Consider the following 72089-nt stretch of genomic DNA (forward strand, 5'->3'; position numbering starts at 1 on the left):
TATCTTAAGTTCACCTGCCTCATAGATGTAGGTTGCAAACCAGTCAGAGATGTTGTAAAAGTCAACAGAGGACTTATATTACCAGAAATTCACACAACTCACATATCATAATCTTTCATTATTAAAAAAAATCTAAAGTATTAGCAAATGTTTTGCTTTATGTTTTAAATTGAAACAAGAAATAAGATTTATAGGTAATTAAATGCCAAGGGCCTGTATCATTCTAGATTCAACCAGAAGTTGAGCTGTATACTTTTCTCATAGTTTGAAGCCCTAGGATAGGTTCTTTTTTATTTATTTTACTATCCAAACACTGGAATAAAATACTGTTAAACTGAAAACCTGAAGTCTTATGATTTAGGCTCTAGGAAACAAAGGAAAATTAAAAACCCCTTAAAATAGCTCAAATTGAAAGAGCAGTTTATGGAACAGCCAAAGACAGAATTTATTTTTCAAACACTTGTCATTTTTGTTTGAAATACTAATATACACTAATGGCTATACCATTCAACATTGTGCAAATTTAAAAATTTATTTAAAATCAAACCGCTGTTGCTCTTTGTAGATTTGTGGGATCCTGGAGTCAAAAGGTGTCCAAATTATTTGTTATAGAGTACAGGCCTCCCCACCTGCTGTGAGTTTTGTAGCTGCCTTTTTTTTAAGGTCTACAAAGTTTCAGAGATTAATATGTGAAGATTTTAATAGAATTCAAAAGATGCCTCTTAAATAATGAATAGATACAAGATGATAATGTTCTGATTGTCTGTAGTGTGCTTTAAAGTTTTACATTTAAATTTTAATTGTACTAGGGCATGAGATGTAACTTAAGACGTTTGATAAAACCCATCCTTTGATGGGTTTCCTTTTATTAGAAAGCTTCAACAGGACATGCATATTTTGCAAATTACAGTAGATTTTTCTTTTTCTTTTTCTTTTTCTTTTTCTTTTTCTTTTTCTTTTTCTTTTTCTTTTTCTTTTTCTTTTTCTTTTTCTTTTTCTTTTTCTTTTTCTTTTTCTTTTTCTTTTTCTTTTTCTTTTTTTTTCTTTTTCTCCTTTTTTTTCACCTTCTTTTACTTTTTTGCCTTTTTTTTCGCCTTCTTTTACTTTTTCACCGTCTTTTTTGCCTTCTCTTTCTTTTTTCTTTTTCTGATTGTGTTCAGAATACTTATACATAGTAAAAAAAAAAGTGATGCTAGTAAAGTTCCACCATAATATGTTTATGCCCTTTTACTTACTTCTGACTGATATTCATTCTCTTGTCAGGACTGTGAAATTAAGACTTTTCTTAACATATAGAACAGCAAGACCCATTTGGTATCCAAGATGAAACCCAGATGAGTGTTAAGATTGACAGTGTTTTCACCCTTGTAATTAGCGATTCACACAAATGTGGGTTTAGTTTGCACTTATGCTTGGAACATGGCACCTCTTCATACAGAGAGCATCATTCACATGTTAACATTTTCACTTTTGCTTTTTTTTGGCAAGTAAAGCAGCATACTTACTACTGAGTTCTGTTAGCTGTATATTTGCTACATACTTTTCACTATTTGTTAGTATTCTATTCAAAAATAATTTAATGTGAGCAAAGCATGAACAAGAGCAATGTGATGCTCCTCTCCTTTGCCCTGCTCTGAAGGAGGACCTTACCTGCCTAATGTCACTCTGCTGCTTCTAAGTGAATGATTTCCATGAGGACAGTGCTGGGGCACTGTTTTCAAATATATTTTTCTTAAAGTGTAAAGATCCACCTCCCTCCCTTGCTGAGGGAAGGATGGGTGGCCTCAGTACAACAGAATATGTACCACGCCGCTGAGTTTATTTGCAGTCTCTTTCTTGGTTGCGTACTGACTCAGTAATGTCTGGAAGAAGGGCACAGGACTAGGAAGCCTTATGGCAATACAGCAACGGTTGCCAGAAATTCATCAGGGATTTTGATGGGTTTTGAACAAGTCTGTTCATTCTAAATTGAGGATTAAAAGACTCAGTGATAGAAGAGAAGGCACAAGGATGGCTAAAACATCTCTGTTTTGCTAAAGCTGAGATGTGACTGATTTGCTCATACACACTAGGGGTTTAAACAGGAAAAAAAACCCATAAATAAACATCCTAAATGGACTGTGCTCATTAGTCTACTTAGGCTAGACAACACACTACCACAAGAAGTGGATTTCCAGAATGTATGTTTGGAAAAAGGAATTTATATGCATATCAGAGTACCAGTATCCGTTAATTATAGTAATGCTTTTTGGGTCATGCTTCGGGGCTCTCAGAATTCAGCAACTGTTAGAGAACAGGTTGAGATTTAATAAGAGTAATCTCTTTTTAACCTTCATGTACAGACTTTAAGGGTCTCTCTTCATCAAAGGTTAATGCTGGAAAATATATATGAAATCAGAATGATCATAGATCTATACAAACACCAAAAATTACTATGTTCTGAGTTGTGGACTATATGTCTATGTGGTCCTTTGTCTTATGGGAGTTAATGGCTCTTGGAAGTTCATTTAGTCTCTTTTCTAATTCCTTTTAAGGCTAGAATGCAAAAGGAATGAAAAAATGTTCAAGGAAAACTTGATCACTCCAGTGATCAAGCAATAGAGGTAGCAAAATACACATGGTCTTTTGTACCCAACAAATTAATTAATATTGTTAATCTCTTTAGAAACAATTGCATCCACAATGGACAAGAGGACAACATCAGGCTAAATTAACATAAAGATCACATATAAAATCATTGGGGGGAAAAAAGGAGAACAAACTAATGGTGGAGAAAAAGCACAGAGAAGCCCTAAAGGCAAACAATAGAATTAATAAGTATGGTAAATGCAAACCACCTAAGCAAAAAATAAAAATAACAATTGGGGAAATAACAGTAAAATAGGAAAATAATTTTTCTATACTGAAGTTCCATGTCCTCAGCTCTTTGCCTCAAGGATGCCTTTTCACCCAAGTAGCAAGATATCCAGAGAAGCAAATTGAGGCTGCTGTTCATCTCTCATACAGGACTAGAGTGCTGCTTTCCTCTCTGCTCCCACATTGATGCAATATCATCACCACAGCTCAGAGAGGGTATCTGTATGAGGAACCACACTCGAGGCATATTAAGATATATAGCAATGGGGTAGCCCAGGGCTGGGACACTGGTTTACAGCTGCCCAAGGCAGCAACAAGAAACATCTCTAATACAAATCAAGGTGTGAAGCAATTCAGTGCTTCAGAGAGATGTGTGCAGGTCACTAGTGTAGGTCACAAAAGTGAAACTAAACCACTACATCCCTACTGGAGAGAAAAAGGCCTGGCTTCCTCTTTTTTATTGTATTTCGAAGTTCTTTGCTCAACCTGTTGGGGGATACCTCACTGTACCAAATTGAGGCAGAAACAATAAACCTGTGATGTAGCAGGTTAAAATGAAGTTGTGGCTGCAAAGTACCTTGAAATATTTAGGGATAATGAAATTAGAGAATTTTTTCAGTGAGTTATGACAAAAATTCCATGTTCGTTTTCAATCCCAGCCATGATGAAATGTTGAAATATTTTGTTGGTATACTCCCTCACAGTATTTTCAACAGAAAAAGCTGCACTTAAATTTCAGAAGCTGATATTTCCTGCTTTGATGTACAAAGTAGAGAGGAACAGATCATTGCCAGACACTTGTAGAGAGAAATACCTATTCAGTGAAAAGTTGAAAGAAAACACTGTCTTTCAGTTAAAGATTTTTTCATCAGTTAATTTCTCCTAAAGTATCTTAATTATTTCTCTTTTTCAGCATTTTAATTATCCAGAATTGAATTTATCTTTGTGCAATAACACGATATGAACTATGAACATTAAGTTTGTAGCTGATTCTTAAATCACTTTTCCTACATAAATCAGATAAATTCATATCTTTTCTTCTGCAAGAGCAAAGACACATTTGTCGTATTTTACTCTAGCTTTACATAAACAAAGGTTAAATAAAGTGTTAGCACAAAAGATTTAATCAAGGCACAGTTTTTTCCACCACACACCTACAATTTAAACATTTGACTTACACGAAAATGAATTCTTCAGTTTCTCTGGAATAGAAGAGGAAGTGCAGTTAGGTCTAGATTGATTTTATCAGACTGTGAACAGTCTGTGACATAAATTGAGAAATACTTGAATAAAATAAATAAAACTTGAAATACTTGGGTTGGAGAGGAACAGAAAAATGTTTATGCTGTGCTGCATTACCTCCACATGCTCCATAGGCAGCAGTGTTACTGACCTTTTATTTTTCTGCCCTGCCCTCTGTCTGTCCTCTTCTAGCTCACACCATCATTGCCCCAGATAAATAATCATCAATACCATCACTCTTGCCTCAATCTATCACTGGTAAGATATTTGAAAGGGCAATCAGCCCAGCTGTAGAAACCATAAAAGTGGAAAATATATTTCTGCTTAGAAAATGGAAATATTATATTTATACTTAGGACTTGGGCACACCAGGCTCTCAAGTGGTTCTCTAGCTGCCTGAGCACCCTTTTTCCTAATTACTTGTAGATATAATCATTTGCAGATATAAATTGTATTTATTATGTGCATGTGGTAGCAGTGTGCATGGAATATTCGCAGCAATATTCACAGCATTCACCTCTGGGTGAATTTAGAATTAGGTCAATGGGAAGGGCACATGTACAGAGAGTGAAAGTTGCTGAGTTCTCAATGTATTTCTCATTGTACATTTAACTCACCATGGGAACCTGAGTGATAGCTCATCTGTCTGTGAAACACTCCCTGAACAAGTAGGCACTGAAGCTAAATTTCAGTTCATACAATGCTGTAAGATCTCCATTTGCCACGTGCTGTAAGAAGCTCAAGGTAACTTTCACAAGTACAGAAAGTAAAATAAAGTAGATTTCTCTTGCACAACTCAAATGAAAAACCATGGTGCTTGGAGTACTTTTTCCAGCCACAGATGGAATGTAACCATTTAAATAGTTTTTATTCCATAATATTACTTTTGTGCATAAACAGTCATTAACTTTTCATCGGTGTCTTCATGGATTAAACAGTCCCTAAGTACATTTTGACAGCACGGATTATTATGGACTCTTGTAATTTAAAAGAGAAGAGAATGGAGATTGTGTGTGTGTGTGTATATTTCCTTATTCCCTCTCTTTCATAAGCTATAAGGTTTAATAGCAGTTAACACTAGACCACAGCACTTCTAAATAACAATAGCCCTGCCAATTCTAACTGGCATTCCAATTAGTCTGACAATTCTACTAATTAAGAACATTAAACTTTTAAACAAAGGCTATCTTTTTTGTGTTGGGTTTGGCAAAATGGAATTGAGGGTATAAGGAAGCCTGAACCTCTGCTTCCAAGAATTGCTGATAATTAAAGGAAATAAAAATATTTGGGGAGCATGTAGAAACATTTAGATATGGTAGTTAAATAAGAATTCAGATACGGTAGTTAAATAAGAAGCATAGGCTATCTAATAACCTCTACTATTCTATTGTAGAATATTGTAAATAATAGAGAAATGGATTTAAAAAGTGAAAACTGCAAATCCACAATATATGGGTGAAAGAGGTTTGCTTTTTGGAAAAAAGCAAACTTACCTTATTTAAGCCAGGTACTACAGGGATTTCAGTGCATAAGGCAAACTGACAGATTCCTTTCTTTGAAGAAAAGATCCCTTTTTAAATTTTTCTTTCCTTCAGATATGAAAAAAAGCAAAGAAAAAAAGTATGTTCTGCAGTGAAAAATTTTCAGTGAATATTTGTTTTAAATCAATAATTTTTTAAAGAATTGCTCTGGTTTTGATTTTATGTATTATATGAAATTTTTAAAAGAAGTATCCTTTCAAATCCCTCTGAAGTGATTTAAAGACCTTACTTTTCCTAAGTACCTTATTCTCAGAATTAAATTTCATTACAATGCACTTAAAACACAAAGTTTTTTGCCAAAAAATAAACACATTCTTCTGAAAGAATTTTTTTTGCCACTTTATATAACCAGGTCAAACTGCAAATATCTTCTTCATAATCAGGATTTCTGTTTCTGTGGGAGTAAGAGCATTTTCACAGAGTGTCTGCAAAAAAAAATCTTACTGTAACTTTGTGCCACAAGAAGCAAATTAATAACAGGTTGAATGGAAAGCAATATTTACTCTAAACCCCACCAACCTGAGCATCATAGATTTCATTCTTCCACCACCCAGCCTTCAAGACATAGTGCAGGAACTGTGAATCTCTCAGGATTTGGCCTCATGCCATAATGCCAAATATATTTCCTATGTTGCCTTACCAAATCATTACTGCACTGCCTGTATTCACACTGTTTAAGGATTTAGAAATACTGGGAGAGATGGCTATTCTAGTCACCATCTGCTAACATCAGCTGTCTTCAAAATTCATAGCAAAGTACCCTTTTGAGAGAAATCTTATCTATATGGCTTTACATAGCAAGATGTCTTACAGGTCCAAATGCAGAATGCAGACTCCAGCATGTCTCTCTAGGCAGAAAGCTCACTTCAACCCAAGTCACACACAAAATTCCTGAACACATGAATAAAAGCCTGAACATACCATAGCACACTCTTCAGAATGTATGCCTTTGAACAATTTGTTAAGTGCAATTTTTTTCTCTCTCCCAGACACAATGCAGTAATAAGACTTGAGCTGCTATATGTATTCCTCAAACAATAGCAACTGAATTAAACATGATCAGAAAGAAACCAAAATAAAGCTAGATACATCAGATACATATTGTCTAACACTGGGAACAATGCCATGGGAAGAAAAAAAGGATTTCTAACTTGCAAAAATACGTGCATCTTCAGTACTGTTTCTGCTGACCACTGACTGTTTCAGCATTTTGCAAACTATGCCCTGTATGAACTTTTCCCAGCACTTCAAGAGCTTAAAGAGGCAGGCTCACAGTAAGGCCGCATGAACTAGATAGAAAGCTAATACGGCCACCAGCACAATAGAGGGGAAACACAAGCAGGATTCAGGATCAGCAAGCCACGCTCCCTTCTTAGGGAAGGAATTTTGCCAAACTTATGGGTGCCTTCTGGCCGTGGCTATTTAAACTATTTGGAGATTCAAACTAGTCCTCAGCCAGCCAAAGGACTGAAATGAAAACTTCAGGCTGACAAAAGAGATATAATTTCCTTTGCACATCCTGTTACGTGAGATCACTAGACAGAGTGGTTACCTTCAAAATCAACACTGGGTACTCAAACTGTGGCATGGAGCACGGATTTTCATGGTTGGTGGACAAGGGAGCTGGCAAGCTGTAGGATTTACACAACTCCTTTGAGATTGCTCAGACATGAGGGATGTTAATTACAGAAAGTACTGTTTACTTCATCTTGCACTTAAGTGCCTCACTTCTATTTACAGAAGATCACAATGTCATGTTGATTTTGGAAAACTTGATTGATTGTTTAGACAATGCTGTTTCTGAGAGGGTGTCCATGTATTTTATAAAAACCTCTATGCAGCTGTAAGTAGAATCCTCTCTTGATTCTCCTTCTTTAATTGTATACTTCTATATATGGGAATTGAATTTGTTACGTTCAGAACCTAAGAAATTTACATCTTATAACACCATCGTGTCTGCTTGATCAGCATATTTGGTGAAAAACACAATTTCAATGGATTTTTATAGATGACAGCCATCAGTTACTCTGAAAGTAGATCTGCAGCTAGAAGTAATAGAATTGTTCATTCATCACTGAAAAAATTGTTCTTTAAACATCAGGTTTTCCAAAACTATTTTGAGAAAATATCATTACAGTCCTATCTGAATTCAGCACCATTTTACAGCTAAGATGAAATTAACTGTGCCTTTCACTTTTACAGAAGTTTGAGGATAGAATCCAGAAAACAATTTTGTAAATTCCTATTCTATTTGCAGTGGAATTCCACCATTGAATCTCCAGGACTCTCAGGGGAAAATTGATCCTGTGGGTATAAGACCTCAAATGTTCCAGCTTGTCTCAAGGTAAAATGAGATGGTCAAGATCCTTCAAAATATATAGCTATCCACGTTCCACTGCTTTCAAATCAGTGAAAGATGCATATAGTTTTGTGTAACAAGAAAAAGCAGGAAGGCTAGGTAATTCAGTAACTGCACACACCACCTAATCTCTCAGAAAAATAATTTCTGGCATGTCTATCAAATAGACATTGGACTCTTCATGACTCCTAAATCAGTGAAAAAAGTTCAGGATCAATGCTGTAAGATCCTTATGCCTCCCTTTTTCTCCTAGAAAGTAGCATTTCTCTGCTTCATTCCTATAAACATTTAATTCTGGTACTAGCTTAGGTTTGTTTATTTTGTTTTGTGGTTTTTTAATCCAAAATTACCTTTTGTTTCAATAAGGAAAGAGCTCTAGTAAGGTTTTCTAGTACATGCATTATCACGGGTTGCAATGCTGTTTGGCAGTCATGGATGCTAGGACCAGTTAAAAGTGTAATAAGATTTGAGAAGTGTAAGGGAGACCATAGTTCATTAACAGCTTGGGATGCCTGATTGCACAGCTTTTCTGCTTTTTGAATGAAAATTTACTTATCTCAATCAGACAGTATCCCAGGAAAAGTCCTGTCCTAAAAGGGTTATAAATTCAGATAATAAAAGGGAAACAAAAAGGAGCATATATTTCCAGTAAGCCTGAGTCATCCTGCTAAACACTTAATATTATTTCCTATAAACACCTCTGCCGAGCTGTTATGAAAACTACCTGCCTACTTGTGTGTAGAAAGAAGGAAGGTTTCATAGGCAATTGTAGCTCTGGCATTTACTTCTGTCAGCTACTTGCCTTCTCACCTTTAATAGTGTACATTCAAAATAGGCCTAAAGTTTTTACTTTTATTTATTTATTTTCCTCAGGTGTTCATGCTTTTAAAAAGCAGGAAATTATGATTCCTACATATGAGCTTACAGCCCACCTGGACTTAGTGGTTTCATGGGGCTAAAGAAGTCAGTTCTCTAGTCTGAGGACTTTCTCCCTGCTGAGTTTCAAAGGTCTGCTGCAAATAATAAAAGTGTCAGACTTTATAATAAAGTTTGCAAGGAACATTGACAAAATTGGCCTTACAAAGCATGCTATAATTTCCTGGGAGGGAACTGTCCAACAGAAGCTAATGTTGCACTTAAGTTTTATTTACACTTCTGTCAAGTCATCGTTAATTTAACTTCTTGGTTTCCTTGCATTTTAAGATCAAATCACTAGAGAGATGCCTCTACCCGAATTAAGGTGCAAATGAGACCATACATCAATGTCAATAGTATGGATTTCATTTAACAGTAAATGCGAGAGACAGAAAGAAATTGGAAAAGGGGAGAGGGGTTGAGGGGAGAGAGTGAGAAAGATAGTCACCATCTCGTGGATCCAGACCATGTCCCATTGCCCTTTGTGGTGGTTTGACAGGAAATGTGTTTTCTGGGATGCTGTGGTTAGGCCAATGGATGTTCAGATTTTAGTATTGGCACTTAATGTGGCCCTTGGGACATTGGATTCGCCTCTGAGAACACGGGGTTAAAGCAGGGCTCTCCCCTGGGAGGCTCTCTTGGGTTCCGGTCAGGGAAAGGTTCAGAGCTGCCCTGCCCGGCTGCAGGCTGGGCAGGGCAGGGGAAGCCATGCGGCCGGGTGAGGTAGGCCGGGCCCTGGACAGAAGGGAGGTGAAGGCCCCTGCAGGGTGGAAGGGTGGAGGAGCACCGAGAGGCATCGGGCAGCCACTCCCCCACCCAGGAGAGACAGAGAGAGAGCCTGTGCCTATGCTTGGCCGGCCGAGAAGGAGAAGAGGGGGGTGTGAGAAGGTGCCCGGCAGGGCAGGGTGGGAGTTCTGAACAGACGGAGCCTCAGATTTTTAACCCTTTTCTTGGATGATGGAAACCCCACAAATGCTAATCCTCCTGGAGGTGAATGAGAAGAGAGATACAGAGGAGATAAGAGGAAATGGGCCACGAGAGAAATAGAGAAGAACTCAGGTGGAAGAGATGATGGAGTAGCTTATGCTGGACTCTTTTTGTGTAGCCATGGACAGAGCCATGTTTCCTTGTGATACAGGGACTGCATTCTAGGGGGAGGCAATGCCTCAGGACCAAGAGGGTTCGGTGTGGGTACCCCTCGGCCCCAGGGGGTGAAAAATATGGGGGGACAGATGTCCCAAAGTTGAGACTGTGCCCTTTTGGAGTGGGACGAAGCATCCTTAAATGTCGACCCTAGAAGCAGCTCTGGTCGGTGTTCAGTGGTGAGAGCACTGGACATGAAAGGAAGAGGTCACCATTGGCACAAGAAGGACTCCTTGTCCTCTTGATGAACTGAGGATTGAGTATTCTGAAGGGTGGTGCCGGACTGAGAGTTGATGATTTGGGGGATGTATTGTATTGGGAATTTGGTGGGGAGGAGGAGGAGATGTATTTGTGAAGTTTTCATTTTCCTTGTGTGGTTTTTTTTTTTTCCTAAGTGGGAGCCTGCTTTGCTTATTCCTGGTCACATCTCACGGCAGAAACCAGGGAGAGAGTATTCTCATGGAGGCCCTGGCATTGTGCCAGTGTCAAACCATGACACCCTTCTTCTGGTTTTCTCAGTGAAGGGGCTCTCACAAAATAAAGTCCAATGGGTTACTATATGTTCAGGTACAGGTGGGAACGGCCAAGCACCTCCCCTGTTGTGGAGAGTTTTACATTGGCTTTTGCAGCACTGAGGATCTGTTGCAACAGTACCCTTGGAAGGCTTCAGAAATGTGTCTGCGGGCTGTGGCCTCCCCTCGTGGGACCCAGGCAGAGCTGATTTTCAGGACAGCTGCTGGGTTTGGCTTTCCTTGTAGGTACTTTCTTCTCCGGAAGCCTTGCTTACTTCTCCATAGACCTGAGGTAAGTGGACAATAGTAACACCTTTAACTTATCAGAAATTCTTATCAGGTGACTTAACTCACAGTCTAAATTCCAGGAATCCAGGAGGGATACTAGGGATAAGTGGGAAATGTAGAGGGGACCGGTAGGGGGGATGGGTTGGGAGGTCAGGTAGGGGGCTGGGCTTGGGTGGTTGCATGTGAGCAGTTGCTTCTTTATATTATTTGCTATAGTGGGCAAAGTCTTTCAATTATCTTAACAGTGTTCAAGGCAATTGTGATCTTTAAGTCTCTTACATTGCATTTTGAATTTAATTTTATGAATCCATATATTAAAAAAATCCATATATATATATACAGGTCCTAATCAAACTGCTCATCTTGTGGCATGTGGTTTCTGTAAGGCCACTCTGCTCTTCTGTGTCAGTGCTGTAGTCATGTGCTCAGAGCTCCCACCACTTCCTGGACAGTCTTTGTCCCAGCATGACCCCACCATGTAGAGTGCAGCATGTCATCACTCCATGTGGGATGAACAACCCTGTCACAGGGAGAAGACTGCAGAAAGGGAGAAAAAAAGTTTTGGGAATATCTACACAGGTAATCTAGGGAGACTATCTCATCAGGCGCCTCTTGCTGAGGGAGATTAGCAGTGGGGAGAAGAAAGCAGCCACTAGCTGCAGAGAGATTGCAAGCAAATCTATGGAAGAAAAAGCATACATCATAGTTCTGAGGTCTCGTTGAGGAGGGGGAAGCAGTGCAGGTCTCTTCTGGGGTCATACACACCCACACTATTGATGCCGACAAATTTTAGTTTTTTATACATTTTTCATATATTTGCAACTTTGCAGCCTCTTACTACACAGTTAATACACAGCTCCTGATATTTATTGTACCCTGTCTCTTAGATATTAGAATAATATGCTAACCCTCCTAATCCATACTTGGAATTCTGTTTAGTCTTATTCTTAAGAAGAAGAAGCCTGACAAGGACATTTTGTTTTTCACTAGAACTTAAATGGCATAACAAGAAATGGGGCAAAGAAGCCCCTGGAACAACTCTAATGAGGCAGAACTCAGATGAAATTTCCTACCCAACTGGTCTTCTAATTGAACAATATTTTTTAAATATACTAATTTGTTAAACTTACAAAAATTGCAGAAATCTCATTCTGGATGTGCCCATGACAATGGGGAAGCTTTCAATTAAGACCTGCTTTTTAGCTCACTATTTTAACACTGTTGCAAGTTTATTTGATTTTTGGCAACACTATGTCTACTAAAAAGGACTAGCTGCAAGGCCCTTGAAAAAAACATGCATTGATGGGAGCAGAGAGTCTCAAAATGGAAGCACAGAGGAAGAACATCTGTGAATCGCTGTAGGCATCACATCACCTCAAAAGGAGAAAAGTCATCATCACTGATTAGCTGTTTGACAGAGATTGCCATTAAAGAATGAATAGTGATGAGCAGTGTCAGGGTGTGTCCTTTAGCCAAATGTCCCCGCAGCAGCTTCTAAATATTTACAAATTTACTGATCTCAGACCATCCTCAAGGTAGGATAACAGACAGTGTGACCACTTCAGTCACAAAGTATGGATGAAAAAAAACATTTCTCAGATGTACCACAGGGCTGCTTCACACCACAAAGCAATAGCAATTGTCTTAACACCCTGCAACTTTAGGAAGCAACACAGCTACATGACCGGTCTGACTAGAATATTTTACCCCAGGGAGAGAAGTACCTTAAATCCCATATTCTTGCAAAGTACACAATCACCTCTTGATCTGGTACTAAAACTTTCAGGTCATATTGTGCCTCTACTTTTCTAGGTAATTTAAAAAAACAAAGGTATTTTCCATTTTAAAATTATTTGGTTCCACCATCTTTCAATTCCTTTATATTTGTGTGAACCAGGAGTAACTCAAAATTAATAACATTATCCCAAATGTATTTTCTATCTACATAAGACCTATTCTAGTCATGTGTTTCAGAAATCTTAGAGTAATTTCTGGACACAAACTTAATTTTGGTTAACCATAAGCAATTACAGTTAGCAACCATTTTCAGATTCTATAGTTTTACTCAAATAACTCCCATTAAAATAGAGTAACTAACCCCTTTACAGCACTTTCCTATTTGTGTCTAACAGCTTATTCAAAACATGAAACTAAGGTTGCCTGATTACAGCAAGAAGTACATGCTTAATAAAGGGGACCTAATTCAAAACATACTTATATTTTGCCACATTGGCAGATAGGTTAAAAATTGTATTTTCAGACTGAACCAAATCCTCTTGAGCTAATGTAGTTTATTTCTCTGAAGCCAGGGGTCCTTATTGGCGTTTTCTAATCTGTCCTGGGAGAAGGACATATATTGTCTTAGAACTGGCAGAAGAGTGCTTAGTCAACTTGATTGGAACAGCAAGTTCCCCTCATAAAAAAGTCCACAGTCTACAGCAGTATACTGGGGACATGGAGAGGCAGAAGAGGGACAGCTCTTCACAGACAGAAAGACACATCACTTTAGTCCCACAGTGTGCTAGCTGCACACACGATAGGCAGCTGGCATGCAACATGCATGTGGCACATGGTTCTGGTTCCTTCCCCAGCAGCTCATTTTATTGAGACAGTCCAGGCTTTACCAAGAAAGTCCCAAATCTAACCAATCTGAAACTCACTTTCTGAGCAATCTGAAACTCACCGAGGCTAGCAGACCAGGGTCCCTGCCCAAGATACTATCCTCTTTTGAATATTTTTGTAAAACAATATAATTTAAATTTTAAAAAATGTAAATAAAGCACAAACCCCAAACCAAACAAACCCCAAACCAACCAATCCACCAAAACCTCAAAAGCACACACAGAACTCCTGCCAAAGGAGGTGTTCCCACCTCCTTCTTAGCATTAAACCCATAAGGAGACCAGAACCACTGTTTTCCACACTCTTACCCATGTATTTGTCCCTTATGGTCTGACTTTGCAATTTAGGATGCACTAGACATATATTTTCCCCCAGTCTCACTCTCAAGGCAGCAGTTGCTCTGGTGTTTGGGCTGTGCATGTGGGTGCTGTGGCAGGAAGGCAATCTCACATCAGGTCATGAGTGTGGAAGAGGGAGTTTGGCATCATGATTGTCACTGTGTCTGTGTTGCAGTGATGTCTAGTGTGTACATTAGAAAGAAGAGGAAACAAATAAAAGAAAAATATTTAGCTATCTTCCCCTTCTGAACAGTTTCCTGCTGTCCACTGCGATGCAGAGGATCAGGAATGGGACATCACGCCATGATCAATATGATCAAGTGAGGCCAAATTTATTATCCCCAAAAGGGCTAAATTTATGATAAGTTTCTACTGTTCACGCGTTTCTAGCTAATACATAATTGGTTAATCCTAGCTGTTCACACATCTAAAATTGAATGCTGATTGGATCTTCTAATTTTTCATGCGCCTTGCTGTGGTCATCTCGCCCACCCATTGCTTCTCTTTTTTCTCACTTTCTTAAACTTGCTGAGTCTTAATGACTCTTCTTCTTGTATCTTTCTCAAGGATATACTGACCCCATTTCTAAATATGTCCTTATCCATTGTTTGTGAACATGTCCATTATCCATTATTACCAGCAGGCTGGATTGTGCATCGGCTGAATGTGGCCATTGTCTTGCAAAAACTCCTCAATCTGCAAAAAATCCTCAGCAGTCCACAAGGTCCTATTGCTCCCAGTGAATGACTAAGGTTACCACACTTCAAAATGTTCCTGAGTTCCTTAATTTGATGTGGTTTTTCCTGTTCCAGCAAAATGGGGAAGTGTGGGCCAGTTAGGAGAGGGTTTGAGAGGATGATTTAAAAAAAAAAAGTAAATAAAATAATAAGGAGAGAGAGAAAAAAGAAAAAGAGTAAGCGCTCGAATGATAGCATATTGAACTTACTTGAAGGACTCACATTGAATGCAGCGCAGTTTGGGTCAGTCCCCCTCATACCCCATGGAGATTCTGGAGACCTTGGAACTCAGTATTATTTCAGTAAATTTATTAATGACTCATTATTATGGAAATGAATCTATAAATATTTGGTTGTGTTATTATTTATATATATTAATATTAACACATTAGTATAATATTGCATTTGAAATAGTCTCACTTTTAATTCAAGACTAGACAGTCCATGTACAGGAAAAAAATTGTGATATGTGTTCTGTAGCATATTTGCTGCTGTGCAGCCATTCTATAGAGTGCATTTAAGTGTATTTTGTGTACTATTCTTAACATGCATTCACAGTAGACAGCAAAGCAGCAGTTATTCGGTATGCTGTGAATGCCTATTAACAGCAGTACCTATTTGCATATCATGGATCCCTAATACAAAATAGGCATAGTAAAAGCCGTATTAAAAGTTATTATGCATGCACAGCAGAGGCTTTTTAAACCTTGATATCTCAGCTATTTTGTTTCTCCACAACTTATTTGAAAATATTAAAAAGGTCAAATGATGGATTAGGAATGTGTGAAACTGTAGTATTACTCCTATGGAGGTAACCATTCAACACAAACTAATTCATTTTTGGTTTTATTAGCACTATAAAAGATGTTCAAAAATGCATTTGAGTTGTTAAAAAAAATAACCACCTACTTCAATAATAAGAGAGGACAGAGAAAATAGTTTCACATATTTTGAGCACCGTGTGATATAATTGAGAATTTTGTTGGTCCCTTCCTAAACACAGAACTATTGCAATGTCCACCTTTCTTTCAGTATCTCATGGCATTTTTAGTATGTATCGAAACAGTGTTGGTTACCCTAGGACTTTTAATTTTTAGATTATCTTGCATTTTTTAATACTTGAAAATGCAAAATCCTTGAAAAGGTGGACAATCCCTAGAATCTTTAACAATATAAATCTTAATACATTAATTCCTATTGGGGATAATGGGATTCTGCCCTCTCCTTTGTTACAGATTGTAATGTTTGTGGTAAAAATGAAATGAATGCTATGAATAGTACAGCACTTGCTCTTTTTTGAACAGTTTTCCTTAAAGTTTTAACATCTTTGTCACTTCAGATAAATTTTCCTTAATAAACAAAAACTAAAAAAAAAGCCTCTGTTTTATAAAGAATGAGAGAACACTGAATGTTTTACTTCTTTAAAATAAAACAAAAACCACAAAACCCTCAATGTTTGGGATGAGGTGTTTTTTCTAATGAAAGGCTGTAAATCATTGAGCACATCCATATAGATGCATAAAACAGATGTATATGTGATCTTCCCACACACGTGTTGTTCTGTACTGCAGTCTTATTTTTTGTTCCCGTCTCTAATCAAAAAAATACCCCAACATATTTAAATGAAACTTTGTGAAAGAAAAAATAATTGGGTGAAGGCTTGAGGGCTGAGAACATTAATGCCAAGGTTTGGACCAATGTGAATTGAAGCAGATGAATTATAAACCCTTCAAAAGCAGAATTTATAATGGAAATGCTGACATGGACACATAACAATAGCAGCTCTGCCAAGTATTATTTTAATACTAAAAGCATATTCAGTCACTCATTATTTTATGATAGAAATTATTTCTTTACAAAAAAGCAGTGATACACAATAATAATGAAACCAAATTTTAAAAAAGAATGTTTCTAAGGTGACTCCTGTAACTCCCTTGATATCACTTATATGTGACATGCCACTCTTTGAATTAAAAAAAAGCACAAACCCCTAACACATGAAGGTGGAGTTTGTAATAAGCTCCATGGCAAGGCTGAGCTAAGAGTCTTTGTGAGCTTCCTTTAAGTGTTTTGCCAGCAGAAGGAGACAAAAGGGTTAAAAAGGAAGAGCACAGGAGAGGCAGCTGACAGGAGAAACAAGGGCATGAAGAGAGGAGAAGCTAGGTATCAAAACAGAAGAGCAGGGGGAGATTTTTAGGTGGTTTTCAAAGGGAATAACACAGTTTTTAAAGAGATATTGGGGAAGCATTCATGAAAAAGCTTGCAGACTGAGAAAATATGGCAGGGACCAAACCCTTTGAGAATCCTAAGCTACACTTTTGAGCAGGTGCATCCCAGTCACATTGCAACATGCCAGAGCATGTCAGTGTGCCTTGCCACATGCTTCAGAAAAAAGGCATGATTTGTTAAACCTTCGTGCTGTATGTCCAGTTTTCTATAAATGCCTCTTTTATTTTGCAATGTCAAAAAACACCAAGGGATGTGAAGGAAGGATTTCTTACAGATGGCATGAGGTTTTCTCCTATTATCCTGTGCTCTGGGGCAAGAAACTGCACTCCAAAAAACCCCACACCCCAAAAATCTCACCCAGCAGCATCACACAAAAACTACTTTTTGTGACTGTGCTATGCATTATAGAGCCAGCATTACTACCCTATTACCGCCTTCCTTTCCCTGCCTTTTCTTTTTTGTCCCTGGGTACCAGGTGCACTGGAGGGACTCAGATCAATACAAGACAACATTTCTCGTATAAACAATGCCATATTAACAACCAGAGGGCAGCTGTACCTGTAGGCAGGGATAGCACCAAATGCTGGCATGTCTATCCATGCAGCTAGACTGCTAAAAAGAAGCAACCACAGTGGAAATGCACCTACTGTAAGTGAAATGCGGGTGCAGAATTTTTTTCTTTTCTTTTTTCTATCAGTCTAACCTTCTGTGTTGATACATGAATGCTGGTACCCACTTAGAGGGATGCCAGATGATCAGTGCAGAATGAAGGTCCCAGGAGAAAGACTCACGTGGTTTTCTCTGCCCCGTGACGTCACTAGCAGATGGCATGGGTACCAGCTCTGGCAGTTGGCATCAATGTCACTTTTTAGAGATCAATGAGATAGTGCAGATATACACAGATCTAGACTCCAGCAGACGATGCGACATTCAGACTGAAAAGATTTGGAAGGCAAAAAATGAAAACTGATTGTTGAATGAAATAAAAAGCTAAGGTAATACAAATAAAGATATATTTCAATTGGTGTTGGGTGTGCATGCAAGTGTTTAAAGATACAGTATCATTGTCTTGTTTTTTGTGTATGCTATTTGCTGTCTAGTAACTCCTACCATTTTATTTTTCTGATGCAATTACAAACTTTCATTGCTTTTATGTAATACTGCAAATGTGTAGACAGTACTGATAGAGTTAGTCTTTGACTGGGGTTTTTGTTTAATTTTGTTCTGTTAAAAGTCCCTGCATTTACTTTGCTTGTCTCTTTGAAGTCTATGGGATACAAGCTTTTGCTGTTCCCAAACTGCAAATGAAAGCAAAGTAATTGGGAAAAGGAAATTATTTTTCCTTTCCAGGCTGGATTCTGAGCACACGTGCAGGATTGCAGTCAGAATCTACAGACCGCTCCTGTCAGCTAAGAGCTGGAGGAAGACATCTGAGCCTCGCAGAACATAAACACTGCTATAGCGGGCAGGGAATTTTTCACCTCCCCCCCTCCCCTCCCCAGTTGATGGGAAAGAAAAGAAAAAGGAGAAAAGAACAAGAAAAAAAGCAAATAAGTTGATTCTAACAAAACAGATAATATCAAATAGAATTTTTGCTTGAAAAAGGGAGAAAAAAAGAGGTAGGGGGATTTTATTTCCTAACTCTAATCTGAATACGTTTAGAGTTAAATAATTCTGATTTTTGTCTTAATATGAAATAAGTATTATGTGATTTTAATATAAACAACTAGGAAAAATGCTTTGTTTTGAATTATATTACTAGCTGAGTGATTTGGGGGGTATATTCCATTTTTTTACCTTCTCAGCCACTGTAACTTACTAAAGTTTAATATCTTGATACATAAAGGAAGAAATGTGGAGAACAAAAACCCACAATTTTGAAGTATAAGTCAAAAAGTGATTTTAAAATATTTACCATCAGGTAATAGAATTATGGGACTTTTTCAATTTTAAAACTCCACTCCCTCTCCTCATTTTTCCACCCAGGGGAATTACGATTAATGAAATTTCTGTAGTGCTTTGTCACGTTTTGCATTTCTTTGAATTCCATGATGGTGAGAGTTTGAAAGATTTGTTAAAAAAAAATGAGCAGGGAGCTAACTGTACATTTAAAATATGAATTTACTCCATATTTATCTGTGATAAATGTGGTTTTTTAGTTGCAGGGTCAAATGTTTCAAGTGATTTTAGAATTCTCAACAGCTATTATTTTTTTAAACATGGGCATTTGCAACTGCCATTTTATTAAAAAAATATAGACTGAGCATTTATACACACACACATATATACACATACACACACTCTCTCTTTTTAGAAGAGCTTGCACACAGACACAAATAAGGTGCATGAGGCTGTCTGTGTGAGTCGGAAAACTTTAAAAATGGAAATATTTAAACATTGTGCTGGCATTCTTTCAGGTAACTTAAGATTGTAGAACCATGTTAACACTACCATTTGATGAGTCTGTTGTAATGCCAGAATCCCAGATGTGTAGAAAGTTTCCCAGAGAAAGTGATGACCAAAAGCAAATGAAGAACACAGAAAGCTTTTCAAAGCAGATCATCCTCCGAGGAAAGAACATTAAAAGATCTCCTGGAGAAGAAACAGAAAAAGAGGAAGAAGAGGAAGAGCGAGAAGAGGAGGATGAGAATGGCTTGCCAAGGCGAAGGGGCCTTAGGAAAAAAAAGACAAGCAAGATAAGGATGGAAAGAATTAAATTCAGGCGTCAAGAAGCCAATGCTAGAGAGAGGAACCGTATGCACGGCCTTAACGATGCTCTGGACAATTTAAGGAAAGTTGTCCCTTGTTATTCTAAAACACAAAAACTGTCTAAAATAGAAACTTTAAGACTAGCCAAGAACTATATTTGGGCTCTTTCTGAAATACTGCGAATTGGGAAGAGACCTGACCTGCTCACCTTTGTCCAAAACTTGTGCAAGGGTCTGTCCCAGCCAACTACAAACTTGGTGGCAGGATGCCTGCAGCTGAATGCCAGAAGTTTCCTAATGGGCCAGGCAGGTGAAGGTGCCCATCATACCCGCACACCCTACTCCACCTTCTATCCTCCCTACCACAGCCCGGAGCTTGGCACCCCCCCAGGGCATGGGACTCTTGACAACTCTAAGTCCATGAAACCATACAATTACTGCAGCACTTACGAGTCCTTCTACGAAAGTACATCCCCTGAGTGCGCCAGCCCACAGTTTGAAGGTCCCTTAAGTCCTCCCCCAATTAACTATAATGGGATATTTTCCCTGAAGCAAGAGGAAAGCTTGGACTATGGCAAAAATTACAATTATGGCATGCATTACTGTGCAGTGCCACCCAGGGGTCCCCTTGGGCAGAGCTCGATGTTCAGGTTGCCTACAGAGAGCCACTTCCCTTATGACTTACATCTGCGCAGCCAGTCTCTCACCATGCAAGATGAATTGAATGCAGTTTTTCATAATTAATGAGGAAAATGAAAATAAACAGTGGTCATTCACCTCCCCATCTAATTAAGAGCAAGCAGATGCTTGGGCACTGCGTAATTGGCACAATTATATTTAAAATGTTTACTAGTTCCTAAAGTGTGTTTCAGCTATTGTGAAGATTTTCTATGTATTAATAAACCCTTTTTATTGTAAGTATTTTTTTTTTCTGTAATCACTGTGAGAATATGTTTCCTCCCAGAGGTTTTCTCCCTCCTTTTTAACTTTTTGTTTCCCTATTTATTTGATTTGTTGAGCAGTGTGTCTGAACAATATTACTGAAATAAAAGCATACACACTGTGTGAAGTCAGTGTCTATTTTGATTGTATAGTAATTATACAAATGCATGTTATTGAAATCAGATTGATAAAAATTATGTATTTATAATTGGTAGAAAATATATATTATGTATTCAAGGAGAGCTGGATTAAAAATATTAAGAATTTTAAAGTAATTATCCAGAACTGAGATGGGCTTGCAATGTGCAGAGGTGAGGGGCCAGCAATATTGAAAGCTATGCAAAAAAAAAAAAAAAAGGCAAACAAGAAAGCGAAATAGTTTTTGGGTTGTTGGTTTTCGGTAAACTAACGGAAAAAATGATTGTCATTGACATTATTCAGCCTGATTTTAGAGTGTTGCTGACAGGGGCCACATGATTATATTTAGAAGATGTTGTCAAAAATTTGCGTCAGTTATTTTGACCATATATAATAAGCACTTTTTATTTGTGTTATTATGACTTCAGATGTAAAGGTTTGTTACAAAAATGTATAACTGTGGTTTCTCACTACAAAATTGACATGCAATTAAAGATAGATGTTTCCACTTTTAAAATACATCTATTAGCTGTGATACTATAGCTGTGTGTATTTTGTCTGATATTTATTATTTCGCAGTATACAGCTGCCTTTGGTCTTGTCTACACACCTTTTTTCCCAGGACACTCATAATGCTTAAATCTGGGGTAGGAAGTCAAGAATTATCAGGGTGAACCTCATGCTATTTTCAGAGGGATGTATTAGTGATGCAGTAGATTCAAAATACCACATAAATAGCTGTGTGTTAAATGAAATAACATGTTATGGAAAGAAAGTAACTTTATATCTCAATGAAATGCCAAATTTCATATGGGGAAGAGCCCTGAGCTAACACACAGGACACTAGCTGCTCCTCTAGCTCATTGGGGGAATGGCAGGAGCATGAGAATTACAAAGACTTCAGAGAAAAAGAATTCCTGGACATTGCTAAACATAGTGTTGATTAAAAAACAGCACCAGTAAACTATATATGTGTATGCAACCCACACTAGTTCAGCAGCTACAGAGGTCTGCACAGTCCCACACACCCTAAGAGTTTATCTTATCTGAGCCTCAGTTGTTTTCTAACCAGCTAGAGCTATTTATCTATAAACTGATGAGTGATAAAATGAATGAACTGTTGATCTAAAAGCCAACAGTCTTTAAACCTCTGAATGAGCAAGACCTCTTTATAATGATGGATAAACAGCAGCTGTCTGACAAGCAAAAGTACTCTGCTCTAAATGAGGAGGGAATACTTTTTAAAAAGCTGTATTAAAGGTGTAAATTTCACATGCAAGTTGGAAGTTCCTGGCTGAATCACAGTCAGAGTCACAGTTTGTTAATGACACATCAATCTCACAGCCTCACTTGAGTACACAGCTGGACAAAGTGGGGATGGGCCAATTTCTCCTGATAATTTGCCTAATGTCACAAGCAATACTTGTAAACAGTCTGCCCTGCCAAGCATTGCAGCTCCCTCAGCACAACCACAACCTGATGTTCATCTCTTCTAAGACCAGGCTGCCCTCAAAGGAAAGTGATAACATATCCCAAAGTTTGTATCAGGGTCTAAATGATTCCACGTTTGCAGAGGTAGAGGGACAAGCATGGGATTTTGTTCAACCAATATCCTCCCTAGGCACAAATATGACACCAAAATGGAGTCTTTTGGAGCAGTCTTGGGCCAAATTTCAGGGGTTTGGCTCAGGATCATCCCCTGTTTCCTCAGGGTCAGGCATGGAAGGTACAGAGGCAGCCACTTTCCACCTTGGATGAAAGGTGATGGTGATGACTGTCAACTCAAAAGCATCCCCAGGTGTTCTGCACTGAATATAGGAGGAATTTGGGAGAAAAGAAGACCCTAAAATAGATTGCATTTACTATTACCCAGAATTAGCTGATATTTGGCAAACCATGGAAGGGTGATGGGAGAGAGAAGGGGGAAGAAGCCATTTGACAAAGTGAAAGAATGCAAGTTTGGGCACAGATTCATGCACACTGAGAAATAATAATATATAATCAGGTGTGGTAGGCAAGAGGGCCCAGAAACAGGGGATAATTTTTGGGGAACCAAATACCCCCCATTTAGCATTGGCAACAAACTCATCTAACCAATTTTACTAAGAGAAGCCTCTTCTAGGAGGCTGAAAGTTCACCAAGTATTTCAGAGCTGTTTTGCTGCACAAGGGGAGGGTCTGCATAAGTTGAGTGTGGTGTGAGGAGGCAGCCATAAAGCCCTCCACTAAGGGAAAGAAATGCCTACTGCAGTACATCCAGCAGGAACCCAAGGGGTGTTCAGTCTTCAGGCTCTGCAATCTGGGCATCTCCAACTCTGTGGCCCTATATTAACTCAATAACTCATGGGCCAGTTCCTATTTCCCCTTCTGGCAGCAGAGACAAAGGGAAAGGGGAAAAAAATTTCCCTGCCAGTTCAGATCTTTCTCCCTCACTCCACGACAGATGGGGAGGCAGTTTGCAGCCAGTTTCCCCCTCTGGTAGCTCAAGGCAACAACCACACTTGCTCAGGGCATTGCAAGTTGGAAAGTCACTCCACAATAAATAATGGAACAAGTAATAGGAAAATATTGAGATGGCATAAAAACCCTTCAATGTTCTCTTTCTAGGAGGGCATGGATTATTTAGAGACATGGAGGTAGGAAACTCCCTTGACAGCAGGCTCTCTTGCATACCTTCTTTTATGCACACAACAAACATTTCTGTGATCCTTCACTGGCCAGTCACAGAATAAAAAGGTACTCCAACCTCTGACATGAATTTTAAAAGTCTTTGAAGATGCCTATTTTAGCAAAAAAATCTGAGTACTAATAAAAGTCCTTTAAAATCACAGGGATAAAAGACAATGGGTTTCTTACTCATTTTCTCCACTTTTTGAGGTTTGTCTCCTTTCAATCCCTTTCATACAGCAAAACAAAACTGGTCAGATCTGTGTGTCTTGTTCTCCTCTTCACTGCCTTAAATTTTTTGAGGATAGAATTATGTAAAAGAACAACTGCTTCAGAAAAATTGGGTGAGAAATTTCTATTGTTCTGTGTCCTTTAGCACAAAAATATTGAAAACTTCTGTCAGTTTTAGAGATGGGAACCCCAAAGCTGTCAAAAGAAGAGCTATTTCATATGTGGCTTTTTTACACAGTGGAACTTTTTGCCATTTATTATTTCCCAGAGTAACATTTAGTCTGATTTTTAAAAAAGCAATGTGGATTTTTTAAAATATTGGAAACACTAATTATTTAAGAATGGCTGTACTGGTTTAGATTAATCATCCATTTGACCTAATATCTATTTTTAATATGAGAACATAAAAAGGTTGTCCAAATGTGTCAGAAGAGGGCAAGGAAAATAATTTTTTTAAAAACTAATAAAAGATAATGTTCCAGTCTCGTTGAAGACAGAGATGCATCTGAATTGCAAAAAGGGCCAGGAGGCATAACAGTGTACTGTAATGTTTGCACTCTTTCCTCTGCAACACTGGACCCATCAGTAATCACTGAGTAGGACACACTGGCTAGTACTAGGTGGTACCATGCCAAGAAAAATCTCATCCAGACTACTATTTAAAACCTGTGGCCCAAGCCACAGTCCTACAAATCCCAGTGAGACCACAAAGAGAGAGGGAGGGGCATCCACTGCTTTGCCAGACCTTAGTGGAGATCTCAAACTTTTTCTGAATTACAGTAGGGATACCCTTGTTTTAGGACACATCCTGACTGTGGTCCCTTTGGGACTGTCTTCATTTTTTCATTTCATAGCTATTTCTGCAAAGATTTTTAAAATGTATTGAGATTGCACAGGCACAAACATGATGGGAATTTTTTTCTATACTACCAATTCCCTCTTCCATTTTTATCGCTACTTTATTCTTCTTTCTCTGCCTTGCCTATAAGGGCTCTCAAATTGCAGCAATTAAGTGAAATGCCATCAACAAAGATAAATGAAATCCCAGTGCAATACACGGCAGAATCTTTCCTTTCAAAAAAAAAGGGTCTTTGCATGGTTTTGCTTAACAGATTGTGGATCTAGCTTAACAGTGGTTTTATTTTATGGTCACAAGGTCAAAGCAGGTTTAATATTAGTACCAAAATCCTTCAGCCTTTGATGTATAAGTAGCAGATACAGTGCTGCTTTAGGCTGAATTATCAGGAAAGCAGCTTCCCTTACAAAATTTCAGCAATTTTGAAATTAAGAAGAAACAAACAAAAAAAACAACCCTCAGTAATCTGGCTGTGGGTCTGACCCAGAGCTGAACCATGGCAGCAGGTTTTGATTTTGCTCTGGAGAGACACAGATCAGCATGGTGAACAGCTGGCACTGTGCCATTGCAGAATCTCAAGGGCAGACCTGTCGTATCTCACTGTTACAAATCTAACTACAGTACACAGGGCTGCCATGCAGAATCACACTCCCAAGCCTTCTCCACCACACAATTAGACCAGAGCAAATCATCTCACAAAAATCTATGCTATGCCAAAAGGAGGGCATGTTTTCCTGCAGAGCTTTTTCCCTCATCTCAGAAGATGTGCAAGAATGAGCTAGGAAAAGGGAAAGGCAAATTTGCAAGCAAAAGAGCTCTGGGGGGAAAAAAGTTTTGGTGGTTTTTTTTTTTTTTTGGGGGGGGGGGAGGGGGTTGGTTTGGGTTTTTTTTTTTGTTGCTATTATTGTTGTTGTTTCGGGGTTTTTTTGTTGTGGTTTTTTTGTTTGGTTTTTTTTTTTTTTTTTTTTGTAATGCCTACAGTGTGGAGTCCCTATGACTCACAACTGGCTTTAAATTGGCAACAGCAGCAAAGGTTGTTACAGATTTCCTCCCCCTACTTCCCCAAAACACCATTTTTGACTGTTTCCTTGTCACTTGATCCTTACATTTACACATTTATCCCTGTAACTGCATTACTTGCATTATTTAATTCTATTCTTGTATGATTTAATTCTATACCATGTATGTAGAACATATCTAATTGTAGCTGAAAATCTGCACTACTTCAGGAGGTTAAAAAAATATTTGCTGGAAAAAAAGTGATGTTTACAATTGTTTGTTTTTATAGGATATTCGGTATATTCTCATCCTCACCCCAGTCTTGTGAACATTGTACTTTCTGATACTCTGAGGGTTTTTTGCATTTCTGTAGAACATTGCTAAGCTGGTCTGAGGGTTTTTCCCCCTCTTAGGTTTTTTTTTTAAATTGCAACTGATTAGTATGTGAAATAATATTTTTGAAATTGATGACATTTACTGATCTATAAGTATGACCACATGGTAAATAGCATTAATTCTGAAGTGCTTGGACATTCTCTTTGCAAAATCTAATAATCAGCTGAATTGAAAGTTCTTGTATAGATAGAGAATAAAGGCACAACCACAGATTATATCATAAATTTTGTACTCATGAAAGCAGGAACGGAGGACATGGGTCCACTCGTGTTCTGTTGGAATTCAGCAGATGCCAGATTGGAGTCTAAATCACATGGGAAGATAAGCATAGCCTTATCCACGGTGTTATTTATTTACACATGAGCAAATGCAGAATGCTTAGATGCAACTGAAATGACATTTTTGTTGGGCAGATAGCTTGCAAACAAAAAGACTCTGACAGGACCCTCCTCAGAATCCAGGGAGAGGCCCACATGGATGTTAGTCAATATTTGCCCCACATGGGGAGAAGTGCCTGTAGGAAAAAAAGATATGGAGAACACCAGAAGCAGGACTCCTGCTAATTTCAATAATAAGCAATTGAGATTGCATTCCCAAATCCTAAAGGAAAGTTCATGTCAGCAATGATGAAAAGCCTTCTCCCTCTGGATTTACAAGTTCTTAGGCTTAGCTTGGTAACAGGCATTACTTCAGAAAAGTACATATTTTCCCCACAATACATATAATAACCATTTTAGTTCACACCCATCCATTTACATACAAAGGCACACCTACACCATTGGGACAGATTTTGCGCATTTCCACCAGAAAGTGGGTAAAATCATTTGAATGCATGTAGTTATAATTATTTTGATGCCAAAATGCCAGAAAATTTATTAATGTGGTAAGACAGTGAGTGAATAGCCATTCAATATGTACAGCCACAAGTTGTCAGGTGTTCGGATTCACAAATTTCCATCTCATGGATTCAAATTAGCCATAGCCATCATGTTCCCATTACTCCTAAATTTCATATATTCTTATTCTTACTATACTCTCAGTTTTTCCCTTCAATTAAATAATAGAAACTTAGCTAAAAGGATAAACCTGTCCCTGTGCCTCATCTCACACTCTCACTATAGGAGAATCTTACGATAACTAAGCCCAGAAATCAGAATGACAAATATTGCAGCAACAGAAACACAGCCCTAGCATAATGAGTGTTGCAGGATGTGAAAAGACACCACGAGAAGTATGGCAACATCTTTCCTAGTGAATAGAGTAATAATTCAATGCATGATGCACTGCAGCACCCAGCAGAAACACAGGTGAGGAAACCTTTGCGAGGAAAAAGCAACTTTGTGGTCACAACAAATTCAGCTAATTACCTCCTTGGAGACAGGCACATTATACGTGAACTGGGGTGCCAGTCTGTTTGCCTGGACAATATGTCCAAATACAACTCTGCCAATCCCCATTTTAAATGAGCTGATTGCTACACGCAGTAGGTCATCTCCACCATAACAGTTACTTCAGCATTCTTGCTGGATTCACAGCCACTTCAGCTGAATCTGCAAAAGATGCCCTAGAGGAGATTATGCCGCTGTATCATACATCCACATCTCACTCAGTCACGGGTTCCCTGTACCCTCAGGTACTCACACAGATGTCAGCACGTTCTGTAAAATGGTGACTGCCATGAGTAATGGTCTCTACCACAGGCACAGCCTTATGGAAAAGCTCTTCAATTAAGATATGCCTAGTGGCCTCCATGAGTGATTAACGGTGAGTGATACTGCTTGAGTACAGTATCTCACTGATACTGTGGTCATATTCCCTTAACTCTTTTTGCTGTCCATGTATTGGGATGAATCCTCCCTTTAAATTTAGCATTCTTCTGGGCAAAAATAACACTACAGAATTAGTTTTAATATATTAATTATGTTATTAATGAACCAAGGTAAAAGAGAAGATATTTTATAAGGGGCCACACATATTTCTGGCAGTCCCAGACTACAAGCATACACTCACTAACATTCTCTGCCTTCTTAAAGTTGCCCACAAGTTGTCTGGGAAGAAACTCTTCCCCCAAAAAGGGATAAGTTATTGTCAAGGAAGGACTGCACACAAAGAGGGATATCTGCTCAGATATCCTAGATCAGTGTTATACCTGCCCCTTCTCTTCTGCTGGCCAGTATGTGTGAAGGTAGTAGTAGACAAAACAGAGTCTTTGCTTGATTTGTCCATTTCATCTGATTTACCTCAGTTCCTGTGTTATGTAGAGGTAATCTGGTCTCCAGCTCACTCCATTGCTCTGTGACAATTTACTTTTAAATACCTAGAGAATTACAAAATAAACCCAGTCTCAAATTTGAATCTAGCATTTATTTTTTTTCCAAGAAAACATCTTCAGACTTTTTCCTAAGTATATTTAAATCTTAGCAGTGAACATGGTGATGGTTATTAAAAAGTAATTCTGGATAAATTAGCTTGCAGCTACAAAATTAATGTAATTCATTTATTACTTGCAGCCACAAATCAAAACGTTGTTAACACTGCTGCATGCAATTTAATATGCACAGTAAGTTTCCATATGGCTTCAATTTTAGGTTCCCTGGTCACTACAGAGGCTCATTTGCAGAATGGTCTGTAGGCATACGAAATCAGCTTGTGCTTACTGGGAAAAGGGCTGTTCAAGGTGGTTCCTACACAGCCCAACAGTCCAAAAAGTCCCAAACCGCTAACACCTCTTGAGATTATCATATCCTACCTAAGACTGAGGAATATCTACACTCATTCACAGAACTTCAGATATAACCAGTGCTTATTAAAAAAAAAAGCATCCATAGTCAGAACTGCTATTTACCAGTTCATCCTCTTAACCATGAAGGCACATTTTTAAAAGCACTAAGCATCCGGTATCTCTTTGAGAGGCAACAGAACCAAAATATAACATTACAACATCAACTTTTTAAAGCTTAAAAAAAAGTCTACAAAACTTAAAAACAACTGAAAAGTCTAAATTTTGACAAGGATATATAGATCACCTGTGAGGTACAGCTAAATTTTTGCATAATGTACCCAGAGTTGTGCATGCACTGTGATTAGCTTGAACACATCAACTAGATAAAGGCAATATGCTGCACATACATTTCATTATCAGTAATCTTGTTGCAGAATGTTGTCATGATTGAATGAGCAACAGTGCCTGTTTTCAAAGTCATGTCTCTTACCTTCTTCAACCACACCAAATTCCAGCAACACCTAGCTCATTTTTACTTAAGAAAGCCTGCTGGAGAGTGATTACAGTGGATTTATACCCCTGGATTCAAGTCTGATTGATGGATTACCTGACTCAGAGCAAGAGCAATAAACCAAGTTCTTTCCAAATAAGAGCAGGTCATGAACACCAGCATCACATTCCACAGCTCTATTTACTAGATTGCAAGCTTGCACAGGTCACAACATTACTTATACCTTCCCTCTTTCTCCTTCTTGAAAAAACTCATTCAATGAAGCACATCTTATAACCAAAGTAAGATATTTCAAAGTATTTTTGCTTTGTTAGAAGTATTCTGATCAGCTTTCTGATCTCTGGGGTTAGTAAAGTTGTCAGAGATCCCCAGCATGCTTTCTCTTTTTCTTCCAACTGGCACCAGCTGTGGCATGGTAATCAACATCAACAGTAAGTAAGGCCAAAATCATAGGCACAGAATTATTTTTTCAAGTGCAACTGACACTTTTTTGAGAAATCAGCATCAGTTTTGGTTTGGCATTGTTTGTCTATGCCTGGTTTTCACTTATACCTGGGAAACCACATCCAGCACAATGCCAGTTATATCACAACTCAGAATGAAAAGGCATGGGGCTGGGGCAGAAAAAGAGGGTTTCACATTGTGAGACTATAGTACATCAAGTAACAACCTGGAAGTACCTATCAAAGGTATGAGCACAATCAAAATTAGGAGGTCAGGTTTATCAAATGTCGGTGGAGCTGCTCAAGAAGAATGAGAAAAAGGTTCTTGATTTCTATTTTTCAGAGACACACCTGAGACATCATTAGCTGTTGGTGGTTCAGAGTGGTGGTTCTGTTAAGCACAGCATACACAGATATATATTTCTTTCCTCTCCTGGAAAACATCTTTGCCAGACCTCTCCTGGGCAGCAAAGGCATCAGCATACCATTGCAGCCAGGCTAGATACAGACAAGGAAAAACCATTGGAAATCAAAGCACTAACAATGCTGAACACTAATTGTGAAAGTATTCAATGAAACAAGTCTCTGATCTAGGCTATTCTAGGATTTCAGGATATTTTGACTAATTTCTAACCTGCAATTTTGGGACAATCCCAGACTAAATTACTGTGAAAGAAGTGAGACAGATGGAGGGAAGAAAATAGAAGCTGGCAGCCCATTATAGCTTAATTCTTACTCTTTCCAGCACTCCTGACATCAATAAACCCTGTCCACCAGAAGGGCATCACAGTGAAGAGAGGACTCACGGATATATTTCACTGCATTTACACAATGATTTCCTGAAATGTGAGGGAGCGGGGGAGCTGCCTTCTTTATTTTAGTACTGTCAACTGTTAGTACAGAGAGTCTCTCTCTGCTGTTATGTTCTCGTGAGCTGGCAGATCTGTTGGGAATATAATGAGGTCTGTTCATGCACCTCCATTTCTAACAACTTACTCCTCACATGCTCTCCTGATTTTCTTGAGGCGTAAGGACCAGTTGACTATGCAAATGAAATAAGAGAATGTAGAAAATGAGTTTGACACAAAGGGAGTTGCTGGCAAATGCCACTGCTTCCTCCAGGCATAATGGTAAGAGACAGCTGCTTCTGCCAGCACAGAAGCAGTAGCTGAGGGGGCTAGCACAGCTCTTTTGAAAATCTTTAGTCTGATGAATAACTAGGCAAAGGCTGCATATATTTCCAAGGAAGGACCCCCAAATCCAGGGCTTCAAATCTTGCTGCAGATTATCATCCACTGTAAATGCACACAGGAGTGATATCAGATGTCTTTTGTTGAAATCTGTGAGTTTATTGTCTTCTAGTCCTTTTTAAAAGAGGAGCAAGACAAGATATGGACTGTGAGAATGTGAAAAGCATTGTCCTTTGCAATTTCCAAAAGTGCTATTGTAAGAATACAGTTATTTTTGCAGCAAGATGTTACTTTTTGGATCAAACATTTTGATATATGAGCAACCCCAATAACTATAGACTAAATAACCACAAAAATGTTTAATCACTGCACACAATCCTATGGTTTTATTTCACATTTTCTTTACAGAGTTATTCCCTCAAGTAATTATCATGGCAATTGTAATTCTGATAATACATGTGTTGTGTCAATCTATCTAATAAATAGTGGCAGAGTACTGTAACTGACATGAATACATAAATATTTTAGGATTCAGTGATTCTTAAATTGTTTTGAAATAGTTATAGTAAGCAGTAAATACTGACACTTTTCTTTTACCTGTAAGAGCATCTGTCACTTGGAGAACTGACACAATGCTTAGACCACCACTTTGTGGAAAAAAACCAACAAAAATATTTATTGATAGTATTAAACAAGCGGCTTGGTGTTGTTCAGCTCTGAGCATAATAGCTGTCTGGAGTGCCACATCAGCAAACAAATACAAAATAAAATCCTTCCACAGGAGAGACCTTAATTTCAAACAAGAGAGAAAACAAAATTCACAATATTAAATTATTAAAAGCATACCATATTGGGAAAAAATAAAATGGACATTTGTGCTCTCATCTTTCCTGAGAGGATAGGGACACATGATACTTTTCAAAGTTCCAAAGTTAGCAAATGGTAAATAAAATTCACATTTCTTGATTTTCCATCCTTTCCCCAGCACTTCCCAGGAAATATGACAAATCTCAACTGAGGTTATATACGCTTGTCAACTGAGGGCTGGTTCACTTTGGCAAGGTTCTGCCCTCATTCTTACCAGCAAAGCTCCTTTAAACACATTGGATTTACACAAGTATTAATGTGGACAAGAATAAAAATTTGTATTTAGTTCTGCCAAAGTTCAACTTCCTCCACACTTCTTCCCAATAACAAATCCAAACATCTTATTCTTATGACATTCCCTTCTTTTTTATTTCCCTCAGAACACCTCGTATTTGTGAGCTGGCACTATTACTACAGTTTAAAACACATGAGAAAACCCAAGATGAACTGGCTGTCCCAAGAAGTTACAAACTGGGCAAAAACCTAGTGATCCACTTCCTGAACCGAGCTGAACCCAGATTCCTTAAATCAGATTTCAGACGTGTGACTTGGCCTAATGGCTGCCATGCATCAGCTGAGCCCCAGTGAAAATTGTTTAAATTAGCATATGCTACCCTACATTTGCAACAGCTCAGCTGCTACATAGGACCTCATTAAGCTATGGTAACTTGCTCAAGAATCTGAAACCTCAATCTAATGCTCTACCCAGTGGAACACATAAGTACCCAAATCATGCCCTCTGCCTCCATGCCAATATACCTCCTGAGCCCATCTTTCACAAAGTAAGGATGTGCCCAAGAAAATAAGCTCAGTACACTTTTCCAGTGAGATGCTTCAGAAGGAGATTTATTTAGATAAGCAGCTAGATCTGGTACTCTCTGCAATTAAAAAAAAAACTTCATGGATGGTACTAGGATTTCTTTGTGTCCTGTCTTTATCTTCTGTTTTATATACCAGGTTTTCTTCTTCAGCTCACCAACAAGTATTACACTACAGATTCCTCTTCCCTTAACTATTGTAATTCCTCCTTGTGATCATCTCAAGACGTACTTCTCCAGAACAATTCAAGCAACTGCTTTTTCCTAGGGAATAAAAGAAAATTTTAAAATATATATATATATATATACAGACTTGTCCTTAATTTAGAAATCCAGTTTCAAGTTGTCTTTATCATTCTCTCTTCCTCTCTAAACCATCTATTCATATATTGTCTATTAGAAATGTAGTGCAGCAAACTTTACTTCAGCTGATGCCATGTGAAATGCACATCCTGGTCCTTGAGCCCTCTTATACTATAGAGGGGCCCTCTATAATAGGAGGTACAGGCCCTCTTATAGGAAAGAAGGCCCATATTCATTCTTGTTTTCTTCCTTAATCTCTCTCTTGGAGTATTGTAGGTGTATCATTTATTAAATGTAAGATACAGATCACATAAAAGTGTTACGCAAAATTATTTTGTATTTTATTTCTTGTTATTTTGCAACCTGTAATATCTCTGAAGATAATTGAATTATATTAAATGCAGAGCAAAAGTGAATATCCCAATATACCTGACCCAGTATAGCTTAGCATGCCACCTTTTGTAAGGCACTAGTTTAAACCTTCAGGGAAGTGTTAGTTCAACAATTATGTCTACAGGTAAAAAAAATTGATTCAGCTAAGAAATTTTGCACATATATAAAATTACCAGGATAAGATTTGCAATTTTGCAAGTCAACTAATACAACAACAAAATAGTATTTTGGAGTGGGTAAATGCAGGAAGACCAGTCACTGTCTGATACCTCAAATTTATGCAGCTCAAGAAAAAGCAGGCTGCTCTTGTTCCATCTGGCAGTATTATCATACCAATTTCAACAGGTAAATATAATTTCAGCTTTGTGCTGTGGCACAAAAGCATTCAAAGATTAACAAAATTTAGGAAATTTGTGAGTTACCCCTTAATATACTATAATTTTCCTAGACTTGTGCCTCATGAGCTCACAAGAAACTAAAGACCCACTTAGCTTTTTAGAGTACCTCCCAGGGCTGATGGGTGTGCTGTGCTAGCACAAGTTCTGCTAAGAATTGCAGTTTCCTGACTGAGGGAAGAAATAGGAAAGCGAGGATTGCTGTAGTTTTTTCATCTGATTGAACTGAGGCCTTGCTTCTTCCTTAGCCCAGTCCCACCAGCTATGAAATAATGTGACTCTAAAGGAGCTGTGGCCATTACCATTCTTCACTTGTTCTCTCAGCTCTCTGAGGGAAATGCCTCTTACTGCTTCTATGTATAAAGCAATGTCATGGATTTGGAGGTCAACCTGTCTGTCAGAACATCCTGCAATCTCTCCATTGTCCTACAGAGCAGCTAGGAGGCAGCTGTCAAAGTCTCTAACCAGGCAACAATGGCCAGGGAAGGGGCTGGCCCCAGGTTTCCCTGAGATAGGCACCAAATAGTTTTCTCTGGTGGCAATTTGTTCACATCATTGGCAAGTTTTGAAACTGTATTCATAGCAAAATGTCTGGGAAAAGACAATAAAATTTTTGTCCTTTGGCATCTCCATGAGGGAACCCATACTTCAGTTCAATCAGTAGCTACTAGAGTGATGGAGAAAATGAGATGTGAATCCTTTTCAACAAAGGAAAAAAGATATCTGTCCCTGAGTGGTTATGTCTAGATTCTATGCTGGGAGTAGAAAAGTGTACAAATGAAAATGAACATGTTTTATAATAAAAAAAGGCAGATAGGGAATAGTTTCCCAAAAAAACCCCAAAAAAACCAAAAAATAAACGAATAGAATAGAATAGAATAGAATAGAATAGAATAGAATAGAATAGAATAGAATAGAATAGAATAGAATAGAATAGAATAGAATAGCTCCCCCCACTAAAAATATTGCTGGAGACAAAATTAAATGTATCTTATTGCATTTTGCCAGAGCTAGGAAGAGAGTACCTAGCTCATAAATTCCATTAGGAGCTTGGGGATTTTTGATATAATGAATTCTACAGTTTCAGAGGAGACTGTTTTGCTAATAATTATGTAACAGTAATTAAATCTGAAAAAGGTTGTACTCTAACTATGTTGATTTATTGCAGCTCCAACAAAATACTTCTAGAGTGTGCTTTGGAGCGTGCACCTCCTCCCTCCAGTTTTCTTTAAATTCTCACAGAGCACTGGGTCACAGATGGTCTGAGATGCGATATTTTCCCTATTAAATTCCTAATAATCTTTTTCTGAGGCTGAGTCATGGAAGCCTGGGGATTTCTCATTTTAATTAGAAGGTTTAAGGAGCTAACTCTGTTTGAAATTTCCTCTTAGGAGATATGGGTGCAGGTGATCCCATTCAGAAGAATGACACAATATCAAGGCCAACATCTCATTTCCATATTAGATTGCATCTAGTTTGGCATAACTCCTGATCTGGGTGCTGATGATGTGCAGCCTGAGTTGAAAGCATAGCATTTCACCATTTGAAAACAGAATTATTTTAGGATTATGTCTGAAGACATTTTAGGCTCTAGGTGGATATTGCCTACTCTATGACCATGCTCCATCACCCTGTGTAGAAACTATTTATAAATATGAATTATTTATTAGTCTGATTGAAACAATTAGTGTTTATCATTTGGAAACAGCACTGTTAAGGATGTTCATACAAAGAGACATACTGTATTGTCCACACACTATATTGTCTGAAGGGTTGATCCTCTCAGTATTTAAGATATTAATGTTTCAGATTAATTCTATCTGCAAATATTATAAGCTATAAAAATAAAACACACCTAGGAAAATGTTTTATGTATGACTTTAGCATTCATAGTATGTGAAGAACAAAGTCCCACCTCTCCCACCCAAAGGAAGTTATTCTTAGGCCCTCAATAGTTTAGTTTGATCATTCATAGAATGCTTGTTAAGAGTTTGTCTTAGTGTACTATTCACATGTACCTTGATAGTCTACTGTGAAAAAAAATCCTTCCTCTTATAAGACAGCTTTTGAAGTTTCATCAGCTTACAATCTACAGCCAATTACTGTGCTTTAGGAAAATGAAGAGCATCTCTTATTCTTCCAGCATGGTATGCAATTGTCAAGAAGTTAAATGAGACATTATTTGCCTTTTATAGGACTACATATCTTTTCAGTGTTCAACAGACAGAAGTGACTGTGATTTGGGAAAGTAAAAAATTTCACCCACTCTCAACTGCACCACTTAGACATGCTAAAAATAAAATTTTATTGGAAGTAGTACTGCAGCATATAGTCTTGGCTGTGAATAAAAGAAATAACCTTTTCTATGTTAAATCCTGACAGTTGAGCCATCTCCATAAATGAGTTTTTATAAGCCCAAAGTTTTAATTTTGTTATGCACTTAAAAATACTCTGCTGAAAAAAGCTGAAGTTGATATAAATTGTTTAAAGGTTTAATTTCTATGTATAATCCATTCATCAGTATATGCAATTTTTATGCCCTAGTTGCTGAAATGTTCTAAATATTTGGGATTTAATATAATGGTAAGTATTTCTCTTATGTGTCACAGAATCTATAAACAAAGACACAGAACAGTGCTTTATAATGTTTTTCAAAGATCCTTACCTTCTGTAAATCACAGCCTGCAAATGCCTCACAAATAAGATTACTCTCAGTAAAGTGCTACATCCCTTGTGAAGGAGGAAGAGGCCATACTAGTTTATGAGCAAGAAAAGCCAACCCTTGCTTAGAATATGGTGAGAATGTAGAATTTGGCCCTACCCTAGATTGCACATAATATTTTGTGTATGAAACTTCAATGTGCAAACTGCAAAAACAGCCATTCTTCTGAATGATCACAAACCCAGCTGATGCTGTAAGAATTGGCTGGATTTGTCCACTTGCTTCATAACACCTTTTGTTAAGCCCAGGAAGGAGGCAACGGGTGGTAGCTGCCTTCCCAAGGCACTCCCATGGAAGCAGCTTGGCCTCTGTGATCTATTGTTAAAATACCATCTCTTGTCAGTGGAAGGAATGTACATCCCATGCTGTAATTGTGTGGAAAATTACACAATTAGTTGTGTTAATTTTTCCCAAAACCTATGTAGAGAATAAGAAGTCCTGCTTTTTAGGCCCCATTGACATAGCAGTTGAGACACAAAATCAATTTCTCAGCAGAGGGCCAACAGAAAACACAAGCAACAACAGTTTTTTTCCAAAGCAAGTAGACTTCCAATAATTTCCTCCCCCTTGAAGGTCCAAACTGTGAAAACAACAAAGAAAAGTAGATTTAAAATACTCAGTAAAGTAAAGAGTTAAAGTGGCAGATGAAATCACATTCTGTAATGAGTTATAGGGAAAATGTCTCTGAGTTCTGATTAATGACTGGGAACACCTAGAGCTGCTTTGGCTGTCTCAGCAGTACATGACTGGTGCATCAGGGTAATGTCTAATAACTAATCTTTGACACCAGAATTAAGTCATTTTGCAAGAAAGCAAGTCATTAGAAGCTAAATTGAAATATAAGTAATACGATCTCTGTGGAGGATTGTAAATTAATTGTTTTTTAACAATAACACTTCTGTATTTTATTAAAGCAGTGTAAGAATTCAGAGAAGAAAAGAATGTAGCAGATAAACAGGGCAGGTGTTGATGATGCAAATGAAATAGATGACAGATGGTTAGTAGCACGATCACTCACTGTGTGTGTATAATGGATAGAGGTAATCGAATTCCTTTGTGAATTGGTGACTTTCTTTACATCAAGAACCATAACTGTTCCATGCTTATCCAGCTTCTCCTTAAAAATTACCTCCATTTCTTGCCATTTTCCTGGGATGCAGAACACTCATACTTGCATACTGTCATAGTCATACACACACACCCCCCCACACCCACACCCACCCCTGCCAAAAAAAAAAAAAACAAACCTGAAAAACCAAACCAAACCAAACACAACAAAAGCCCAAAAGCCAGACATGCAAATAAAACCCTACCTGGGCAATCAGCAACCTTTACAAATTGGTAATAGGATACTAAAGGAGTGTCTGCCATCAAAGAGCAGCTCACCCCCACAGCAGCCCCCATGACCAGTGGTGTAAGGTTTTTCTCCAGCTCTGTGGATGAACTGCTGGGCTGAAAATGACCCCATGATATGGTTGCTCCCCCTCAAATGCCAGGTCATAGTACTGTCTTGGAGGAAAGGGAAAAGTTACTGCTATAATAGAAGGACACGACTTCTTGCTTGCTATTGGGTGCTATACTCAGCTCATTACAAGAGATATACTGATTTTTGTGGGAGGTTTATTTCATGGCCCCCAAGACCTGTGCTTGGTGATTTGACACAGACTATAAGAGAAAACCACCAGGCTCTAGATGCAGAGATAGCACATGATTTTATATATATATATATATATATCACACACACATATATATACAAACACACCCAGAGAAAAAGCAGAGAATGTTTGAGTCAGCACTTATTTTACAGAAAGCTCCGTCTGTTCTGAGCCAAGCAAATTAGCAAAAATAATTGATCAAGGGCTTCAGACATCATATCAGGAGCCAATATACTAGCAAAGCAGCTTCCAGGATGTGTACAGAATGGACTGCTGATGCAGTGGATGGGAAATGGTATCTAAACACATCACTTTCTTAGCACTCTGCATTTCATCAAAAGAAAGACATGTCTTTCCACGGAAGTACTCTGCCGACACCAGTGTTGGAAGAATGCCTGCAGATATTTCTAGGACTCCTGATGAAGCCAGGTTGACATTATTTCTGTCCTTGCTCTTTACAATTACAAGCATAACTTCTCTGCAGCACAGGAGTGGTGTTGCATAGGTGTATTTAGGGCAGCATAAAAGGGTGATGGCTTTCATGGTCTAGCACAGTATTTCTGTAAGAATATGTTCTACTAAAGCACCTGCTTTGCACACCCCTTCCTCACCCTCAAGAAACAGAAGTCATGCCTGCAGATGTTAGAAGGGCGGCAGTATCCTCTGCAGCATCTCTCTGTTAAAGCTAATTCTACTAAAAAAACTAAAATCCTGAAAAACTGCCAAAACCTCTGCTAAACTCTGTAACTGTTCAGCAGAAGGCTTTGTTTGCTCTAAGGCTAGAGCAATTTCAGGGTCACAGTGTCAGCTGCTTGTACCCTTCTCTATCACCAGAAGCTGGAGCCTGGATAAATGCAGATCATTCACCGTGCTTATGGAGATAAGCATGGTGCAGAGTAAATATTGTACTTGAAGCTAAATGTCAAGAATTCTAGCAAGCTTCCGTGGGGAGGCAACAGATATACACCGATGCTAAAGAAAGATTATGACTTTTTATATTATAGAATCAAAAACTTCTCTCTATTAGATGACAGAGCATGTTATTTAATACTTTTTGTAACATGGTTTTGGAGCAGAATGCTTTTTCCCCAAAAAGTTACAGCTACTCCCTATTGAAAAGAAATTATAGCAGGTTGCTGCATCATTAGAACAGGGGAGATAATGCATAACCTAGAGATAACCATATAAAATAAAAGACTGGAACTATATTCAAGATCCTTTGATGCTTCAGTTTCATGCTGTATTTCTGTGTTATGGCGCTTTATTATTGAACAATTATTATTTTGGCTTATTCATATCTGTATTTATGAGTCTCCAAACAATTTAACAAAGTTATTATGGAATTTTATTATTTTTATAATAATTATTTTTCCCTTGACAAAACTGCATATTATTTATTTTGGGGACAAAAATAGAAAAAATGCAGAATCTTTACTTTGTTACAGAAACTATGCATAAACGCTAAAATATCATAAGTATTTGGAACAAAGAGAATGAATCTCACTGAAGAATAATAAAAAAGCCATTTAAAAATATTTTGTCACTGCCTTTGAATAATATCTGCTTAGGCATCAAATCATTATTGTTGCTATTGTTGCTTCTGTTCTTTGTCTGCCCTGCAGAGACAAAACAGCAAAGAATGAGCTTGGTTATTTCCTTTTAGAAGCAGTGTTGACAATGAACTGCAAAATACATGGGCCAGTGTGTTAACCCTAACTATGTGTTACATCTAACCTTGAATGAAAAGTTGTGGCAGGGGAAAATATGGGCTGTTGCATTTTCACCATTAGTGTTGATTAACAGCTAAAGAGGAAGGTATTTGGATTCCTGAATGGTAGGCAGAGTTTATAAGAGGATTTCTTATAAGGTAGATTTTTACCATAATGTAGAAACTAATAAGAAACAAAACTAACTGTGGTAAACATGCACACAGTATGTTTATCATCATGTTTCTGAGCCAAAAGATATTTTCAAATGAACGAGACACCATACAGAGGTATTTAACTGCCAATTATTCACAGGCAAATACAAAGAAAGGTACCAGAACAAGAAGAAACTATATGTGACCATGGCTTTCTAAATGGCTGTTAAAAAGCAGTTTTAAAATCAGAGTCCTATGACAAGACTTGGTCCTGTGTACACTCCAAGCTACGACCCTAGCTCAAGCCTATCAAGCATTTGACTACTGCCTATGTTAAAATTGCATTTTATCAACACTGTTTCGACAAACTGCTGTGTGGTCATTTTATACAGATAAGAGATCTTAGAATGAGTTCCCACTAGGGTAAGAGTCCTCTTCTATGGGGACTGGAACTATTATATCTCAATATGATCAGAAGCTTCTTTAGGAGGCCACACATTTAGCTCTGTGTCATCTGGGGTTCACATTTCTTCCCTGGTACCTAAACTTGCTGTCATTTGTGAATGATTACCCACTTAAAATGAATGAGTATTTGAATATTCATCGATTTTAGCTGTTCCCTGACACCTTGGGTCATTTCGGCAAAGAGTTACAAATTTCCCAAAACTGGCAACATACTGCTGGAGACCTCAATCCTGCATTCCATATGTATGCTAGCATCTATACTACAATCTCTCAACTATATTCCCATACTTCTTTCAGATCATTACATTGCATTGCATTGCATTGACTAATATTACATGTCTCACTCATCATAAGGCAGGTGTATTACGGAAGGGAGGAACCAAACTAAATTAAGATAGACTTCAGGTGAGTAACTGCTTTCTAGCCCTTCATGTGTTGTGATAAGCAGGTCTTTGGAAAAGTAGCAGAAATGCCAGATTAAATTTTGCTTTTTGGAATGCAAGGTTCTTCTGGAATTACTGGTGTTGGAAAGCTGAAATAGAGAAGAAGGTTAACGAGGAAAAGGTGCATTCTTACAACATTTTTTTCCTTACCTTTTCAAAATTCCTGCTGCCAAAGAGGATCTAGAGTAATAGTCTGATCATCACTTCTTTTTCATCAAAAGCCTTATTGTGTGTGGAGCTTGGAAAAGCAGGAAACTCAGAAGATACAATAACAAAGATAACTTAATTTTGCTGATTTGGGGAATCCAAATATCAAAATTTTTACCCATAAATTACATGGGTCTTTCCTTTGAGCTATTTCTGAAGGCACAGGAGCTCACTGAGGTAAAAATAATGGTCTGCATTCAAAAACTTGAATGTGTCCCTATTCCAGTAAAAAATAACTTCTATGTACACTCTGCCGCAGTTGCAAGGATGAGTAGCTTTGCATCACTCCTCTGGTCTGTACTCTTTTAAATGACAAGTAAGCATCAATTTTTCACCTTGACCTCTGCAATGCCTGTATGACTGGTTCTTGCACTGAAGTGTTACCATCAAGTTGGTCTCACAGGTCGTAGGCAGAAGCTAGGTTTTGGTGAGGTTTCTTGTAGGGATTTCTGTGGTTTGGTTTGGGTGGTTTTTTTGCTTCTCTTTTGCTTCTTGGTTGTTTTTTTGTGATGGAAGAGCAAAAAAACCACATTTGCCTCAAAGGCTTCACAGGATTTTTGGCTGCTGTGGGCTGGGAGAGTGATAGAGCAAGGACTGAACATCAGGAGACAGTATCAGACACAATTCTGTAACCTACAGGCCAATCGAGGAAACTGGACAGAAAGAGCCTTTAAAGCAGGCTCTTGGGATCTCCTAAAACTGCTCTATCAAACTTTTAGAAAGAATTTTAAAGTTTTTAAGTAGGATTTACTTTTAAGTTCTTAATGAGAAGTAAATGGCTTTTCTTTTTAGATGTCCTTTTAACTCAGAAAGCACATAATTTCTGCTATCTTAACCTAATTTTGTGGCTGATATATTCCATATGCTTGACAATGAACTTTCCACATTTGTCTTGAACTGGAATTTTGGAATAGGCATCTAATATTGAAAAAGTATTCGGTAACTATTGAGCATTGCCCTCTTCTGCTAGAGTCTAAAGACTCAACAGCCCTTAAAATTGCTGAGGGACTTCAGATAGAAAGTGGCATTTGCTGCAGGTCACACAGGATTTCACTGCATGAGGACAGAAAGGAATAGCTTCCACAGCTTTAGGGGAAAGCAAACAACCAGGAAAGGGAAGTGTTACAGTAAAGACTCTTTCCTTCCTGTGCAAAGGCAAAAAAAGCCTTCTATCCTTGGACATACAATTAATACATACATTAATGATAAAATGTAAAGATATTGAAAAACGGACAGAAAATATTTGTCATGAGCTGGACGTAAAACCTTTCCAGAAAAAACTGTTCCAAATTAGCCAGCTGAAAGATTGTATCTGCTTCCCAGCATATGTCACACCAAAGGCCAAGTTAGAGCTACACAATCCATAGAAGTTAATTTGTTTCTGAGAAAATCTATAACCTAAATCTAGCAGTAGACAACACAATCCAGCGATATGACATGCATATGTGATCCATGATATCAATAATGCAGTCACTCAAATATGTCATGAAAGGATTTTGGGTCGCTTTCACAAGAGCTTGACTGCTGCAGAGAGTGCAGTTGAAAGGTGTTTTCGGCATAGGTATAGCAATAGGGAGCTACACAGGAGATGAGATGGAGAAGATGCTGTGGGAAACACCCAGATAGCAGCTGGACTGGAGACATGTGAAAAGCCCAAGCAGAAAAAAAAACATCTGCACTGAAGCACAGTGCAGCATTTCAGCCTCTGCACTTATTGATAATGAATAAGGGGAAGTTGCACTACATTTGCATTGTTCAGAAATTTCTTAAAGCTAAGAGACTCCTTACGGGCTGTATCAGAATGGCAGCCAGCACAAGGAAATGTGAGCCTCTGTGTTGATGCCAAGATGATTTTTTGCCTTTTCTTTCATATACGTTTTATATAACTTTTATGTATTGTCAGTATTCTTAACATGCATACTTGTAATTCCTTAAGTCTGATAGCTTAGCAGAGTCCTAGTATTTTGTTAGACCAGGAGATTAAACACCCTAAAGGCCTCATAGTAGGAGGCCAGAGAAGCCTACACTATCTTGTGAAACCATGGCCCCCTCTAGAACATATCCTGTAAACTAGAGGTTTTGCCCATCCGGGGGGAATTCCTCAGATGGGGGAATATCATGCCATTAATTGAGGCCTTCCATTGGGGCATCTTCTTTAGATATGCTAATTTATATTGTCTACAAATTGTATATGTGATTTATCATGTGTGTGCATTGCAACACATCCTTGGCAAAACAGTGCATCATAAGGATCCTTATTAAAAACCAAGGTAAAACCCCCTTATCCCTGAACTGCATCTGGCTCTCAATTTTTTTAAGACCAGGAAAAGGCATCAGTGTAACACAGGCACTACGCCCAACACTGTTGTGGCTGAGACTCACAAGTTACAGTTCCCCACAACCACCTTCTTGTCAAAAGTAACCCTCACTTAACAATATGAACACAATGCACATCAGCAGTTGCTTATAAACAACCTGTTGACTCAAACAGAAACAATCAGTTGCAGCAGCACTGGTTCTGCACATCCACACGTGACTTTCAGGTGGCAGCAATAAGAAGTACTTAATCTACCTCCCTGCCCAGATCAGCTCTCACAGGCATCTCTGCTTAAGTTTAGTTTTAAGGTCTCCTTATAAACAACTGGTATAGTGCCCTTATTGCTCTGGTATTTTGATGGACTTCAATGTCTTTCCACAGAGGACACACAGTTGCTGAGATTGGAAGCTTCATGCAACTGAAGAGCTGCCTCATGTTATGTCTGTGATATGCAGCTACAGCCTCCTGGTGTAGAAACACACAATATAACTCACTGCAGAACTGACAATATCTAAGTGGTCAAATCATACCAAGGAACCTGTTTTCTGATCTTTATCCTTTCTGACACCAACATCAATGCCTAACTGTGCAGACACTGTGCTGTGCACCCATCAGTTGCAGAAACTGTCAGCAGGTGATGATTCACGCCTCATTGGTGCTGTTTTATAATTTAACAGTGGTATATACAAATTAGATCTGCCTCCACTGTCTCTTTCTTGAGAGAGCTGATATTATTTTAATGCTGTTTTCCAGCAACCTCCTTACTCATGGTTAAGGGAGAGTAGAAGTTACTTGCAAAAATCTTCTCTGGAAATGAAAAGATAGGTTACATTTCTGATAGTTCATTTATGGAAGCTACCACACCAGCTATAAAATGTGTAAGGAATAGATTAAATAGGAACCAATATATAGCTGTGAAATCTATTAAAAAGAAAAGCAAGAGAAGAATATCATATTAGTAGTAACACACTGTTTTTCCTTTCTAATTTAGAGAAAGGTGTGACTGTTTTGTTCCATGCAGAGGCACACCTACTTTGGTTTTTATTTCATCACTAGGTTCAGTAAATTTTCTTGAAAGAAACTCTTTTCATGGCCTCATCAACAACTTCTAAATTTATTTTTTGTCAGGTCAGTACAAAAGAATTCTGTTATGTCATTTACATTTTTCAATTCTTAAGTGACCTTCATTATACCATTTCAAAAAGGTAAGAGTCCCTTTCACTGTTGCAGCCTGAATTACTGTGAGTAAAGTCCAGGGGAAAGAAGTAAAAAGGGCCTTTGCATAATATCCATAGATGTTTAATTCAGGTGCCCGGTAAGATGTTCAGGTCCAAGGCACACATTGAGGGTCCAGCTTTCTCTCCCCCCGGGGGAACTCGGGGTGCACCTGGTCTTGGGGCAGTACCAAGATGAGGGCCAATCAGGGAATAGGGAGGGAGTGGCTCAGGGGCATAGGAGCAAGGGAAGGAGCCAATAGGGTCAAACAACTTTGAGGGAAGCTTCTTGTGTCTCCCTAACTTAGGGGATGCCCCCCAGGGTCCCTACATTTCACAGTACCTTTAAAGCTCCTTTTTTTACTAGAAAATTTTTGAAAATAGTAATAGGAACAGGGAACATGCTATTATGCTCTTATGCTATTATAGCACTATTACTATGTTGTAATAGTCTTATTCAGGTTTTCTGGGTCTCCTCCCAATGATGGTCAACTGTAACCCACATGGCAAACAGGAACAGACTTTTACAGAAAACTCTTAAATAGTTTCTCTAGGGACTTTGCATCACCACATTTTTTTTCAGCTGCTGAATATGGTAGATCCACAGACACTATATATCTCCCAGATTTGAATCTTATTCACAGTTATAGCTGAGGGGGAAAAAAAGTCTTGTATCATTACAGGAAGATTGGGAGAAAAGAGAAGGAAGACAAAATGGCAAGCCAGGAATTTTTTTTGAGAATTTTTTTTGAGCCAGTTTCAGTAAAAGCCGATCCCTCATAAATAACAAGATGAAATTTTTTGCACCTTGTTACCTTTTGGAAATCAACATTTATGGACACCAACTCCAGTTTTCACATTCACCTAGCAAGACCTAAACCTCTTCTGCTTCAGCAGTCTGGTTAGCCCATTTTCCAGCCCTGACAACAAGCTAAAAATCTCCCATTCATTGTTGTAGGGGAACAGTAACTATAGCCTGAGAAGTGACAGTGAGTAATTCAGCCTCTGGGAATACTTTAATAATAAGTAAAAACTTCTTTTGTTAACTGCTTCAGCAACTGATGCAGTTGACTTACATTTACTCGCCATACCTGATTTAAATATCTTATTCAATGTTGTTGGATCAGGCGGCTAAGGAAGACTCTTAATTCCTCTATCACATGGTGTGTGTAAGTCCCCATACTTGTCACTATTTACATAACAGTTCATATAAATCTAGAAAAAATTAAATAAATCTAGCCTTTTTGGACTACTCTCCAGACAGAAGACAGCATTTTTTAAATATTAAAAAAAACCAAAACCAACAAAACAAAACAAATAAACAACAAGAAAAAACAAAACAAAACAAAACCAAATAAAAACCAAGCCAGCAACAACAAACCCCCAAACAAACAAAAAAAAATCAAAATCAAAACAAAAACCCCCACAAAAACAAAACCCCAAAGCTAAAATAACTTATTCCTAAGGAGTAAGAAAACTAATGTCTTTGGAAATGCCACTCTGTCTCTCTTTCAGCTTATTACCAAAGCAGAGCAGATTTTGAATTATTATCCCCAATGACTGAATTGCCTGCTGGGGCATATAACACTAAAACATATTTCATTTATAAATGAAATGGGTTTTTTTCAGCTTGATGTCTTAAAGCAATCCCCATGGTCTGCTGTCTTATGAAATATCAAATTTTAACATGTTGGTGATGCTTTATATATACTGTATACTGATAGTCCTGTTTTTTAAATACAGGTATTGTCAATTGTGTTATCCCTGACCACATTTTACACCAATTTAATTGGTACTGCTGCTCAGCAATATTAGTACTAATAAAAACAACTAAAGCACTGAGAATATAACAAATGTGTTCTCAGCTGAAGATCATCATTTCCACTGACCTGCTTCCCCCCTTTCTGTCTCTGAAAATAGAGCAGCATGAATGGAAAAGTACAAGACAAGACTCAATTTACAGCTAATTTGGTACTAGGCCACTTCTTAAAGTCCTGCCCTATTTTAATCACAGGAAGCATCATGCACAAAGGATTTATGTGTAACTCTGTTGCAAGCGAAGGTCTACTCTAGTTTAACCCAAATCCCATTGCAGTCAGATCAGGTCCACCCTGAAAATATGTACCAAGCCCTACCTCTCAATAGCACATGAATAATTATTAACCAACAACAGTATCAGCTAAAGCTGTTTGAGTAAAAGACCTCTAGGATTTCATAGGTAATAAAAGCTCTTCTTAAAAAAATCTTAAATCAGAGAAATAAGTTTCCTCACTTTACTTTGTGCAATATTTAAAGGAAACTACAGAAATGGTGCAATTCCTTATTAAATATTAAGAGGTTCTGAAAGAACAGTTTCTAGGGGGCCCATTTAATTTCTAAACAGTCTCACTGGGTTTCATCTCTTCTGAATTCCATGGGGAAAAAGAGATGAATTTGCATTTAACATTAATAAAAATCTGATAACAGGAGGGGAAAACATCTTGCAAGCACTGCAATCATTCCAGAAAAAAAAGTAAAAAGGATTTTTAAAACAAAAATTAAGGACAACTCATATTTGAATATTATATCTTAAGGCACAGAGCCAAATGCAGATGAATCTAGCCATGTTTTGGACCAAAGCCAAATTCTCTCCATCCCAGTTGTTCAATTTTATAGTGAGAGAACAAAAGGGGGGGTTGATATAGTATCATTTGGTAACCAATGCTTGGGGGCTTGTTAAGGTGCAAGTGAGGGCATTTATGTGAAAGTAGAGCATAAAATTAAAAGCGTTCTTCAAACTAAAGGATGACGTGTGCCATGTAGCATTGTATTTTGTCATTTTTTCCGATAGCAGCAGGGCAGCTCAGCGTAACCATTTACAATCAAAGACATTGTGTCAATCCTCTGGGTTTCATTTCACAACCATCTTGAGAAAAATCAAATCTGGAAGTGATATGCAGTGACAATCCCAAATTTACTGTGGCAATTGTGTTTCTATCTGCAGGCAAACAAACATCTACAACAAGGTTTTTATTCTTCTCTCACAACATTGATCAAATAAATTTAGCAAATCCCAGTGTCTGACATGTTAATGTTAGGATTTTGCTCCAAATTGCAATGCATTCACTGGGTCCTTCATACCAGACATAGGGGAAGGGAAGCTGACAGCACTGTATTGGAACAGGGCAGAACAGGTGATTATCAGCAATGCTAGAGACCCATGCCCTCCCTCTCCCCTCCAGTCATGCTAACATATTTCATGATGTAGAGGATCACTGAGCAGAGAAGTAACAGCTGCAGAGGCAGTACCAGCCTCCATAGACCTATGGAATATTAGCAGGTACATTGAGGCTGATCGTCTTGTTATTAATTTCCTTGCTATCCTCTTCACAATGTGAAACTCTCCCTGGAAGAGTTTTTGGGCAGCAGAGTAGAAGCTCTAATGGCCCCCAAAGTGACTGGGGCCAACTGAGGTGACAAAGAGTCTCTGTGCCTCCAGCCTGGACGTCCATCACAGTGACAGTTAGGGGTGGCTGCTCTTCCAAGGGTGGAAAAGACACCTTTCTTCTCAATGTCTACTGTAAAACTAACAAAAAACTGTTAAGTAAGTAATGATAATCCTAGAGATTTGCAGCTGCAAGAAGTTAGACTGGCTGTTTGGAGGGAGAATAAAGAGCCTTCTTCATATACGGGATATTTACAGTGGCCAAAGAAACTGACTGTAAGGGGAAATACGGAATCCCATCTTCCAGGCTCCAAACAGGAAAAAATGTGATAGCCAGAGGGTAAGGATGGGCACTGGAATGTGTGTGAAACTACTACCCAGGGCTGGCTCTGACTCCAAATTTACACTCCTAAAGAGAAAGGGCAGGGTGAGGCTAGACCGTCCACCACTGCCATGGCTGTCCATGAAGGTCCAGGAACATCTGTGACACATCCTCCCACATAGGCAGAGACAGCAATAGGTCTTAGAGGACCATTTTGAGTACTCTCTGGCACACCTCTCTAAGCCTAAATTCAGCTTGAGTACAGGCGACTGCCTCAGAGTTGAAGTCAATGAAGTTGCACCCACCTACACCAGATCTGAATTGACTCTATGAATAGCTATGTACAGGGTAGGATATTCAAATTCTGTAGTTGCCAAAACCAGACATCTGTGTCAAAGCATTTGACAAGTGCACTGATATATGTCAGCAAATTGCCTGAGGTACTTGCTAAAAAATCACAGTAACTTTTTTCTTCCTGAAATATTTAATCTGCACAATGATTAGAAAATGGCTACAAAGGCAAAATGCTAATAAATGTCTGCCTGAGAATTTAAGTGTATGCTTGTATTCAAGAAGTGAGACTGAAATTTAAATTTTGTTATATTCAAAAGAAAAAAGCCAAACAAACTCCACAACATCCAAATACTGTACCTCCGAAAGCATTGCTACCTGACAAGGTGCTAACAGGATGGGACAAAATGCTTCTGTGATTACCAACTCAGCCTGTAACCATTGCAGGAAATTCAAGACGATCATGATCATCAGTTCCAGAGAGCAATCTCTGTGTGATGTAACATTGATGGGTCAAGTTCCCTGTACTGTTTCCTAGCTTAATAATAGAGTTGCACACCAGATTGCTTGAGGAATCCATATGCCGACATTCTGACTCAGTTGTCTCAGCCTGGGCTTCACTGCTCATTACTGGTGTATCTGGATACCACATTCAAGCAAGAAAAAAAGCCAGATTGAAAAATAAAAAAAGTTCTGCTCTGTCTCCTTTTATTGTCAAAGAAACTCAGAGCTTCTAAGGTGTGAAAAGAACCATGAGAAAATTCTGCAGAAAGGAATACACAAGACGGAAAGATATCACCTCTGTTTTTCAGGGAAGAAGGAATATAGTTTGGATTCCCAAGAGACACAATATATATGTTCTGTTTTGAAATGAATGTGGCCTCACAAGTAACATCAACAAAGAATACCAAAGCAGCCTATCCAGGTCTTTGATCATTAGGATTTGTTATAACTCCTAATGGACTTATTTTGATATTATAAAGATATATTTGTTTTACTTTTGCATAAAAAACCCCAAACTCAGAATTGCTGCAAAATCACAGTTCTGGGCTTTTATGAATTCCCTGATTCAACATTCAGAAAAAAAAAAAACACCACAAAACCAAGCCCACAAACCAAAGCAATGACAACAACTTAAAAAAAGGAAATAATTTATGTTTAAAAATCAGATATTTTGAAACCAGCCTGGATAATTAAAGAAATTATGTAAAAATAAAAAGATAGTCACAGGGAATAAATAAGTACAGGAATATATTATATAAAACAACTGAGATAAGGTAGTTGGCCAAAACCAAGCACAAAAGGCAGTTTTCCTAAAAATATGAACCCATCTGAAAACAATAAGTTAGTAAATCTTTAACAATGTTTAGAAGCAGAGCAAATTACTCTGGTACACTGCAGTTGTGACATGGCTGTATTTATTCTATATAACAGGTAATAGTATCTCTTCTAGCACAACAGTATTTGACATAAATTTGTGTGAAGCTGCATTGCACAGATTAGCTGTATTTTAGAATTTACTGTAGCTTAAGCTATGCTACTGTGATGACTGTAAGATTTAGTTCAGTAATTTTATGCAATTGGCAAACAGGCAGAAACAGTATAATTTAACATTTATGAATTGCCAATTTCCTCATATAAATACTGTAAAGAATTCTGCAATTATGCAATTATCTAAAGACAGTAAATTGCAGTTTGGAATGCTGCTTATTTATTAAAGTGATTTATAAATGAACATAAGCACATCGACTTAAAGAGTCTAATCCAGTGACTCAACAAAATGTTTCTCTGCCTAGCCCAGGTAGTTTTGTAATTGTGATACATTATGGAATTTTGCTGTGTTTAATGGATCTATAACTCACCTTTCCTCTTGAAAATGAACTATTGAGTTCTTTTACTGAGAAGTGCTCAGGAGACCTTTCCGGAGTCAGAGGTAAATTTAAAAAAGTTTACTACAACTGAATTCAGAAGCCTAAAATTCAACACTATTCTTATCAAATATGTTATGGTCACTACAAAGTACTTAATTACTTTCTTTTCTTTTGCCTACAGGCAAGAGCAACTCCAGTTTCCCGTCCCATTTCCAGGGCTGCTCAGAAAGCCCTTGCTCCAGCAGCAAATCTAGAACACAAGAGCAGAGGAACAGGCAAAGTTAGCCTTAATGCACTTGCAGGAAGGAAAGTTTCCATGTATGAAAGTAATTGTTCAAAGAGAAACCACTTGTTCTCTGAAATTTGACATTCATTGCTTAAGTATGAGATCAAGCCACAACTTGGAATTAAGAAACAAGCATAAAAGTTCCAAAATTCTTTGGGCCCCAGACACACAGAAACATATGTACTTAACAAATGCATAAAGAATGTATACAATAAGATGGAATGAGTTTACTGTAAAAAAGAATGTACATAAAAACACATAAATAATTGCTTTTCATATGTTAGTGGTAATATTTTATCTACAAGGACAAGCTAAGAATTTCAGTGATATGCATTTGCACATTGTCATCTATTGCTTATTTACATCTAGGCTTTTCTTGGAAAACAATATTCAGTGGTCCATGTATCTCTTTTTGACATCATCCCAGAAAAGGAGCAGTAAAAACTTGACAATTAAGCAAAAATACTTCTGTTCAGTCTTTCATATTGTGTTCACCATTACAGCATCAGAGGACCTTCCATTAGAGCAGGAATTGATGTGAGTCACACATTTGTTCTTTCTTCTTCTCCTCAAGAGGACAATTGTGTGTGGTTTTTTGCTTCATTTCTTGCACACATAGACTGCTGGGGAAAATTTGCTCTGGGGAAGCTAGGGTGAACAACTTGTGTTAGTGTCAAACATGTTAAATTCTATGGTGCTACTTCAGCTTTGTGCAAAAGCATTACAAGGCCATACAGTGAAAAATGTCCTTTGAGTAAAACTACCTTTTAGCCTTATATATACAAAGTTGTTCTCTCATTGACCTAAATATTTACTGCACAGAGCATGTGCTGAGGGCTGAGTCATCAGTACTGTAAAAAATTCAGTGGATTGGTGAAAACTGGGTCACAACCATACACTAAGTCTTAAAGGTTTAAGCTGAACTGTCTTCCATTAGCAGACATGCAAAGTTATATATTGAAATGTTCAAACCACTAAATCACCAAGAAGAGCCTGTTAACATTTTCTCAACAAAACTCTTCCAACAGCAAACTGGTGTCCTGACTAAAAAAAATTTTTACAAAAAGTATCTGCTTTCTATGGAAATTTTTCCTGCTTGTTGAAAAAATAAAAACATGAAAAGTTTTTGAAACCCGTTCTCTGAAAAGTTCTAGTCACAGACATAAACTTAGCTTCTTTCACACATCTTGACAATGTTTAGATCTGTTGACAGTGTTGTTATCAAGAAATGCCGAGGGGACACGGACAGAAATCTGTTTCATGTAGCTCATTTAAGATAATACCTTCTCCTACCGTTTGCTATCCCAGCACAGCCAGTAGGTCCAGAAATAGATGGAAACAACTCTGTGCAAAGGGTGGTTGGTGATAAATCTATCAAAATTAAAATTCAAGGTTCAAAAACCTTGACAACAGAAGGGATCCAGATTTGAATTTGACAGCAAAATGAAAAGAGCAACATTCTCATTATACACTCTTCCATGGTGTTCAGGGGGATTTAATCCTAGAAAATTGCATCACAGCCAGGTGCAGGTTCCCACTGCTCTCCTAGAGGACTGCCAGGCTCACTGTCACTTTCAGGGAACCATTTTGGTTCCCATGTGTTACAGGGCATGATAAATGAACAAAATTGTATGTTGGCCTTGGCTTTGCTTTCTGTTGTTAGATGAATGAATTAAATCTGTCTGAACTGAGTGACCACTTGGGTTATAAGTTTGAAGTGATGATAAATGAAGGATAGCCTTTCCTTCTCTCTTCTCGTAGTTTGTGATTAGCTCAATGGCCTGCTGAGAGATAGGAGGCAAAGAAACAGACAAGGAACAGAGTAACCCTGGGTTTACAGTGTCTTGTGCTTGGGTGCACTGATAAAACTGTATCATACACATAATCTCAGAGAAGTCTAAATATTGTTTGGTGGCAGGTAATCTTGCAATTATAATAGTGTTTTTTGTGGGAACAAGTAATAAAATGTTCTTCAATCAACTATTGCAATAATTTCCAAGCCCTAATGTCCATTTATAAACATGTATGCCTGTAAGACTGGTCTGACTACAGCGTCTTAGCTATGTTCTGAATATTTCCATGAAAGACCCCCTCTCTCTGCTCAGTCATGGATGGAGTCTATGTTCCTACATGACTCAGTGTGTTAAGGTCCCTAACTGCAATTTCTCATGCATTTTCTTCTATTGTCTACTTTCCTCAAATGCAGTTGGTTTTATCGGTGGTATGATTGGAAAGACAAACTCCTGCAGCTACTTCTGAAGAGGAGTCTTCCCCATATGCCAGTATGTGAGGACAGCTGCTAGTCTCCTCATCTCTCCAGGGAGATGAGTAACAGTGGTAACTGAAGACAGCAAGATCTAGTATGTCTGAAACTGATCTGGAATGCAGGAAGCCTGGTCTTTATTCCAAATCTGTCACTCTGTGTTGTGTGACTCACCTTAGGTAAATCTTCTTTATTGCTTATTAGCTTTTTTCTCCACCAATAATATTCTTTATTATCTCTTTAAGGTATAAACTCTTTGAGATAAGAGCTGCTATCTTTACATATAGAAAAACAGAAGACCTAAGCTGGCCATTACGCAATTAAATTATAAATTCAGCAATTCAGTTCTGAAGTAACTCAGCACTGCACATAATTTTTAAACACTTTAGAAACAATCAGTTAAATCTGCTTTTCCAGTGTAGTAAATTGACAACCGGATACTCAAGTGAAAAGCTTTTAGCTTCTGAAAATCAGTAGCAAACTATGGACCACAGACTTGAAACCCTGGCTGATACCACCTTCTCCAGTCCTTGTTCTCTTTCTATGGAATCTGTTAACTTTTTAGGAATGTTATCCCTTTTAGTTATATGCATACAAAGAGCTTGATAAAAAAGGCCTCTGAACTTACATAACAAATGCACAAGTGTATTTTAGCTCAGAAGTATTATGGATCTGGAGCTGGCTTTACATGTCACAATTACATTTTCTAACCCATGCTTTTACCATGTGTTATAAGCATATGGCAGGTTGGCAATGCATGACAAAAATGCACGAAGTATGGTGTTAAAAAATATCCTACCAAGAAGTTTGAGAATCTGCCTATTACTCTCTTCTGTCAAGTAAGTCAGGCATCTTCTAAAGTACCGATTTTCTCGTAAGCTGAAGATTCCCTCTACACTCGCCAGAGGCTTTTCTTTTCATGCTAAATAGAAACATGCAGCTCTGGAAGGGACTTGAAATTCTGGTCTCTTCCTGACAATAGATACAGGTTCAATTGTCAGCTGGTTTATCCCAGTAGAGAGTATAGACCATCTGGGTTGACAAGGAGAAAGCAGTGGATCTTGTCTACCTTGATTTCTACAAGGGTTTTTTTCACTGTCTCCAGTCCTTATAGGTAAGCTTGCAAAATGCAGGTCAAAGGAATGGACTTTGAGGTGGATCAAGAACTGGATGAATGGCACAGATCAGAGAGTCACAATCAGTGGAGTAGATTCCAGTTGGAGGCTTGTAGTCAGTGGCGTTCCCCAAGGACTAGTATTGCGTTCAGTCTTATTCAACTTGTTTATCAATGACTTGGATGAAGGGATAGAATGCATCCTTAACAAGTTTGCCAATCATATGAAACTAAGAGTGGCTGATACACCTGAGGGCTGTGCTGCCATTCAGTGGGGTCTTGATAGGACTGGGTGGGGAGAAACCTAATTAAGTTCAACAAAGGCAAGTGTAGGGTCCTGCACCTGGGGAGGAATAACCCCAAGTACCAGCACAGGTTGGAAGCTGTCCTGCTTCAGAGCAGCTCTGTGAATAAGCACCTTGGGGTAGTGGTGAATGACCATAAGACAGCAGTGCCCTTGCAGCCAGAAGTGCCAATGGTATCCTGGCATGCATCAGGAAGAGTGTGGTCAAGGGAGGTGATCCTGCCCCTCTACTGGGCTCTAGTTAGAAGTATTGTGTTCAATTCTGGTCTCCACAATTCAAGAAAGACACCCATATTCTCTGCCTTTTCTCCCTCTCTCTCTCTCTCTCTCTCACTGGACGGGGTGGAAAAGGGGAGGAGCTGTGTGGAGTTTAAATTCTGTATTGGCTTAAATGATGACAGTTTTTAATTTGCACTCAGTGTGGGGTATGAAATGTTGAGATAACAACAGATCTTATCAGAATGGGTTGGAAACAATTTTTATCTAAGTATTTATATATTAGCTGTGGAGCCCTCAGGTTACAATGTTGGTCAGTCTTTTAATGTGGTTGGGGTATCTAACCCTGTATATGTTTCACTACACAAAATATGTCCCCACCATGGTGCTCTCTTTCAGAGTGGAGAGAGGGATCAGAATTACTTTGTAGATATGCTTTATGATATCAATTTATGGCATGATAACATCAAGGGCAAAAAGAGTCATTTGGGATGTGTATTCAGAGTCGTTCTCCTGCGCTGGACTTGTCTTCTACCACTGGGAATTCATTAACTACTACACCCAGCCAGTGAGGGGAACATGATTTTCCCCAGCTTTTTACTCCCTTTCCTTCTTCAGGCCTGTTACAACAGCTTTGGAGAATTTTGAATTCCATTTGGATGTTAAGGAAAGCGTGTTGCTGCTAAGTCCGCTAGGTCTTCTCAGGGCAGTCCACAGCATGGTTAGAGTCAGCACACAGATTTATAGGAAGGTGATTCAGAGATCTGCCCTGATGGTGGATAGTCTGAGTGGCATGGAATGTGGGAGAAAAAGGCTGAGTTGCTGGAGATATTATCTGCTCCAATTACTTGGGAATTCATCTCTGAACAACTACAGGACACTGATAAAGTCATAAAATCTTTACAAGGAGAATGCTGTGGCAGTTCCAGATAGGAGTAATTTATTGCTGGGCCCTGGCTACTATTTACTGGACAGTGCTCTGTACTAGACAGCACCCTCAGGGGGAAGAGAAGGAAAACACACCAGTAGGCACTGTGGCCACTGCAGCTGAACCAGTTGAACAACTTGTGCCTGTAGCAGGTGCCTCTATAAAGAAATTCAAGACAAATTTAGCTCACTTAGTGAAGGATGAAGAGGAATAGGGCACTCACAACAGGAGGAAGAAGCAGGGCCAGAGAGAATCACCTGATCCCTACCGTCAGGTGAGCTGCAAGATATGCAAAATCATTTCAGCCACCAGTCAGGAGAGCCCCTTGTGACCTGCCTGTTCTGATGCTGGGATATCACAACATGCAATATGAAACTAGATGGTAGTGAAGCCAGGCAATTGGGATCCCTGTTCCAGGATGTAGGCATTGGCAAGGGGATTGGAAAGAGGGCAGAAACTCTCAGCCTCTGGAGGCAACATCTGTCAAATATGAGGGAACAGTATTCTCTCATGGATGACCTAATAGTGCACCAAGACAAGTGGAATGCCACAGAGAAAGGTATCCAGGACCTGAAAAAATTAGCTGTGCTGGAGGTAATCTATAAGGGATTCAAATAACAAACAGTGCCCTATAGATCCAGATTGGATCCAGTGTACACAATCCATGTGGCAGAAGTTTCTATGGAGTGTGCCATCATTGTACACCATCCCCTTGGCATTGATGTCAATGAAAGAAGAAGAAACACTGCTTCAGGTGATCAGCTGACTTCAACAAAATGAAGTTTTTTTTTCCTCCCTACCAACCTGTGCCTTGGCTGTGAAAAGACTGAACAAGACTGTGGACAGACTTGAAAGACTCAAACAACCTAGAGAGACAATGTCCCATGCCTCTGCCAGTATGGACCACAATCTCTGCTATTGGGAGCATGTACCCCTCTGCTGGAGAGAGGGGTACACACCACGAGGTAACCTGCAGTTTTACCTGCACGACCACAGAGAGGATACGAGAAAGTGGGATGGAAAACCCATCTCTGCCCTAACCGCAGGGGTACGTGAATTGAGAGGAAGAACAACCACCAACGGAAATTCTTCAAGGATAATCCAGTTTCCAGTGGGCAAGTCTTCAGACAGAATGGAAGGGCTGAATGTTATTCCTGATCCTCTTGAAGAGATCTCTAGTTCATGTTTCCAAGAACTGAGCAGTGACTGCCATGACCAGAACTACTGGGGCCCTGCCTCCAGCCATGTGGAAGAAAGGGAGAATCAGATCTATTGGACTGTGTGGATGGATCCCATGGCCTGGCACATCAGACCCACAAGAGTAATAAGGCTTTAGTTGACACTGGCACACAATGAATTCTGATGCCATCAAGATCTGTAGGGGCATGATCTATCTCTGTTTCTGGGGTGACAGAGGGGTCCCAACAACTGACAGTACTGGGACCTGAGGTGAGCCTGGTTCGAATGAATGGCAAAATCACCCCATTCTGATTCGCCCAGAGACCCCATGCACCCTTGGCATAGATTACCTCAGGAGAGGCTATTCCAAGGACTCAAAAGTGCATCGTTGGGCTTTTGGGATAGGTGCTGTGGAGACAGAGGAAATTAGACAACTGAATACCTTGCCTGGTCTCTCAAAGGACTCTTTTTCTGTGGGACAGCTGAGGGTGGAAAAGCAACATACCCATCACTGCCACAACAGTGCATCATCAGTAGCACCACACCAACCTGACTCTGTGGGCCTCATCCATCAGATGATTTGTGAACTGGAGAGCCAGGTAGTGGTCTGTAGAGTAGGACTTGCTCACCCTTCAATAGCCCCATATGGCGATTGTGTAAGTCCAATGGCGAGGGGAGACTGACAGTGTACTATCAGGGCCTGGACAAAGTCACACCACCACTGAGTGCTGCTGTGAAGGCCATGCTGGATCTTCAGTATGAACTGGAGTCCAGATTCCCACAATTTGCCATGCACTCATCCAGACTGAATTGGAAAAGGGTGAGGTTCCAGAATAGTTGCAATACTTTGATGACATCATTGTGTGTGGCAACACAGCAGAGGAAGGGGGAGAATCCTCCTTTTGGCAATTTCTGTCATAAAGGAAAGCGAGGTCAAGGAACTTGCCCAGGAAATTCAGTTTTCAGGAGTAAAATGGCAAGATGGACGTCATCAAGATTCCCATGGATGTGGCCAATAAAAGAGAAGTTATGTCCCCACCAATCAACAAGAAGGAAACATATGCTTTCCTTGGTACTGTGGATTCTTGAAGGATGCATATTCTAAATTACAGTCAGATTGTAAACCCTTTCCATCAAGTGACCCAGTAGAAGAATCATTTCAAGTGGGGTCCTTAACAACAAGAAGCTTTTGAGCAAATTAAACAGGAGATTGTTCATGCAGCAGCCCTTGGACCAGTCAAGACAGGACAAAATGTGAAAAACATCATCTACATCGCAGATGGGGAGAATGGTCCATCCTGCAGTCTCTGGCAAAAAGGTATCTTGGGAGACTTGAGGAAGAACCTTGGGGTTCTAGAGTCAGAAACACAAAGTATCTGAGGCCTGTAAAAATCCAATTGAAAAAGAGATAGTGGCAGCTTACAAAAGGGTTCAAGCTGCTTCAGAAGTGATGGTCATTGTGATAGCACAGCTCCTCCTAGCACCCTGACAGCCACTGCTGTGCTGCATGTTCAAAGGGAAAGTCCCTTCCACACATCATGCCACTGATGCTACATAGACTAACTGGATCACTCTGATTATTACACAGCAAGCTTGAATAGGTAATCCCAATTGCCCAGGGATCTTGGAAGTCATCATAAACTGGACAAAATGTAAAAGTGTCAGACCATCATCAGAAGAGGAGGATGAGAATGTATCATGTTCTGAGGAGGCCCTACCACATAACCAACTACCAGAAAATGAAAAGCAGTACCTTCGCTTTAATGACGGATTCTGCTGTATTGTAGGGATACACTGAAAATGGAAAGCTGCTGTATGGAGTCCTATGAGGTGAGCTGCAGAAGCTATTGAGAGATAAGGTACATCAAGTAAGGTTGGAGAGCTGAAAACTGTATAGCTGGCTTTAGATATCACTGAATGAGAGAAATGGCCAACACTCTACACTGACTCATGGATTGTAGGGGTGGAAGAGTCTAGGGTTTGTAGTGAGATGGGTGAAATAAAAAGTGGAAAAATCCTGAGCTCCAACTCAGTCCCCAGGCTTCCTCCCTCTCTCATGTTGTACAGGTCTATCAGCCTCAGTTTCAAAGGAAATTAGGAAATTTTATTTCTCTGAATAGAAAATGCAGCTACATCAAAAATGCAGCTTGGGAACCAGCATAAAACCCCACAGAATCTATCCACAGACATGTTGAAGCCGGTCAACAATCTCAGCTGACAAATGTTGGGGCTTTTTTCTGAGAGGCTAAATGCTTGCTTTAAAACTTCGGTGTAAAATGTTTTCATTGTTCTTTCCATTGGGATTTCAATTTTAAAGTAACAATGTTTAAATACATGTGCATATTTTGAGCAGCATTACAGACTCACAAAACAAAATTTGGTAAATTTTGTATAAAAATGAACATTTGGCCACTGTTTTTATTTCTCTTCAGTCATTGAAACTTCAAATTGATATAAGTATGTAAAATTGCTAAAAAATAAAATATTTTTATGGGTTTCACTTATCTTAAACTACACAATGTCTGAAGTACAAATGATTAATTTAGCAAAATAAGAATTCAAGTTAGAGCACTCAAACCAAGAAAATCTCCACCATACCCCAATATGATGCTCTCAGAATATTCTTGCTATAATTCAGATGAGGTTATTCCTTCAATTTTAAAAAAAATGCATTTTTCTGTTTATGACCACAGGACTGATTCCTTCCTCAGGTCTTGTTGGTGCTACTGACTCCATCTGCAGGAATGTGAAAGCAGACATGTTGTGAGAGCCTTTAAACTGCCTATCTTTATGATGCAGTGTAATTGTGAAGTGCAGTGAAAAATGGAACAAGCAACTCTCTCTTGACATGAGAGAGAGTGCAGTTTCCTCAGAGCCACTGAAATCAGTGGAATTGTTGCAAACGTATTAACATTGGGTGGAAATATGGTTCTTGGCAGAATTACCTGTATTATATAGGCTCTATTTAAGAGTTATAAAATCTGTTGATCATGGCATATTTATTCTAGCCTGTAATAATAAATACAACTGGAAAAAATAAATATTAATAACTGCTTAATTACAGCCTATGTTCTTCAAATATGGCCTCAACCTGAGGTCTGAATTAGCTTTATATGAAAGGTCTTAAATGACAGTTATTATGCTGCTAGGACCATTTGGTACTTTTGAACTTACAGAGGTGCTAAAGTCTGTAAATGACCCAGTTTTAAACTACTTCAACTGGCAAACTAATTAGTGTCTGTTGTGGTTTAGGAATGGTATTCTATGGTTTATTATCCAAAAAGGATTCCTTCTCCCTGGAAGAGACTGTCTTCCCACCTGCCCCCTCTTCTGCCCCCCTCCCACCCCTCACCCTCAACCCCCCTGAACTTCCACCCCGGCAGATATAGAATATCCTCCAAGTCCCATCCATGCTCCCTCCAGGCCAAAAATTAACCCTATTGTGGCTGAAACCAGGAAAATCACATTATGTGAAAGTCTTTGAAATTCATCCAATACTTGTAAAGGAAGAACTCACCATTTGGTGAAGACATGCTGCACTGTCCAAAGGTTTTATATATATATATTTTTAATATCTTTTCTATAAGCTAAACAGTACCAAGTTGTAATTTTTGGATAGTGTCTCTGCGGTGTGAAGCATTATCTGTTTTACAGATTTGAATGGGCTGTAAATATCCTTGCAAATTGAGAAATTTTAATTTTAAATATTTTCTAACATTTTCTTGTTACACTTTGATGAAAAAATTCACCTACATCAAGCAAGTCAGTGCAGCTTACATTCTTGAAAGAGATCTTACTGTAACAACTTCATTGCTTTTACATAGATATGCTTTTGGTATTTAAGTATAACTACAGAACCACTCCAATGAAGAGGTGCAGAAATGCTCTCCTCTCCTGCAAAACAAACTACAACTAGTTGATTAGAGTACCTGCTTGGTTAATGATAGGTTTGAATTCCATCAGACTGAGAAGAGGATTATATTTGGTTGCTTCAGGTTGGGCTGCAGTTTGCTGTATAAATCCCAGCAGCAGCAATATTTCAGAAGGAAATGAGCATAACGTTTCCTGAGAGGTCCAATTCTGTTGATTTTCATGGGGAACATACTTTCTGGCCGAAGCTACTGAAGGGACAGAAATAATGGAATATGGAGGTTTCTGGATACTCATTTAAACAAGCTGGAAATCAGTACTGCCTTGCTGAATGTGGTGCAGGTGTGAGCATAGTTCTAGACACATGGGCATCACAGGAGTGATGGAGATGGAAACAGAAGTTATTAGGCTTAGAAATTCTATATTGCAACCCTTGATCACTGTTTTTACCTTCCATATCCATCCTGATTTAGGTCCTGCATTTCTTTTACCAGTGAACTTTTTAACCAGAAATCAGGGAACATAATTTTACTATGATTTTATGTTCTGAGGAAAACAGCTTGTACAGCGTTGTTATGCAGCCTGAAAAGTAACACAGTGAGTTACATTTGGTACAAATGTACATTTGGTACAAAACATTCAGGCTGGTGTCTTACAAGTCAATTCACTTATAGCACAGTTTGCATACTTATATTATTTGTAAACACTGTTGGGACTCAATCCTGCATGGTTGAAGAGTTTGATTTAAAACAGGGTAACAAAAATGCTGGTAAATGGCCTAATTGCATTTAAAAATATTTATTCCCATTTAAAAAGAAAATCATGCTAAAATCAAGTGATTGGATTCTATTTGTAAATGATTGGGGTAAAAATGTAAATGGATCTGAAATGCAACACTATGAACCAACCATGTTCTAGACACCTCTTTTAATTCACTTTATTATAATCTAAAGAGAAAAAAAAACAAGGTACTGCTGTTAGTACATTATTTCTGCTTAACAGACAATATCAGTAATTAAATATATTTCTGCTGGTTTTGTGACCATATGCCTGCAAAATGTAAAAGAAAATTTTTCTTTTAAATGTCTTTTGTTCCCAGCACTGACTGCCTGTCAGAGTGAACCCTCCAGATTCCTGTGTGTTGGTATCCATGGGCTCTTTCTTGCCAAGCTGCCAGTCTGGAGCGTCACACCTTACTGCCTTTAAAGATTGCCCTGCAGAGATAGAGGAAAATGGCAATTTTTACATGATGCAGTCTGGCAGCCCAGGAGATTTGAAGTCAAAACTGGTGCCAAGATTTACCCAGGAGAGCAAGCAGAGGCAAAAAAGAGAATGTGGGCCAAAGGGAAAATAATAAAGCAAAGGAAGAGGGAAGAAAAAGGCAGGAAAGCATGGCAGAGTGGGAGCAGGTTTTTTATCAAGCATGGAACACAAGGCTAAGTATTGGACACTACATGTTGCTTGCATGCATTTGTTGAGAGGGTCAGGGTCCTAAAGAAAGTCAAAAGGAAGAGGTCAGCTTTTTTTGCATGGCCCAAATTGTAGTAGATTGCAGAATGCAAATGAGACAATTATTACACCAATGCTCATCAAGCTGTGCTGGAAAGACTTCAATAGCCTGATGAATATGCATGCAAATTTGTTAATTAAGTTAATTATTCTGCTGAAAATTCATTTGTCTTCCAAGGACATTTTCCCAATGATTTTAACATGCTTGTGCCATTAGTCATGCTCCATGCTATTTAACATTACTTTTTGTCCACTTTTTTTTTTCCCTCTCTTTCTTCTTGCTTTTCTGTTCTATTCAGTTTCTGTTGTTGTTGCTTTTGCTGTTTTGATTTGCTTTTCTTATTAAAGCTTTAAAACCAGATAATTGTTTCTCTTAATTGACCCCTGCAATGCTGCAAGATGCTAGCAGCCAGCTCCATAGGAATCCCTTAAAACCAGATTTCATTCAAATACTTGCTTCGTATATAAAAAATCCCTAAAATGTCACCTAGGAAAGAGGGGGTGCCAGGGGGATGGGAACAGTGGGAGCAAACCTATCTGGCATCATTAAAGCTGGAGTCTGAATGAGTCCACACAGGAATCAGGAGGGATAAATCTGTCCTTGCTTCAGGCTATTTCCTCAGCACAGCCTTGGTTTGGCACAAGGTGTTACCTTGCTCCAAAAGGTGTGATCTTGTCACACCTCCCTTCCCTCTGCCTGTTCAGCTATACATAGAAACATATGTGTTCAAAGAGGAACAAGAACTGAGATACTTTTCTGTCACCACAAGGGCCAAAACCTGTTACCATGGCAACAAAAGGAATCGTGAGTTTAAAAATCATGTCTAAATGGCAAAATGAGATAATTTAAAGAAACAGAAGGAATTTTTTTCCTCCTGTGCAAGGGAACGACAACATTATTACAACTTTGAATGATTACATTCTCAAAAAATGGGATCTTTTTCTATCCATTCTCAAATCCCCATTATTTTAAAATGTATCAGAGTACACAATGACAATTTTACATTTCTAATACAGGCTATTTCTCTTAAATTCACTCATTTTTATTCTATTATTCTCTTGTTCTATTCCATTGCAGATGAAAAAAAAAATTTGTTTGGGATTTTTTTAGCAGATGGAAAAAGGCCCAGTATGGCAATGGTATGCTTTCTCTCTTCCCACAGCAACAAGGACACCAGTAAAAAGGTTAACAGAAAGGAATTAAAAGGAAGAAAAAATTGCAGATAACGGAGTTTAAGAAAATTAATTGGTGAAGATTCTTTTTTGTGCAGTCCTTATACATTACACAGTCTGAATGGCACTGTAGTGTCACATAGATCGTAAACCAATTAGGACTGTATTCTAAACCCTGTAATTTCTGTAATTCCATCTGCTTTAGATGGTTTAATTAGTGAAAGTCACAAAAGCCAAATATATTACAATATTTTGAAATCAAGCCCAAAGGCAAGAAATAAAAGTTACAAAAGCCACTTAATGTGCAAGTGGGCATATTGCATGAGTATATAAAGACGAGGGTAACGCTTTTTCTTTTAATTTTTTTTTTAATGGAAGATGGGTCAAAACATGTTAGTAGTGTAATCCTGATCATAAAAAAGACAGTGGCAAAATTGCCATGGACTCTAAAGGGACAAGAATTCAACCCAAAAGATGACAACCTTTAGTCTGAGCTATTTTTCTAGCAGGGATATAACTGCTTTCTTTATTACTTAGACCTCCATTCTGCTCCTTCTGACATCAAATACAAATTCCTCACCAGAGACTATGACCAAAGTTTTCATTTGCAGAGTGTGGTTGATGAACTCTATTATTTTTCTGACTTTAAGGTGGCAAAAGGAAAGACTGGTCAATGGATATAGCCCTTTTATTCCAGGTACTCTGTCCTGAAGCAGTTGCCCTAACTGTTTTAAATTCCTAAACCTTACCTAATAAACTGATGAATACTTTAATGAAAAACTATGTCTCAACTGTATGATTATATACAACATATCCCTGTTCTTATCTTTCTAAAATCTACCATGTCCAATGTGTTTCCAAACACTAACAGTAAATAGCATGACATGGAAAACCACTGTGCTGGCATCATCTCTCCTGTCAACAGTCCTAGAAAAGTTCTTAAGAAGGATCATTTGCATGAAAGAGAGTTATACAAACAACCCATAAAATCACTTTAATAAACCAGAAAGAATAATGTCTTACTTTAAAAAAATGAGGTTTTTAGAACTTTAAAAACATCCAAAACCAATTAAATAGCTCGCAATGCATTGTATTTGTCTAGCGATGGTATTTCTCCTGCAATACAACTGTGCATTATTATGGACCACAAATAGCTTCAGTCACTGTTGACTGACAGCAGCATACTGAAGACAGGGTGTATGCTATGGCACTGTCTGTCACCCTCTGATTGAGACACCGTAGGTGTCCAGGACTGTCTTTGCTTGCTGTGAAAAAATACAAGGTAAAACTGTTACTCATAAAAAAGATGACTTGTCTTCCCCCTTAATGAGAACACAATATAGAATTCAGCTATTAATTCATGGTACCTCCTACAGTTCAAATCACTTTTGTTCTAGCTGTTGTGAGAAATGTCAAGTCAATGAAGATATCTTGCATAAAAACAATTATCTAAACAATTATCAAACAGTGATGATGGCAAGGAAAAATTAAGGGGAGGCAACAATTATATAGCACAGTTAAAAAGAAAGGGGGGGGGGACTAATAAAATGCCTGTGTCTTTATAGGGCAACAGCTGTTCTCTGTTAGGAAATGTTTTACTTATAAAATCAGTCACATACTCTTGTATATTTGATTCTATAGCCCTTCGTAATGTGGTAGTTCTAGTTAAGAGGAGAAATGAAAAAACTTTTCCCTATACAAGATCTACACTGTTGACTTCAAATGAAATCATATCAGAAGCAGCTGCAGAGATGAAGGACACCTCCTGCTCCTGAGATTACCTAGATGTTTGACTCTTTCTCTGTATAATGCAGGCAGCCAACTTGCTTTCTTTTCCATAGCCGAAAGGTTGCATCCAAATGTTTAACGACTGAGACACAGACCCAGACCGGCAGGGAATCTGAGTCATTTATTCAAAGAAATGAGCCAGGTTCATACACTTTTTCAAGGCACTGTATTTCCTTACATGGTAATTCTCACTAAATGACCTATCCCATGTTGCTACATCAGCAACACGCTTTCTAAATATCCTATGGGGTGATCACGCGCTGTTCACCTGTCTGGCAGCTTCCAGCAGGCTCCTCTCCCGCAGGGGTCTGTCACATGGCACCTTCTCCCCCCAAGGTCAGGTGGAGACAAGCCTCTCTGTGCTGCCATGTGCTTCTTTGTACTGCCATGTGCTTCTGCAGGTGCTTCCCACAGCCTGCAGCTCAACTCCATCCCATCTCTTCCCACACAAATATCCTTGTGGCAGCCAGTAATCATCATTGTAGGTGTGAATGTACACCTTTCCTCCCAATTCACAACCCACTGGTAAAGAGGAGTCTGAACTTGTGCTCAAAGTTGCTGAGAACAACTGAGTGTCTGGCTAGTGACTCCATTATGGATTAAGTGTAAAGTTTTCAGACCATGGACTACAATTTTGGCAAACACCACTGAAGTCCAGAAGTACCAGTTTTTCAGGTAATATCTCTGGGGCAAAATATTTGTGGTTGTATGTTGTATTAAATGAGCAAATTTGGGTGAACCATACATCTTTGCTAGTAAAGTTTTAAAAATAAAGCACTTTTTCTTAGCATCCAAGAGCCTCCTTCCTTTATGCAGCTCTGGTCCCTGTGCCCTTTCTTTGTATTTCTTTCTTCTCTGGACTTTACCAGAACATTTTGGGATTAATTTCCATTCTTTGCTACTCTATGACTCCAGTGTAAGAACATCAAAGATTTAGCCATATGGACAACAACAAGCGATTGGTGATCAACAGAAAATCAAGATAAACATTTATGCCACAACAAAGCAGAAGTAAATTAAAGAAAATTAAAAAATCCAGAGCTAGGGGAAAAAAGGAAAGAAATAAAGGTAGCTATTTACTTGGAGAGTTTACAGCAGAACACTAGTGGTCAATAACTATTAAAATTCCCTCCACAACTATAAAAGGTCCACAAGTTTGTGGAAAATCCACCCCATAGGCATAGTCAATGGAATTAGAGGTCAATGAGATGCCTGTTGTTCAGTACTAGCAAGCCACACTATCATCTTCTGTGGAGAAATCACAGGATCCTTTGTACCTCTCTGCTACCTGGTGTCCTCAGGCTCAGGACACTGGCAAAGGGGAAGAGCAGAGCTCACTTTTCCCAATGTGAAGACAGGCAAAAAGCATCTTGCTACCTACTGCAAGGAGCAGCTCCTGTGCTGCTGCCCTTTGTGTTACTGTAAATCAAATACTATCAACTCAAACCTCGTTTCCTTTTCTGGCAGCAGCACCATCCCCTGAGTCATGTAGGGCCCATAGACTCATCATGGGGAGACTATCAGAAACTCCTCTCTCCCCTGCAAGTTATAGCCATGCTCTTGCCAGATCTGAGAGGTCTAGCCTACCTCACAGGACACATCCATTTCACAGAGTTGCAGTAGCTCTTTGGGCTCTCTACCAGCTCCTGAAGGAAGTCTGTGTCTCCTGGGCATGGGCCACAGAAGTAGCTTCACCATGAGATAGAGCTGACATTGAGTCCTGGTGTTTTTAACAAGCTACCAGGGCAATAAGAATGCTTCTATCTGTTTCTTACAGGATCTAAAATCTTGAATGGAGAATGGTTTACTGCCCTGACTGAATGTCAATGACCATTGACAACAATACTATTATAATGTACTATTATTCCAATGGCAATTTTACATAGAAGTTAGGCCAGTGCATCTCATAACTTCCTTGTCCTGCTGCTTTCCAAAAAGCACCAGTCAAGCTGCAGTAAACTCTTACAAACTTTGAGTTACACTGCAATGTTCCTCCTTCCACTGATCCTCTGAGAAGTACTTAATGTGCCCTGAGGGACTATTTTCTTTAGGGTATTTCCCCTCGAGAACTGAGACAACCCTTGTGTTCCTGTCTCCTCTGCTGCATTTTCTGTTGATATCTCCACTGTCAGTTGTGGCTGTGAGATGGAGGCAGCAACAGTGGTTATAAAACCTTAAAAACACTGTTACATTTGAGTCTTCAATTGCAAAATAAACTTATAAGGGAAGTTGACTCAGCACATGGCTGCACCAATTCACTTTCTTCATTTAAAAATCCAACACAACCTATTTTAAAACAGAAAATGTGGGAAAAGAAAAGGCAATAATCTTACCAGTGTCAAGGCAAATCTTACTTAGTCAAGGCAAATCTGGAGTCTTCTGAGATGGGCAGAGCTACAAAACTATATCTAATCCTGTCACAGTTTAAATTTAAAATCATAGCTCACTCTCATTGTGTTCACAATGAGCATTCATTGTGATTTTCCCTCTTCAGGAAAGATGGTATGAAACTCACAAACTGCTGAAGCACTCATTGGGATCATGGTTCAAAATGCCCAAGCAGTCCAGAGGATGATAGGCTGTTGTGACAGACCTTCCAAAAGAGGGGAAGAACTTGGGTAGGGAGACATGGGTTGTCAACCCTGGAGCCACAATTGGGCAGGAGCTTTCCCCATGTCCAATGGTTGCTTCCTTCTGTTTTCATCTGCTTCCCTATAAAGGCCAACTCTATCCTGTTCTGACAGCACAGCTGTGTTGGTCAGAGGTGTGATGAGATATGTACTCTGACAGCCAAAGCTGCCACCACATTCTGGCATGCTATTTTTCTCCAGTTATCATTAACACTCACAGTGAATAAACCTCTTAATACAGATTGTCGCAAATCCCTGTTTGTCTTCTGTTCTTTTAGGTGAAGAAACACAACATGTGTCTGACTTGCAGTCACAACAAAGTCAGTGAGTTCTGCCCACCATCCAATCTAGTTTTAAACCAGCAGATGTATGAATGCAAAGCCACACTACAGATGACAAGAGACAGATCAGCTCCTGCTGAGCATCACCAGTTAGCATGAATAAGGCCAACCCAGGTGTACCACACACATTCAACTGTATCAAAGGCTCACCATAAAAATCCCTAGTCTTCAGCTGAAGATGCTACTGTGAATTACTTGCCAATGAAGAGGCATTTGTGATTTCTCTCAAATCCAAGTACTTTTGAATCATGAAATCGTATCATCAATTTCAGCCTCTGCTTATAAAAAGAAAATAAAAAAGTAAGTGTTTATCCAGGAAAAAAAGTCAGCAAGAGACCCCCCTTCTCAAAAAAAATTAGGAAACAACAAATGTCTTGAGATTTTTTTGAGGGCTGGACACATGAGCTGTTACTTAGCATGTTTTGATTTATTCTTCATTTCTTAAAACATTTCATCTGCTCATCTCTGCAGCAAATGCTAGTGAAAGTTTTGGCATGATTTGTGCTTGCAATAAACTAATGTATGCTGATCCATACACTCAAAATTCTAGGAAAGACGTGCTTCTGAGAGTCCAAAACCCTGCTACATCAACAATTTACACAACAGGGTTTTTCAGCAACAAGAGGATTTTAAGCTCTGTTGAGCAAACATCAGGTTCTTATCCCACAACTCTTCATTGTGATATTATTCTGTTACCCAGTCCAAAGGAACAGACACACTGTATATTTGCTTTATGTGATAAAAAAAATAAGACACATACTTGGATGGAAGGCATCCTGCTCTGCTCACAAAAAGCTGTGTGTACACCTAAAGTGCTGGCAGGAGACAACTTGTGAAGGTAGAGAAAGAAAAAAAAAAGGAAAAAAAAATGAAAAATTTAAAAAAGAGAAAATCAACAAACCAATTCATAATTGCACGCCACTGGTTGCTAAAAATTATAATGGGAAGGATTGTTATAACATTTGCAAATTAGGACATTGCTAGAATTACTTAGAGGTTATAGTAAACCACATGGGGATTACTGTAAACTGAATTTAAACATTCCTGTACACATGTTGATCTAAATCTTCTTGCCCAGAATAGACCAGGGTTAACTTTCAGAGGACTTTATTACTTTGCTTTAATGGGAAAAAATTAAAAAGACAGATGCTGAAGATATATACAGTTAATATGAACAGATAGTGTAATGCCAGTTAGAAACCAATTCAATGGCAGGGATTTTTTCTCTCTGTATTCTTTGTTGTGTCATGTGAATTATCCCTTCTGAGCTTTTTTGGAATGACTCAAGGACTTCCTTGCAGAAGTAAATAGGGGACCTTTTTCAGTTTTTCCTTTCCCACTTCCTCTCTTCTTTCCTTCCTGCTCTCTCCTGCCACCCCCCATCCCCTCTGTACAATTTCAACTATATGTACTGATAATGATCAAAGGTTTAAACGATATAGTGAGGGTGGTTAACACTCTTAAACCAGGATCTTCAACCTCAAACTTGCAAATGTTGCAGGGAGCACTGGTGGCTAAAGACAAAGGCTTTCAACTAAAGCTGAGCAAGCACCTAATGTCTACATCTGTTCTGCAGAAAGGCTAAATATCTTTAAATTTGTAACACAAGTACACTGACATTGCAAAAGAAAAATCAAATGTCATTGAGAAATGAATGGTTAAAAAGGTTGCTCAGGATCCTATTTGCATTTTTTGATGGCAAATTAGGTCACAAGGGTTAATATGTTAAAGAATGGTCTGTCTATTATTATGTTGGCTGTCAGAGCCAATCTCAATCAAGCATAACTACAGACTAATGGGCTGTCTTTGATCACAATCTGAGTCCTTGTTTAGTCTCATTCAAAATGAAAAGTCTAATAGTTAATATTTTAAAATATTTTGCAGCCCATGTGCCATTGCAGTAGAAGTCATGCTGTGGAAAAAAAGTGATGCCAACACTATCATACCTTATAATGGAACAAAGCATCAAACTGATAGTTTAAATTTGTGAGAATGTCCCTGTTTCTTTCATAAGAAAGGCTTTGTTTTCCTCAGCACCAGTCCAGTACCATCTTGTTTCAAAAACTTTCTCAATCTGAGCAACTTTGGCTGAAGACTTGTGTCCCTGCAACACTGAATTGGAACAAAACCACTATTCCTATGGACATGTTCCCCCATTATAATGAATAATTTCTCAGCGGTCTAGGTTACTTTAATGGACATACCACTTTACACTAAGCTTCTGCATCAGGTCTGCCCTCTAACTATAAATGCAAAAAGATAATTTACAACTGCATCACAAGAAAGGAAACTGTAATTTAAACACATGTGTATGTTCTTCAATAAATGCAGCATGCAATCTGCTATGTTTTTCCCACATGTTGGAAACAAATCAGATGGAAAACATGATGTACTGACCAGAGGTCTCACTTCATCTCTCCCTGTATTCCTCCAGCAGAAGAAGGTTTTTATCTCTGAACAACTCTGTCAAAGAAGTAAACTGATAGAAGGTGTTCTCCTGCTTCTTACACAGTACAAGACTGAATAATGCTGAGCACGTATTTCACAGGTCTTAATTTATTTAGAAAGTTTAGATGTCTTCTGACTTCTGAGAGACTTCTCTATTTCTGCAATTCTTCTTAACATATTAGGAAAAAGTGACACACAGGGGGTTACCCTCATCCTTTTTTTTCATTAATGCTATGTTTTTAGAAAATCATTTTATACCTGCTTTTGTTATATTTTTCTGTTGTCAGTTACTGCAAAACCAGAGGAATTTTGCTACCATTTTTATTCCCAACCCAACATGGGGATTACTGGGCAACATGGGCAATTCTGAGCTGCTATCAGATATATCAGTTTGGGCAGATTCAACTAGAGCACAAGTTACTTGCTTCATGTCACCCTAGCACAGTGGTTCTCAGTAGTATGACAGTAAATTATTGCATTCAAAGGTTTCATTTTTCCTCTTAATATTCACTTAAAGTTCACAGTTTCAATAAATATGCCTATTAATAAACTCTTGTGTGAAATCCAAGTATGAGTATGTAAATACTCAGTAAAATCATTTTGATGTCTACTCATTTCTCCCTATAACACTATATATGGACCAACAAAGGTACAGTTGAGAAGTCATTTTCTCTGGCCTATGAGTCTGACTGCTTGTTTTTCTAGGTACTAGCTTGAGGCTAGGAGAATGATACGCTTGCTGCAATTTCCTCACACAGTTCTACAGACCTTCACTTCCTTTGCACATTTCTACGTATGCTTCTGAAGAGTAGACTGTAGGACTCCCATCCACAAACTCAGTGGTCTTATATACCAATATGTTTTACAGGACAGCTACAGTATTGTGGTTTTATAGGTTCACCCCCAACTATATAGACTGTCAATCACAGCACAGGAGAAGGAGAAATGCTGATGTGTCTGAAATTTTTAACCATATTTACTCCAGCTATGCCTGATATAAGCCATTCTCTCACCTAAAAAATTCCTTTCCTCTCATTTAGTTTGCCTGTAATTTTATGGAAGGGATGGTATTACTGGAAGTTGAGCTTTTAGCTGAATTCTTAGATCTCTGATGTGATGAGATCTCCAAAGGCATTTGAAAGGAAACCATCACCTACTAGTGAGCTTCCATGATGATAGGGTATTATCTGCATACTTAAGAGATTCAGCTGGTCACCTAACAGACTGGACTAAACTCCATTTTCATAATTATATCCCTATCTTTGGACATGTACTATGGTGTGTGTGACTTTTGTACAACCTTCCTCTATTGAAAAAACAGGAACTGTTCTTAGGCCTTTGAGAATCCTACACAGTAATACCTGTTAAAAGGACAGAACACCCAAATCTTTAATTTACCCTTGTTTTCATGGTTGTTAGTATTCTACAACTTATTCTACAACTCATTTTAAGTTTGTAACAGTATCTCAGGAGTGTTTGGTGGTGTGGATAATGCATAAAGCTATCTATTGAGCCTCCACCCTTTAAATACCTAACTATTGTGGCTAAACAGCCAAAGAACAGCAGTGCCCAAACACTTCTGTCACTGCTCTGCACTAGAAAATGCTGAGCAAGACTTGAAGTCTAATGATTTAAATGTCTGTGGAAAAGCCTAGATCTGCAGATTTCACTGAGGTCTGTTTAAAGTTGCATGGCAACTTGGCAAGCCCTGGCTGAAAAGTGTGTTCTGCCATACACTCTCCCCTGGACTTGACATCATTCTCCAGAAGAGATGTATTCCTGTACCACACAATCTGTGGCACTAACATACCAAAATGAAATGTATGGAATTGCTCTGATAGATCTGAGGGCTCCACTTAGAGAGACTGAAACGGAGGCTTGATCCAGC

At 38.6% G+C, this 72089-nt stretch overlaps 1 protein-coding gene across 2 annotated transcripts; it reads left to right on the top strand.

Moving 5' to 3' along the window:
• Positions 1 to 17668: 17668 nt before the first annotated feature.
• NEUROD6 (neuronal differentiation 6) lies at positions 17669 to 21110 on the top strand. 2 transcript variants are annotated; one of them, XM_066544886.1, is made up of 3 exons: positions 17680 to 17777; positions 18133 to 18401; positions 19200 to 21110. In XM_066544886.1, the coding sequence occupies exon 3, from the start codon at positions 19221 to 19223 to the stop codon at positions 20232 to 20234; it is 1014 nt and encodes a 337-aa protein (XP_066400983.1). In that variant the 5' UTR covers positions 17680 to 17777; positions 18133 to 18401; positions 19200 to 19220; the 3' UTR covers positions 20235 to 21110. The 2 variants fall into 2 exon arrangements, with proteins under 2 accessions (XP_066400991.1, XP_066400983.1); XM_066544894.1 differs by lacking the exon at positions 18133 to 18401 and having other exon boundaries at positions 17669 to 17777.
• Positions 21111 to 72089: the final 50979 nt, after the last annotated feature.

The sequence above is a fragment of the Molothrus aeneus genome, chromosome 1 (genome assembly GCF_037042795.1).
Source record: "Molothrus aeneus isolate 106 chromosome 1, BPBGC_Maene_1.0, whole genome shotgun sequence".
NCBI lineage: Eukaryota > Metazoa > Chordata > Aves > Passeriformes > Icteridae > Molothrus > Molothrus aeneus.

What these genes read in the sequence shown, in the direction of transcription:
- NEUROD6 (XM_066544894.1), top strand. Translation starts at nt 19,221, where the DNA reads ATGTTAACACTACCATTTGATGAGTCTGTTGTAATGCCAGAATCCCAG.